This window comes from Lampetra planeri, chromosome 2 (genome assembly GCF_965212315.1).
Source record: "Lampetra planeri chromosome 2, kcLamPlan1.2.h2, whole genome shotgun sequence".
NCBI lineage: Eukaryota > Metazoa > Chordata > Hyperoartia > Petromyzontiformes > Petromyzontidae > Lampetra > Lampetra planeri.
In genome coordinates this window covers 18118689-18182856 of record NC_136108.1, presented here as the reverse complement: position 1 = coordinate 18182856, position 64168 = coordinate 18118689, and the positions used below count along the sequence as shown (strand labels likewise).

The following is a 64168-nucleotide window of genomic DNA, read 5'->3' as shown; positions in this document are numbered from 1 at the left end:
TGTAGGGCAAGTTTAACGTCATGCAACAAATACAAAATTAGTTTTTTTTAAACGGAATGCTAGAAAGCATCTAAAGGTCATCTACATCTTTACACAGGTTGACAGAATTTACGCTGTAATAAACATCACCAAGATGCAGGCCTTTGTGCCATGGTTTGTTTGCAATTTGTGATAAAACATCATTACAGGGTTGTCTGTTTAAATCTCCATCGATTTGTGACATCTCTGTTTAAAACTATTTACATATGACCAAACATGAATATTGCGCAAAGGAATTTAAATGTTTGCATTGAACATAAACTACCATTATGTTTATTTTCTCTTTAAAACACAAGTTCCATAATCAAATAAGAAAATATATAAACAGCATACCAGGCACACAAAATCTAATTTTTATAAATATCACACTGTAGTCATATTTATCGAACATCAGGATGCTATTAAGATAATAAGTTACCAGTAACCCACCACGTAGTCATTTCAAAGCAAGGATCGCTCAAAAACTGATAATCAAAATACCAAGGCTCAAATAAGTACTCGGATGACATTCACCACTGTTAATAATCCTAATCCAATGAGGGAAATTCAACATTCCTACAGCACAGTCCAGTTTCTTCACAGGAGAACCACTGCTGCCTTCCCACAAGGTAATACTTATTTTAGTAACCCTGGAAAGATGATCTTCAAGTCCCCACCTATGAGGATTTGAACTCACGGTCTTCCAAGAATAAGTTGAAATATTTATCACCCTGCCAAATATAACAAAATTGAAGTTAGTTCATTTGTCGTTGCCGAAACATCCATAGCTATGGCCTCAGCATAATGTACGTGCATATGGTGACAATTGAATTTATTGGACAAATGACAAGTACAGAACCAATTAAAAAAAAACATTACATCTGAATCGTGGGGGCCGGGGTGAAGGGCTAGACTCCTGACACTGAAGCATTGTAGTAAGGGCCCAACTACCTTTGCTCCTCGGACCTAGAGCCAAACAAAAAGGATAAACCCAGATATCGCTCTTACGTGTTACTTTGTTTCCTGTTTTGTTAGGTTACTATTATTCCCCTTCCTCCCCCTCTCCCCTCTTCCTCCCCTTCTCCGTTAATCTGCTGCGCCCCATCGTGGTAGGGCAGTGAGCCCGAGTGCCTCCAGACGGCCCCCCATTTGAGGGTGTAATTTTTCCGGATTCAACCACATGCACGTCATTTGCATCTCCCGTGATGTCCATGCTACATCTGTGAAAAATGGTGCGAAATTGTTCGCTTGGAGTGAACAAACTTATTTTTTTAGTTATACAGGTTACAGGGTTATGAAATAGCCCAGCAGTGTTTTTTTTTAGGAAGCTAACGGCTGGCATCCTGCAGGCCACCCTGGTTAATACGGGGTGTATTGCTAAAAGTGCATGAACCAAGCATTTTTATGGCATCTGCTTCACAGTGAACGTTTACAAATACCGGAAGGTAATTTAAAGAGTAATCCATCGTGTGCTGGCGTAGTGGTGCAGATTTTCTCAATTTCAAAATATACCCACGAATTACTTAATTGTGATTACACACAGCAACATAGCTCCCTCCTAAACTACTGTCGACCAAGTATGTGAAACACAGTATCTTTGTGGTAGCCTCGTGCTATAATGGCACAAATGCCAAATGTAATCAATTATATGGTGCCTTAATTGGTTACTGGCTATGACGTAAAAATGGTTGATTGAAAAAAAAAAGCTTATTCACGCAAATGCTGTATTCAAATACAGACATATCTTTTGGAGCACTGCCTCTCATAGCGATATTTGTTTTGGAGGAATATTCCTGCGCGAATCATCCCATATATTGAAGTCGGCATGGCGTAACCAATAGGTGTGTCTTTGCCTACATATGGTTTTGTGGAACCTTAATCGAGGTTATTGTATTCAGCCTGCTCATAGTCGATCTGAAAGCGACGTTAGTATCGAATCATCGAGGGCTAATCACTGCGTCGATTAATTGGCAATCCATGGATCGAGTAATCGACATTAGGAAGTACTGTTTCGCTTCCCGCGGAACGTGTTACGCAAGCTCCGATTGCACTGGTGAGTAAATCATATTGGATTTGTTTATATCATTGTAAATTAAGTGATTATGTTTATTTATAAAATGCTTTCATACATTTATCATGTGTACAGTATCATTATTAAGGCTATTACTGATACCCCAAGGAAGCCCTCATATCGCTCAAATGTAAAAAAAAATCACGGTCGGTAGCGTATCTCCATTGGAACCATGTTATAGTGACCTCCTACAGCGCTGTGTCGTATAGCGCTCCGTTTACCAAGAACACATCCTGAGCACTATTAAAAGTTGTGCCTGTATACACACACATTTGAAATGCATCATTTTATTAATCTTCTGTCAGGGTTTTTAATTTTTCAACTTAAAACCCACAAAAATTGTATCTGTTAACTTGAGCCATTTTCACAATTTTTTAAATATTATATTTTTCTTTGTTGCAGGTGTAGCAAGTCACATGAAAAAAAGTATCCGTACAATGGAAATGAAAGCCTGAAAATCATTTGCAAAACGCTTCACATATAATCCGGGTTGGGTTGGTTTCACAAACACACGAGTTGTGAATTGCGAATTGTTTTAAAAGTTTCGTGTACGAGGCACACCTCTGGCACAGAGAACCGTAAAAAAGCACAGCGGTGCTTCAGCACGTCTCTACTTTATCTGAAATATCCTCCTTGTTATCAGTTTATTTTTTCTTTTACAACCACCACTAAAGATAAACTCAGCAAGGATTATGACCCAACATCCAAAGCAGGACTTTTTCTACGACACCTTAAGACGCCTTAAAGATGATGTCATTTGGATGAAAACAAATGTCTCAAATGGGATACGGGTGGAACAGCAAAATGTTGATGGATGATACTTACTGCTAAGCACTTTAGAAATGGCAGTGTAACTTTTTTAAAAGTGGCACAAACTTAAAACCGTATCCAGTATTCCCCCCCCCCCACCCATCTTTATATGCAAAATCATCAACTTATTTGAGCAATTCTTATATTCATTATAAAATGTATATAATTCACATCCTGTATGTGCAAGTGCTATGAAATATAAAAAGTGCAACATTTCAATAGCAAACCCGATATTATGCATAAACTACACTGTACAAACAATATATAAATGCACAGTGCACATGAGTTACAAGATCCGTTTATAAACTGGGGCCAGTTCAAACACAATATACAACACTGCATGGCAAGGTAGGGGTTGTAGTGATATTATGCCATGAGCTATTCTGATACAAGTCACGATGGTCTGATTTTTCCCGTTGAGTTATCACAGGTATCAGTAGTTATGCAGTGCTATATATTGCATCACACCTACGACCAAATCACCCGGAATGTGCCCGATCCCACGATACCTCGGAAGTCAAGCAGGATTGAGCTTGGATAGTGCTTGGATGGGCCAACACGAACAGGTGTTACAGGCTGTGGGCGCTACATGGACAGCAAAGGCTATTACAGCAAAACATTGTTGTTTTTGTATGTTCCACACATTCACCAACCAGCACTCCCCAGAACGAAGTGTAGTCAAATAACCCGTCGTGACCCACGCGGGTGTCCGAAGGCCCTCATCCAGATGTGGATTGACAAGAGATTTACATGCACACAGGTACATGTGTAATACAATGTGCTTCAAAGAGACCAGTACACTTGGTGTGGAAATGTGTAATCACGTTAGCAATGTAACAGCAACAAATACATGTTGTGGATGCACTCTTAAATAATTCATTTACATTACCCAGCGACTATGTTGTATTAACAAACGTGGCGTTGCTGCAGTAAATTCTCTCTAGACGTTGCATATACCAGAACATAAACTCTGTAACAAACACATTTTAGGGCTGCAACAGATAAAGGACTATTTATTGACCAAGAAAAACCAGACTGCCATAAATAGAATAAGTATTTATTTATATATGTATAATTGTACACGTATGCTTGTATAATATACGCATCTAGAGAACACATTATACATGGACATATGTATAAACTAAATGCATAAGAAAAGCCTCCATACATGGCTCGAGAACAGGTGATTGGCAAACACTATTTTCAGATTTCTAGTTTCAAAATATGATTAGGTCCATATAGATTTACAGAAGAATCAGTCTGGTCACCTCCTGGCATGGGAGAATTAAATATTACAGATTACATTTCATTTTGCTGTTTCAGCTCATAGATAGGCTTATGTTTGTTGGATTTACTTTCACCTAAATAATTTTGGCTATCCAGCTAGGTGGTTGCTGTGGTTAGAGCGCTCACCTTACAATCGAAAGACTGCAAATTCAAATTCCAGCCGGAGGTTGACTCAGTTGATCATCCCTCTGGGGTCAATAAAATGAGTCCCCTTTGTGGGAAGTCAACAGAATTCTTGCAATGGGAGAATGGTCCCCCGACCATTGGAATGTGTCATTTCTACTCGTGGTTCAGAGCAATGTCCCATTGTTGGTAAAGCAGTGAAATGCTTGAAATGTTTTAGTTCCTGATGTCAAAAACAGACGTTGATTGGTTGCAGCACTAAAATATGTATACAACCTATGAACCCTGAATAAAATGAGTTGACAGGACTCTAATATGTAATACACAACACACATGAACACCAGACGAAAAATGTGTGCCTAGATGAAAGTTCACATTTAAATTATGCTTTGTTTTGGTTTTGTTTTTACTAAAATACACTTATCCCTCTTAACACGGTTTATTTGGCTGAAGAACAATTATGAATTCACTGGGGAAAAACACAATAACTTACAATCTTCCTTTCATACACATACATCCTGTACGATATCACAAAGCTTCAATGGCAACTGCAAGTTCCAAAGCAGACCTGCCACTCTGACACAAGCATGGTAGAATATAAACACTCAGTGATGGTCCCATTAAAGCATTTACTTCTTCTATAGCTACACACCAATTGGAGAGTCGGGTTGTGGAAGTGCTTGCTCTGAAATCACATGAGACCCATTTAAGTCTCCGTTGGCATCCTTAAAATCGTGTGGAGATGGAGAGTCTTCAGATTCTTCTTCTGCACGCTCTGCCGAGCACTGGACACTGTCCATTTCTGATGGAGCGGTAGCCGAAATTGAATTCTGACCTGAAAATGAAAGATACATGATAAGCGAATTTTTATTTCTTGTTATTACATTTGACTTTTTACAGAAAAACCTTGTTAAGATTGTAACAAAATAGATTTATTTTAAAAGCAGTTTTTTTTGTTACATTAGTGAAATAAAACATTATGCAAAACACTCACTTATAATGCAAACAAATTTTTTGTTCTACATTATATGTCTACATAAGCCAGAGGCATTTGAAAATATTGTACATTTGTATATGATTTAGAAGTTTGTGTAAAAAACAATAATGTTGCTGTTTGTATATGTTGATGTAAAGAAGCAAATCTTTCCGAATCAACACACCTTGGCGATTCTATTATAATTCATCCAGAATCTGACATCTCACATCGTTCTACATCTAAGCAAGAATGTGACATTCCTGTTTCTTAATTCAGTTTCAGCCACCATGTTTAACATCCACTACGGTTAATTATCAAGCTCTTCGGTATTTTATCCATGTCCCCACTTGTCACACTCATCTACTAAAAGCATGAGAACATGATGCATGGGCATCATATCCAACATACACTACATTTCAATATATAAATGCTATGTAACAATTTTAACCATCTCAGTTGATGCAGATGGTTAAAAAAGATAGCACATCACAATGTCTTCATGAATGTATTCTCATCCACTGGCAGAATATATTCTGCAATCTAATTTCTAAATAATTTCTAGATCTGTTCAATCCTCTATCCACAAAATCAAAGGGTGTAATTATCTATGACCATCAAAGTGAATCTATCCATCTTGTTGAACATGTCTTACAAATCATATTCTAAGGTACAAATTCTCTACCATGTGTACCTTACCCACTTGACAAACGGTTCACAATACTCCATATCCTTGGGTCTAGTTGAAACAAGGTTCAATAACACCATATTTGTATCCTCCAATTTACCTGAGTGGCCTGCACTGACCTGATTAATATCCAAACGTTTACAGCCTGACCAATTTGTTTGTTGCCCAAACAGCAGATGTACATAAATTTACCGCCCTCCAAATATTCTACATTCTGCAACTATCAAGTAAAGTCAGAGTTAGATAATTATGAGTATCTCTATTAATGCAAAGCTAAGAGCATTATATATGCAATAATATATGCAATGTAGTGGTCACATGACATGCATGCAAGGCATGACGGGAGTTGTGCTTTACTGCTGTTTGTGAGCACTCCTCTGTGTGTCGTTTAATGTTTCCCGTCTGCACACATTTTCCTGTTTTAATGGGTTTTTCATCATTTACGGAAAGTGTTGGATTTGAATAATTGTTGCTTTTAAGCAAGTGTTCACGGGAGTCACTAAAGTATAGGTGTAAATCCTCTCCATAAGTCGGGGCTACCAGAGGCAGTGAACAGTGATGCTGTACTCTTCTGATGAGTCCTAATTGATGTGGTGGTTACATGACATGGATGCAAAAGAATGATAGGAGCCATCCCTTCCCGTTATTTGTGAGCGTAACATTGTATTTTGTTAAAACTATTATCAGTCAGCCATTCGTATGGATTCCACATTCCTATGGCAAGTCCCAGTTTATTAACACCAAAATCGCTGTTAACGTATCCTGAATCTTGAAGGGACAAACTGCTCAATCAAACTCCCACCGGGATTACGGCAACGCTCACAACATTTCGAATGCAAGTCGCACACTCTAACCACATCATCATGTCAATCCAATAAATGCAACATGTTCGCGTCACCATTTACCCTCTGGCACAGTGGTGGCCGCGCGGAGGTGCTGCTCAGCATCTGTCTGTGACGGGGATCGCTGCCTCTGGAGCCGCCTCAGGGATCGAATCGATGCCATCTCTTCCAGGTCCCTCACAACTGTCGTGCCTCCATGCTGCTGATGTTGCTGCTTGCTGTCCATCCTCCATGTTTGAGTCGCGTGCCTTAAACAAGAACGCAAGCAAAGCAGTAAAAAATGCTAATTTAGGGAGATACTCCTGCCATATGAATACTGAGTTTCATCATTGAAACAAGGCCACCAGCTGACATGATCACCAATGCTGGAATTTACAGAGATGCTTATAATTTTCTTAAATGTTTTTGGAAAATACAGATTAAGTTTTCCTGTCCTGAGAGTGATGCATTATGACCAAAGTTCACTGTACAGTGCCTATGTTAAATAATGCATGACTTCATGCACCAGAGTTAAAAGGAAATATAAAAATCAATTACTGCTGCAGCAAATTATTTCTAATTGCATTTACATTTTTCGCAAATAGGCATTGATACTTTTATTAATGCCTAGGATTGCAGGATGGATAAATGTCAGAATGGAATCACATAGCTGTTTGTCATTGACAATCATTGAGATGAGTGGTCAAATGTTGAGATATTGAGCACTGTAGGAAAAGCTGCAAGCTATGCCTTAGACACACAGTGAGGAAGCACATTCAATGTCTCAACTCAAGCACAAGCCATCTCAAGTAAGACAGTTTATTAATAACTAGCTTTACTACCCGGCTTCGCCCGGGACTTGGATTCACAACGCCCGGCCGCCTTTGTCTCCCCAGTGGCAATGTTCACACCACACGAGTTACTCGTTTGAGGCTGAGTCGACCTAGGGGAGGCCCAAGACCGGTTCAAATAATCGTCACCGGTGGTGGCCGTGAGCAGGAATCGAACTTGGGTCGCCGGGTTCGTAGCGCAGCGCGCTAACCGCTACACTACCGCCACACAAACGCACGTGCGTCCATAGGTACACATACACGCAATTGCAGCAGACACACACAACTTTCAGAATGCGTACAGCAGTAAACGACTGAAATAATAAAGCAAAGCTGTGCGAAAAACACCTTAGACCTACAACACATTTGTATTTCACTTTACCCGCGATCAGCAGGCACACTCCGTTACGCTTTTAAACAGACACATGATCACAAATATCCCTTTATATAGATGTAAAGCCATTGCTTGTTATTATCAAAGCAAGCCCGAGTACACATCCAATATAACAAAACACTAACGCTATGTGTAGCTTTCTCAGATTCATAAATTAATAACAATCATTTATATAACAACCAAAATCAAACAACATCTACTAACCTTTCAAGGGACCCAAAGTTTGGCTGGCTTGTACGTTTGATCTGGGGAATACAATTTTAAACAAATTAATGCATAATTTAATAACGTTAGCATGATTATACTAACGACAATCCTTTAATCTCTGCAGAAATAGTTTTAGAATCTACTGTGCCACATAAAAAGTAAGCGATTCATTAATTTGAGATCAATTACAATAAAAGAAAAATGTATACATGTAAACATGAATAATGCACGCAATTTGTTATATCCTCTATATGTTACATTTGAAAATAAACATAAGTTAAATGGAAACGCAAGTGTATACGGTATTTCACAAGGTTTGAGAGGGCTGCATGAGTTAACAAAACACTGCATTCATTTAGAGAAAATTATTCTAACAGCCATTTTAGACACTAACATTATTGTGTGGTTACAGTCTACAAGGCCTGCTTTTAAGCAGACATGAAATACCATAACTGGTCCAATTAATTTCAAATACGGGTTTGCATGCACTGCCTTTAAGTTATTTCATAACATTCAAATGAATGATGTTTTCATTTGTGAAGATATACACCACACACACAGACGCATATTTTTTGGGAAATATGATCCAGTGGTCTCAAGACAAGTAACATTAGGCGGTCATTTTCCACACAATTTTGGGCCATTTCAACTTGTCAAGTATCACACACATCTGTGGAGCAACAGATGCCCAGCTTTGTTTAATTATTCAATGACAGGCTGTTGAGCAGAGTTGGAATTTAGCAACACGCACTATTAAGCAATGTGTGTTAAACTATATTTGTATTGCATCAATAGAATACTAAAAAATGCCACAATGGCTCCAGTCCAAGACAAGGAATATTTAAACATTACTGCCCATAGGGTTGAGGCCAACTGGAAAGTGGGCTTCCAAGGGTGACTTTGAGAGGCCTTCTGTAATCTGTCAATGTCATCATGGTTCATTTGTTTACTGATTATTAAGGCAGTCGGTAAGTTAAAGCTTACACAGCGATTAAGATGTTGCACTTAGGTAAAATGCTTTTTTTATAGTCTGTACCTGTGCACATTTTTTTTTATCACAAAAAGCAAGACCATCAGGACACAGTTATCCAAGGAACTTTTAAATAAATAATTAAACGAGAGCCCTTGCCCTCATTCCAAATTTCTGAAAAACATACAGGCCTTTGTCAATTCACTGCTGGCACAATACTTCCTCATGCTGTGTAGGACCTGAGCGTTGTTTGACCATACGTCATCACAGAGGTCATTGTGGGTTAGTGATGAGGCCAACTTATTAATAATCGAGTTGTGTTCCAACTTAAGAGTCCTTTTAATGTATGACACTATTTTACAGGTGAGTTGAAGGAAAAACAAATACCAATGGCCAACGAATGTACAAAACAACCGATCTGCTCCCAAAATATTTAATCAATCTGGCATAACATCAGTGAGATCGGGTAGTTATGACTGCTTTGAAACACTGTAATCATAAAACCGTAACCAATATCTTGACTTAAAGCTTTCGTGACTGCAGGAATACATATTCTATGGGTCTTTCAGTAAAGCCACGTAGATAGAAAAATAATAAAAATATCACGACGTTTCGATCGCAACACAAGCAATTGTCTTCAATTGCTGTTTGCTTTTAAATGTTTGTAACCTTAAAACTGGGAGCAATAAATGAGCAACATCAACAAATGGCTTCTGTTTCAGGTTTAAAACATGAAAATGCCAGTGTAATGACTGTTAGACAAGCGGTAGCAGGGTGAGCTGATTACTCTAACCGTAGTGTCACCCGGTCAGATATAATATGGAAATGCAGCACTACATTTGTTTCTTAAAAAATGCATTGATCTATTTATTTGTACATAAATCCAGGTGGTGTTTCATGCTGACCCTTAGAAATTAGGCTCCTTGTCCTGGCAGACGGACCTACCCGATTGATATGGAAGGGAGCGGAGGCAGGAGAGACAGGGGATACAGGCGAAGGTGGTGGAGAGAAGTGGAAGAGCTCTGGCTTGAAGCTGGAATTGGCGATGATCATGCACTCCTCCAGGGTCTTTAGAAACGTGCCGCATGTGGCATCCAGCAGTGATGATGCCTCATTCATTTTCTGAAAACACAAACAGGAAATGTATGAGTGCTGCAGAGTAGGACGAGGAAAACTCATGTTACTTTTGCAAAGTGAGCAATGCACAGCTTAGAATGTGTTTTTAGATAAACTTTATCATTGAAAAAAACCCAATGTTAAAAAACACAAACACCTCCATATAATTCAATATAGTTACATGGGGGTGGAAGGGAAGGATACAGAATTGTAGATGTAACGAGAACAGTAATATAGATCTCCAGAGAAGGAATAATGAGTGTTGCACATCGGAGAACGGGGTAAACGGCTGCCATTGAAGCAGAGGGACTTTGTCTATGTTTATAGAGATGCATGTGCATGAGAGTAATTACACTTGTTAATAAAAATTAGAACATATACAAGCCCAATTATATGAAACCGTAGGAAAGATGATCTGATGAACATTTACAGGTGTGCAGTCTTACTTCCATGTCAGGCCGTGTCCGACTCTCTCCTGGCTGGAGGGACTCCCGCACTGTGTTTATCTGCTGTTTTATCAAGTCGCTGTAGAGTCGCAACTCTGACATTTTGGTTTTGAGGAAGTCGCTGGTCTCGCTAATCTCTGCACAAACAAAAATGAAAATTAACCCTCAAAATGAAACATTACCAGCAAAGTCTTACAGAGTTCCCTCCACATGCTGAAAATACTAGTTCTATATGTAAAGTATTTTTATAATTTTAATTCAAAACCATCATCAGCCATTTGCTATCCACAAACCTGTCGAATTGTTGAAGGTTTCCCCACACTGTCACCATTTCTCACAGTCATGTGACGCTGCAATCCAGCTCATTCCTGCACACTAACTGATCGCAACGCCCCATATCTCTGCCATTCCATCACTAGTCTCATCCATTGGTGATCATTAATTTTTGCGATATATTCTGCCCATCAAATCAATATGATGTCAATATGAAGTGAATAATTTACATTTGTTCCCTGGTCCATGCTTTATTATTACTGCTTCTCAGTTTAATTTTAAGAATAAATCTATCCATACTTCTTTGCACACTTTCCAATTTTTGCTTAATTTTCTTTGTCACTGTGGATGTTTACGATCCCTATGTCACACCGGGAAATAAGCACTGACTGATAATTAATTCATCAGGTACATAGATACACTGCTTTTCATTAACAAATTTGGTTTTCCAAAACCTAATGATGTTCATTTTCATAATTTTAAGACAGATAAACTATTAATAATTTTGCAGCTTGTATATATTGTCGTGTTTTTCAAATGTTGTCCTTAACAATTGATTATGCTTGGCAAACTTGTATATTACTTTTTTACTTAATATTTATTTTGAGCAAAATTTTTCAGGCTTCTATGCAACATTCATTGATTGTATGACATCAGCAAATTTGCGATGGCTATACTCTCTCCATGAATGTTTATGCATGTATTTGTCAATTCTAGTTTTCTAAAAAATTCTTCCAATGTTTGCTCAAAGTAACCGTGGTGAGTATACCTCCTCGCTCGACTCCTCTTATGAATTGTAATTTTCTACTGCCCTTATGCAATCTCAGTATAGTTGTTCTATGTTCATGAAAAGTGCAAATACTTTCTACATATATTTTATTAAGGCCTTGTTTTTTTATTCGGACTGAATTTGGTTGCATTGACTGAAATACCATATCACAGTCTACAAAAGCTAAGAAGAATGGTATTTTAATGGTATTTTACATTAATTTGTCTTCTTTGGGTTTTCGGTCTGTTTTTTTCCTGATGACGATCGCTTTTGTTGTGATTGAAACGTCGTAGTTTTTTGTTAATTTCATTTTCATGAATTTGAACCTATCTTCGTGACTTTACCAAAAGACCCAAAGAATATGAATTCCTGCAGTCACGAAAGCTTTAAGTCAAGAATTAATTTGTCTTTAAGAGCACCTGATTGATCAATGGTAAACAATATCTCCAAAATTCAGATTGTTCAAACCATTGGTTGGCCTCCAAAATGTCAAGTATTTGGTTCTCAACAATCTACATCGAAAACATTACACACATGTGATCGGAGGCTAAAGGATCTGCAATCAATTATTGTGGCAACAAAATGTGAAAGGCTCTATGGCTATATATATGTCATGCATGAATTTAAACAATTTAAACAGCCCCATTGAAAGATTATAAATGTATATCATGTGCTCTACTTTTGATTGTTATTAATATAATAATTACATAAGCTTGAAATAATATTGCTACGCACCTCCGAATAGCATGGTTGGCTATGTATGGTACAGAAACAGAAAATTGCATGTAAAAATCGCAGTCAAGGGTTAGCTCTACCATCTCTTTGGGGTCAATGATGAACAGTAATCTCTAGGAATTCAAAATCCATTATCTTGTGGAGAAACCAATATATGACGAAAAGAATATCTAATTTCCATAACTGCCTGAAGAAAGGCAATGGAGATGACATCAGCCAAATGCTTATTTGAGAATGGGGACACAATTTGCTTCAAATAATTGGTTCGTTTTAGCCATGTTTTCATATCTCATAGGCTCGATCACATTCATTGTATTAGCTTAACGGTACCGTTTGCATATTACTTAAAATAATGTGTGTTTATGCAGTATTTGATGTATCATAAGTATAACAAGTGATTGTATTTAACGAGTCGATCAGTGTGTATATCCCAACCTTTCTCTTTCTTGGAGCGGCTGTCATGCAGGCAGGCCTTGGAGCTGCCCAGGGCCACAAGCCAGGATTGGCGTTCAGCGGCGTTCATGGCGCGCAGATAAAAGTGCTGCTCCCCAGGGATGACGAGATCCAAACGCGTGCCATCTGATGAATGCACTGCCCGCAGACACAAGACACGATGCCACCGGTTCTACAATGATCACTGCATTGTGCTCTATATCCCATTGATGCCAATTTATTAAACACTATTCAGCATCCCAGAGCGTTGTGGGATGCTGTTGGCATGAATGACGCTATATACAGTTATAGTATTATTATTGTTATATGATTTGGATCTGTAAAGTGTATAAATATGGCCATATCCCCAGATGCTTAACAAAGATGGTAACATGTGCTTCATGCAGACATGGGTGATGGGAGGCTGTGATGAGGGAAATTCAGAGGAAGAAAAGTGTGAGTTAGACATGCAGAGTACAGGAAACTCCTAAATGTGGACTTGAACATGGGGGAGATAGCAGAGACTGTTTAAAAACAGGTTTATTGCTCTATGTTGGCTTCTTAACAGTTCGGTTTCTCTCAAGGAATTATTTTTACTACTTGAATATGCAGACATTCATATTAACACATAATGCAAGTTACAAACAAAAGTAAGCCTGATTATGTTTACGAATTGATGAATAATATATTTTTTCAGAATCAGATTCTTTACCAATATAATCTTATTCCACTGTTTTCCCTTCAAAATTAATAAGACACGAAGTTAATTCTAAAATAATGAACTTCATAGGGTTTGTGCTTTTCAAAATTTTACATTACGCTTCACCCCATCCACAACGCATACCATATGATGTTGATAATAACAGAACATGCTTAAGTGTGCTGTCCTAATTATGTTCCCATTACTGTATTTCTTAGACTTTGGTGATGATCAAATGCATCACCTCGCCTTACAATTGTGAAAAGCATTTGTGTGCATAAGATATTAGCAGTGTGTGAATCGTAACGGAGCACTCACCTTGTATCTCGCACACTGCCATTTTAATGCTGCCCTTGCAGCCCTTACTGACATCATCCTGGGAGTCGTAATACGAGAGAATACCGCCATCCAGAACAAACCACCGTGGCTGCCAACCTGTCAATACAGCAATAACCATCAACAATACAACAAATCTCGCATCACTGCACCAACTTGAGTAATCCAAGTAAATCATTACTGTAACCAGCCCCTCAACACTCATTATCTACTATCTGTCATAAGTCATAGAACTCCTGATGGAAAATGCACCATTTACAGGGTATTAGAGGCTCGATAGGATTCTTCCTTACAGGCTAATCCTAAATCTAACCTGCACATACACCCGCACAATACTATTGCTGCAGAGATACATATTGATTTTGTAGTGATAAACATTTTTGCTGCCAAAAAAACACTATGGATAATAACCCTATGGAAGAAATTATCCCAACTAGTCTACAGCTTGTCATTATTTGTGATCACAGATTTCAGAACTAAATTAGACAATGAGAATAGGTTTTCCCCTATTATCTGGCAACAAAACAGGTGTTGAGATGTTAAAACACCAAACCGAAACCTTTTACAAGGAATCATGTATGCATTAACTACAATACTTGTGGTTAGAATGCAAACCAAAAACACACTCTGATAATATATGCATTCTTTGAAACTAAATTAGACAATGTAGTTTATGAAACAATACATATAAAATGATTGACATTATACTATAGTAAATTGAACTCACAGAAAATCATTATTACCAAAAAGACCCACACAGACAAATATTCTCATCACTGATTGACAACTCATCTATCTTCAGGAAATGTGTTATTTAGTTGGTCTCTTAAATTGCATGCGAACCTATAGGTCGCATTTTACCTAGTTATTTAAACCTGTCATAGAGTTACATTGTCGCAATGGGCCCAAAAATATGGTGAAATAATGTGAAATGAGCACTAGTCAACCGGGATGATAAAAAGGTAATTTCACATTGGCCTGATATGCCAGTCGAGGAAGCTGGTGATAAACATTTCATGAGCCATGGAGGGCAAGAAACGCGCCACTCGGGTTTAGGCTGATGGACCGGTTCGACGTTTTTAACAATCAGCACTTTGCCAAAGATAGTTTTCCCTGAGCAAAGTGATGCAACCTGTATTCTCTGTGAATCGAAATATACTGTACCAGCTTTGGTGGCAGATCACTCGGCCAGCCAATAGGTGGCATATCCGTATTGCCATCATCATCATCTGTCATGGTCAGTCCACTGCTGGATGAAGCAATTCAAAAGTTGTCGCTATCTCAGAATCCGTGTCATGAGAATGACGGTGCAGACACTGACACCTTGGTTGGACAATAGGTAAATGTGAATGCTGTGGATGCTGTGAAATGTCTATGACGCGATGCAACGTGTGAGAATAATCACATGTTACTTGTAAATACAGTATATTATAGTTACTTGCACGTAACGTAAACCAGACTACTGTTAGTTATTTCTATGACAAAAATGTATTGTACTGTATATGAAACTATACTAATAACTTTAAACTGCCCTTGGCATTGTTGAAAAATATGTTACAAACATGAACATCACAAGTTAAGAACCCTAACGTTCTTCGGAAACACTGCCCTTGTACTAACCTACCGATACAAAACATTGTATACAAAACGCCACTGCCATCATTTGCTTGGAGCAACATTCTTGTATATACAGCCTTTCCATTATATTGTCTGTAAACTACCTTAAGCCGGCGTTAAAATATTCAGAACTTGGGATTGCAGCGTTGATTTTATCACCTACAGCACACACGTCTGAGACGTCCCTGTCAAGCCAGACTGGACAGGGGGTTACCTTAAGCCTTGACAAACCAAGCAGCCCATGGGCGAAATATAAACAGTGTCATATAACTTTTCCTTAGTCTCACAATGCATGCTGCTGGCACCAACCATCACGTTCAATGCCAGGCTGTTTTCACGTGTCAAAGTTCAACCCTCATATGCCTGTCCTGGCACACCCATTGTGGACGTAAAAGCCACCACCAGGACTCTCTGCTCACTTTAAACAGAATGATTGCCAATGGCCTAACATGTCATTATAAAAGGTAAGGATTTCAAGACGTCAATGCTTGAGGGGGCTAATGCAACGCCTCGAGCAGTAACCAACAAGCCAAACCGTCTTACTTAATTTTAAAATAACCAATCTGACTTTGCGATTTATTCGCACAGAGCCGCGTTACGCTGCCTCGAAAGTGCTTTGACCATCTCTACCTTGAAGCTCTATGGAATGTGGCCGTGTTCGCTCGTGTTTTCATTCACGCATCTTCTCGTTCGTAATGGATCTGAAGAGGGCACGAATCGAACAGTGGCAGCCCCCCGTGGTGTGCACCCCGAAATGTCGCATGTCTCGATGGTGCCACAAGGACCTCACATCCTCGTTATCGATCGTCTGTCCGGACTTCACAACTACACAGCCGTCGAACCACTCTTGGGGTGAGGTAAGGTGAGCCGAGGACGTGGTGACAGGGCGAGGGAGTCGGGCTGAGGGGGTGATGTAGTGGGGGTGGATGGTTGAGGATGAGGAGAGATCGGGGTGAGATTTCAGAATGAAGAGGTGAGTAGCGAGTGGTGACGGGTGAGACGTGGGGAGTGAGGAAAGGGGTGAGGAGTGAGTTGGGTGAAGGGGTGAGCGCTGACGATCACGACCCGAGTCGAGTGTTGGTGGTGGTGATGCTGGAGGAGGAAGCAGGGCTGACAAGAGGATATGGAGGCTCAACAACAAAATCAGCGTCCACCACTTTCCCCGGGGGGCCACAACCACAAGACGGCGGAACCGTTACGACGAGCGGGGCCAGACGATCCGCTCAGTGTCGGGGGGCGCCGCTTGCAGTCCGAGAGCCGACAGCTCAATCACCCCACGGGCCTCCCTTCCCCTCCGCTCAGCTCCACTCGCGCCGCTCACCGCTCAGGTAGTTTGTCCATTTGTAGAGAGAACCCTCCATCGCCAGGCCGCGTCTCGCCGGCGTGACGTCACCGCCACCGACGCCCCGCCCCCCTGCGCGGTCACGTGTGCGCCACCGGAGCGCGGACGTCATCGCGCGCGTGAGCCCACGCCGTGTGTCTCGTGACGTCATCGCGCGCGTGAGCCCACGCCGTGTGTCTCGTGACGTCATCGCGCGCGAGAGAAAAGCCGTGTCTCGTGACGTCATCGCGCGCGCCAGAGAGAGAAATTACAGGTGGCGCGTGACGTAATCGCGGGCGTGAGGGGAAAAAACTTGTCTCTCGCGACGTCATCGCGCGCGAGAGAAAATCCGTGTCTCGTGACGTCATCGCACGCGTGACAAAAAAATTGTCTCTCGGGACGTCGGACGCGCGCGTAAAAAAAACCGGCTACGTGACGTCATCGGGCGCGCGTTAAATCCATTCGCGTGACGTCATCGGGCACGCGTGAGAAATTCGCGACGTGACGTCAAATCGCTTCTGAAAAATAGATGTACAGTGCAGCTCGGTGGGCTTTATCTGGTAAAATAAGTTTAGTCGATTTCTTTTTAGCGATTTTGCTTACCCTTCCTATATGTTGCACTCGTATCGTTGCTGTGTTTTGTCTGTTGTGTAACTTTCTCATCCGCCCCTACTGGACATTTGTTAAAAAATAGCTTCATAGCTCATCGGATTTCTCCAGGATAAATAACGATGCTCATAATTGTGGCGTGACTTCACATCCATACAAGACCCTTGCGGTTCGTGCGGGTTCATTTGACCAAACTTCTAAATGAGAATCTGTATTGACACTGGAGGAATCCGACGAGCTGTAAAGCTCTTTTTTTTTTAAACGTCCAGTAGGGGCAGGTCAGAACGTTCCAACAATACAAAAACACGATATGTGTGTAAATTATAGGAAAAGCTAAACAAAGCACTTTTAAAATACACATGTAATGAGCGTCTCCGACACGATAAGAACTTGAATCGTTTATTAATAAATCTTCGGTACAGCTTGGGTTGTCTCTCGTCTCTTCTCACTCGCACTACGGATACATGCCGCCACGTGGCACCCTCAACCACTCTAACGCGTCACGTGGCCGACGGAGATGGCCTTGCTCCGGCCCCCACTTATATACCCTCCCGGCGACTAAACCACGCCTCTGGCCACGCCCCTCATAGAACCTTCGGGAGCGTTCCAGAAGCTTCCAGGGTGGCTCCGCCCCATTGCCGTTGACCGAGATGGAATCATACTCTTAGGTTTTTTTTCGGTAAAGTCACGTAGGTAAAAATTTATAATAGAAATAATCGAAATAAAATAATATTGTTTCTATTATTTGTATTATTTATGTTAATTATAAAATAATATAAATAATATAAATAAAATAATAATATAAATAAAAGAATAATATTTTATTTCTATTATTTTTTTATGTTTATTATTTATTTTCCCCTACGTGACTTTACCGAAAAAACCTAAGAGTATGAATCCTTGCAGTCACGAAAGCTTCAAATCTAGAACGAGATGGAATCCTTCCCCTAGATCAAGGGTCCCCAACCCCCGGGCCGCGGACCGGTACCGGTCTGTGGCCTGTTAGGAACCGGGCCGCACAGCAGGAGGTGAGCAGTGAGTCCGCGGGTGGCCTGCAGATTTGTTTTATTGACCACTTCCGTCCGCGCCTCTTTCCCGCACTTGTCTCAGTCACAGTTTTAGTAAGCCCACAAGCTCTAAACCCTAGCCAAAATTAGTAAAAAAAAAACGTCGCTGGAGAGCTTCTTTGAAAAGGGGTAAAAGACCCAATGATGACCCCCCCCCCGGTCCGTGAAAAAATTGTCTTCTACGAAATGGTCCCTGGTGTCAAAAAGGTTGGGGATCGTTGCCCGAGATAACCCATAACTGCATATCACACAGAATGACGGTGCAGACATTGACACCCCACATAATACAGGAGATGGCGCTCTCATTACACATACAAATACAAAATATTTTTACCAGTAAATCCCACGCATTAACTAACAAACCAGCCTCTCCAGGCTGAACTGAACTCCAACTGCCACTTTTCACCCCTTTTATTTGCTCTTCAACCCCCTTAACTCCCTTAATGGTCTTAATTGCCTGAACTGACAACCTCGTGGATGTCCGCTGATCAACAGCCGCCGCCACTGCCCACCACGGCGCCTGTGCCAGGCTGGGTGCACTTTGGAGGCTATCACGTGAAATGGCGAAGGCTCACTGCTGGCAGGAGGCCACGGGACAGATCCAGCAGGTGCCATGGGTTTGACCGACTGAGATGACTGGCCGATGAACCATCTGCGCCCCCCTAATGTGCCTACCTTATTACAGACAAATGCAGACCATATTGGTCACCCGTGCCCTTATTAATCTCAACGTTCATCCTACAAAGTCCCATCACAAGGGAGAAACACAAACACATGGACAATTTTTTTTGCCCGTATTGAAACGGCTGTATGCGGTATGGACCTGGAAACTCAATTTTCCTGTACAAGAATACGGTAAACCCTATGGGTTGACAGGTATGGTATGTGTACACGAATCCATTGGGTCTATGTTTGTTTTATTGTTAAAATGCGAACTTGTCATCTGTGAAAATTGCGGATAATAAGATGACTTTCGCAGAGGGCAACGTGGCAGCGCGAGTAGGGTGGATGGCTGGACGTCATCCTATGGGTGTTGTGTGCAGTGCATACACAATGACGTTAGAGGGCATATCGTGCCGGTATTGCACAAGCTGCGCTGATCATATTTGGGATTACATTCCCTAGATCAGTGGTTCTCAACCATTTTTGGCTACCACTCTGCACCCCTGGTTGAATTTTGTTTCAACCGAGTACCCCCTTTCCTTGATCCGCCAGCATGGTTCTGAGAAATAAATGTGACTAGTGAATATCAATATTTTAACCAAGTGCCCATTTTTTGAGGTATCTGAATAACTTGTTAGTAACTGCAAGCGAATAAAAAACATCTACGGGCGCTCTGCATGCACGACGTAATTTGTTCGCCCTCACTGGTTACTTTTGGAAACCACATTGTTTACGATCAATGAATTTAGAAAGGCTTTTATATCGTTACTAGGTTGTTGGCACAAATCACGTCCCAGTGAAGTCAGCTGTAACTGTACATTGTGGGACTTTAAGAAGCATTGTCTGTAAGTTCGTTTATGTTCTTACTAGGTTGTTGGGGGGGGGGGGGCACCTATGGCGCCCCCCCCCCAACAACATAGTATGTGCACAGCCTGCAGCGTCCCCGCACAACCACAGCCTGTGGCACCCCCCAACAACCACAGCCTGCAGCACCCCCCAACAACCACAGCGTGCGGCGGCCTCCAACAGACTGGTCAAGTAAATCCTTATGATCCACTCGCACAGCGTGCGGTGGGCCTTCATCCAGCAGTGGATTTAAGCACCCCAAAATATACAGTACTAATGTAATTAGAACCGTGTGCATTGTGTCAGATTTTATTTTTAAAAAACTCACCTTCAACTACTTTTTAATCTAATGGCTTGAGAGACGATCGGATGTACGGCTGATAGTGAATTAAGATTAAAAAAACTAAAAAACAACGCGAACAGCTTCGCTGTACTTGAGGACTTTTAATAAGTCGAATAAGAGCGGCTTTACGCGGCTTTCACTTAAAACTTTCACTCTACATATCTTTTTGGACGATCCCGCGATGTCACTTAAATGTGAATGAATGTAAATGTATCTAAACTTTAGTTGTCATCCTGACATTAACTTCTAAGAGCTATCACTTATTAATCAGTGAAAGAACTGTTAGGAATATTTGGGAGCTCTTAAGGGGTCTTAGGTTTCAAGTTTCATTTATTAGGTAATGCCCTGTGAGACATGCGGCTCTTAAGTCAGGTGCAACCGCAACAAACAAGATATGAACACAGAACATCTTAAAGCGACAGAGCACACCCCGGGAGCGCGAGCCTCAGGCGGCCATCAGTGGAGAGCACGGGGCTCCCTCAGGGCAGCAGTGGACAGAGCACGCCTCTGCCTCAGGGCAGCAGCGGAGAGAGCGTGGCTCTCCCCCAGGCCAGCGGTGGAGAGAGCGCGGGACTCCCTCAAGGGCAGCAGCGGACGGAGCATGGCTCTCCCTCAGGGCAGCAGCGGAGAGAGCGCAGCTCTGCCCCAGGGCAGCAATGGACAGAGCACGGCTCTGACTCAGGGCAGCAGTGGAAGAGCGCGTCTGGTTCCCTCACGGCAGCAGTGGAGATAGCGCGGCTCTCCCTCAGGGCAGCAGTGGACAGAGCATGGCTCTACCTCGGGGCAGCAGTGGACAGAGCACGGCTCTGCCTCACTCTCACTCACTCGTCTCCTCACTTTCACTCACTCGTCTCTTGCTCGCGGTCACATGACGCACTTCAACCAATCCGGGGGCATACATGTTGGGGAGGGGCGCACCCCTGGTTGGCTGCTTGCCCGCGGTCACGTGACGCGCTTCAACCAATCCGTGCCGCGTTAATCACAGAATGACAGAGCTGGGTGTTTATATATTAGTATATTTAATAACTTATAACAGCACTGTCAGGATGCTTTCCCAGGTAAATTGTTGCGTCGCAGTATCATGAGAGATTATTACAGCCTTCATCCATCAGTTTGTGCATTGAGACACATTACATACGAAAGATAACGTAGAACATTTTACGTTGATGACAATAAACTTGCAGGTGTAATAATTTATTTTTAGTCACACTAAATGCATGTAAAGTACTGCAAGGTATGGTAATTAGTGGTGTGACTAAGATTAAAAGCATAATAACCATGCATGTCATGAAAATAATTACCCAGCATAATTATACTGTATGTCCTTTACTTTATATATTTTAGTCAAGCAAAAACAGGATGTATTGCAGTTTGAAGAAATATTACCAAAATAAACAAGGTTTTATTTCTTCAAGCAATGAGTATTAAAAAAAAAATTACACTATATATCAACCACGCAACACGTTCAAAGGTCACAGCTTAATATATGTATGAATATCTTTCATCCAAGGGTACATCCAAACCTGACAGGTGAAAGTCTAATCGCCAATAAGGTTATATTATAGGACCTCCTTTGCCAGTACCAAAATATGATAATAGGTTTTCCCCTTTTTTCTAGCAACAAACAGGTGATAAGATGTTAAAGCACCAAACTGAAACCTTTTAAAAGGAATCACGTCTGCATTAACCACAATACTTGTGGTCAGAATGCAAACAAAAAACACACTGATAATATATGCATTGTATTTAAACTGATTAGTCCACACCAGAGACAGCTTTCTTTTGAGCCGTCGCTCCAGGTGTGCCCATGGCCTGCCCGCTCCTGGCAGGGGAGAGGTCCCCCTTTCTGAGGCCAAAGGCACGCCGCCCCTTCCTCGGGTCCGGGGGAAAGGCAGTTGTTGCGAGGATTTGGCATTACAGCTATACTTTGCTAATTATTACTTTGAACATTCACTTAATGTCTCTTCTCAGCTAAAGCAGTCAAGACGAGACAAAGAACATGGAAAAAACACCCTCACAAATCCCATAATTCGAGGGTATCTAATGCATGTGACGAGGTCACGTATTTAATCTTTACTCATGGGTATATTCATAGCACTTGTCTTGCATAAATCTAGCAGGAACATGCCCATATAAAGTAGAAGATTTAGACTATCATCCTCTTGGTTCAATCTTTAATCATAAACCACACCCTTATACAGTGAGGAAAAAAGTATTTGATCCCCTGCTGATTTTGTACGTTTGCACACTGACAAAGAAATGATCAGTCTATAATTCTAATGGTAGGTTTATTTGAACAGTGAGAGACAGAATAACAACAAAATCCAGAAAAACGCATGTCAAAAATGTTATAAATTGATTTGCATTTTAATGAGGGAAATAAGTATTTGACCCCCTCTCAATCAGAAAGATTTCTGGCTCCCAGGTGTCTTTTATACAGGTAACGAGCTGATATTAGGAGCACACTCTTAAAGGGAGTGCTCCTAATCTCAGCTTGTTACCTGTATAAAAGACACCTGTTAACAGAAGCAATCATACAATCAGATTCCAAACTCTCCACCATGGCCAAGACCAAAAAGCTCTCCAAGGATGTCAGGGACAAGATTGTAAACCTACACAAGGCTGGAATGGGCTACAAGACCATCGCCAAGCAGTTTGGTGAAAAGGTGACAACAGTTGTTGCGATTATTCGCAAATGGAAGAAACACAAAAGAACTGTCAATCTCCCTCGGCCTGGGGCTCCATGCAAGATCTCACCTCATGGAGTTGCAATGATCATGAGAACGGTGAGGAATCAGCCCAGAACTACACAGGAGGGTCTTGTCAATGATCTCAAGGCAGCTGGGACCATAGTCACCAAGAAAACAGTTGGTAACACACTACGCCGTGAAGGACTGAAATCCTGCAGCGCCCGCAAGGTCCCCCTGCTCAAGAAAGCACATATACATGCCCGTCTAAAGTTTGCCAATGAACATCTGATGATTCAGAGGACAACTGGGTGAAAGTGTTGTGGTCAGATGAGACCAAAATGGAGCTCTTTGGCATCAACTCAACTTGCCGTGTTTGGAGGAGGAGGAATGCTGCCTATGACCCCAAGAACACCATCCCCACCGTCAAACATGGAGGTGGAAACATTATGCTTTGGGGGTGTTTTTCTGCTAAGGGGACAAGACAACTTCACCGCATCAAAGGGACGATGGACGGGGCCATGTACCGTCAAATCTTGGGTGAGAACCTCCTTCCCTCAGCCAGAGCATTGAAAATGGGTCGTGGATGGGTATTCCAGCATGCCAATGACCCAAAACACACGAACAAGGCAACAAAGGAGTGGCTCAAGAAGAAGCACATTAAGGTCCTGGAGTGGCCTAGCCAGTCTCCAGACCTTAATCCCATAGAAAATCTGTGGAGGGAGCTGAAGGTTCGAGTTGCCAAACGTCAGCCTCGAAACCTTAATGACTTGGAGAAGATCTGCAAAGAGGAGTTGGACAAAATCCCTCCTGAGATGTGCGCAAAGCTGGTGGCCATATACAAGAAACGTCTGACCTCTGTGATTGCCAACAAGGGTTTTACCATCAAGTACTAAGTCATGTTTTGCAGAGGGGTCAAATACTTTTTTCCCTCATTCAAATGCAAATCAATTTATAACATTTTTGACATGCGTTTTTCTGGATTTTGTTGTTGTTATTCTGTCTCTCACTATTCAAATAAACCTACCATTAAAATTATAGACTGATCATTTATTTGTCAGTGGGCAAACGTACAAAATCAGCAGGGGATCAAATACTTTTTTCCTCACTGTATAGCAAAACATAATCAGTCGCATTTGTCAGCCTTGAACACAAAATGGGTACGAGGGTTGGGTCTGCCCATGTCGGCTGGGCTGGGGCGAGTGTTTTGGGTGGAGACGATAAATAGCCAGGCATGAACACGCAGCTGGCAGTGGAACACCACGCAGCCAGTATAGTTTCCACGTGAGTTTACAACAATGGCAGACGTCTCGACAGCAGCAGTGACCCTTTCCGATGGTCACAACATGCCTCTGCTTGGCCTGGGCACATGGAAGGTACATCACACTGCACCCCACACTCGATTATTTGCACCCATCGTCAGAACCTGCATTAAATAAAAATGTATATAAGATGAAAAGTGCATCCAATGGACAGGAAAAGATGCACTTCACAAATGTACGTGCTGTACAATCAATGGCGGAGCCAGGATTTTCAGGTAGGGGGGGGGGCAACCTATCCAGCAATGAAAACTGATAGAGGAGTTGTTAGTAAGTAAGGACTTGTCCCTTGCTTTTTATTCGACGCGTGTGCGGCGATGGCGCAGCCATCAATCGAAGGTCGAATTCGAACCGCGTTATGTGATCGGCATCGCGCTCGCTGAAGGTGTTGATGCCTTCAGTCGTGTACTGTATACGCAACTGCGCACAATTCTGTGAGTCACTTATAACTGCTTTGCCGTTAATTATTACCCATTATGGACTCAAGACTATTGTCCTATCATCTCATAGAGTCCCTGGCACGTAATAATATGCTGCACAGTGGCAGTGGGGGTCGCAAAATGCCGATGTATTTCTAATAAACCACAATGATCCGATCGAAATTAGGGATTTCGATCGGATCATTGTGGGGGCACGTGCCACCCCACCCCCACTGGCTCCGTCAGTGCGTACAATGGTTGTCAGATATCGTGAAAATTCTTGTGTTTCCATTAATTTTGAATGCGTGGCTCTGCTGTAACTATATATTACATTTAACAACACGTTTTTTTTCTACAACTCATAAAATGAGAAGCATAGTGTACGGATGTTATATATAGTAGGATTTGAAAGACTTCTATACTGAAAAGTTATTGTAATAACAATGTACATTTATCTTTGAACAGGTTTCACAAGTGTGGGTTAAGTCTGTACTTGACATGCAATTGCATTCCAATCACTGTGGAAAAGTTGTCCATTTGATCATGATCCTCCTATATCTCTTATATCTAGGCATTGGACTGGGTGATATGTATTTTGAACTTCTTTCGCACCGTATGTAGCCAACTGTGCTAATCGGAAGTGTGGGGGGAGGAACGACAAACTAAACGCAAAAAAGTAGTTCTAAAAAATTCGGTTTCCAATCTAGATTTAAAAGTGCATAGCTCCAGTGGCTTCCTAATATCGGAAGGAAGAGCGTTCCAGACGGTCGTAGATGCACAACCGCAGGGCACAGTGACCGTCTTTGTTGTGTCAGCCCAACAACTCTCCAGGCTCGATCATGTAATTACAGTTTTATGTGAGAGGTCAATGGGGAAATTCTACAAAGAACTAAAATACATGTTTTTAATCAGGTAAGGCCCACTGAGCTAGAAATATATTTTTCAGAAGCGACCTGGCCACAAATGATTGCTTAAGGATGTGGCTTATCACGTGGAAATGTATATGAGCCAAATACTCTACACGCGTGTTCATTCTAAATGTGGAGGGGAAAACCGGAGGACCCGGATAAAAATCCGCGCCACTCCAAATATACAGGCGTTAGGGACGGGATCGAACCTATGACCGACAACCTGTATACCAGGCGAGGTAGGTAACATCTCGCCACGGCAGCTGGAGATGTGGACCACAAACAGAATGTCGGTTGATAGCCAAACTATGCTGTGTCCAGATAATAATCTTGCGAGGCAGATTTAACGCAGTTTTGAGCTGTTGTACAAACTATAAAAAGACTTGTACAGTGATACCTCGGTTCACGAACTTAATTCGTGAACTCACTCTGGTCGTGAACCGAATTGGTCGTGAACCGAGGCACATTTTCCCATAGGGTTCAATGTAAATCCGGTTAATCCGTTGTGACCTTTTCTTTTGGTTTTTGAAGCACAAAAATATGAAACAAATTACAATACACATTAGTACTGTACAGTATAGTAATGTATAAAGAGAGAACACTAACCTTGCTTGAGATGACTTCAGTAAGCACTCAAACGGGTGAACTGTACAATACAGTAAGTACAGTACTGTATTGTACAGTACAGTACAGTAGTACAGTACAGTACTGTATGTGCTAAAAAGCACACCAAAAAGCTAAAAGTCACTGAAAGTGTCTTCACAGTACTCACAGTACTTATTTCTGTGTCTCTTCTTCTCTCCACGATCTTCCTACAGGAAGTCACGACCATGTGACAGCCTGGAAATAGCATTAAAATGGCCGCGGCTCCTGTTCGTGAACCAAAGTGGAGTTCGTGAACCGGAGCATATTTTTATGAACTTTTCTGTTCGTGAACCGAGTTGTTCGTGAACAGAAGCGTTCGTGAACCGAGGTATCACTGTAGCTGGACTTAATAACGAGAACTTGCATATGATCGAGTCGGTAGTTTAATATGGTGTGGTCTTCCTATTCGACAAAAAAAAATTCGAATGAAAATCTTCTCCTGGCCTGTATGTGTGAAAATAAACGACTCGTTACAATTTTAATGTCGAAAATTCCTTTCTCAATAATTGAGTATGAAAACATGTCACAGTACAGTACTGCAATAAGAGACCACTGTACGGGACAACCACACGTAGCTAGACAAAACAATCAATGGTGTAACTTAGTTTTCTTTTGTATCGTATATTTTTGAGCCTGGGTTAGTGTTTGGATGGGCGACTACGTTGTCAGAAGAGGACATTGCAGCGAAACCCATTGCCGATGTGTACTTTGGCCCAATGTCGAAGCGCCCCACCTTAAACACACTTCACCAACCAACGACGTCAGACTGCGTATGGTGAAATAACCCGCACGACTGAGAGTGACTGTTCAAACACAAGTCCACTGTCTCGGCCTCGCTGTGCGCTGCGTTGCACCGCTTTCTGAGTAGATAACCTCGCATACAATAAACTCTCAGAGCCAGGGTGAACATCCGACTCCAAACGAATTTAATTGATTGAACGAGGTAAAACTGATGGAAAAACAGCACAAATACAGCATATGTGAATACTTGGTAATATCAATAAAATGAATGAACACTACAACATCATAACATTGTCTTAGATAACATGAACTCAACAATAGATCCTGGATCGACCAGGCACCTACATTAGTACTGAATAGCTATACAAGAGAATAAGCTACTGTGTTAAGGGCACATCGTGTAATCAACATGCTGCAGCCTAAATGTACACTACTACACATAACACTGAATTGTGGATGAGATATTTCGTCATCCTTGCTCTCAAGATCGCAATAAGGTTACATAGGTACAAGTCTGACTCAACTTATTCAATTACAGGTAACATTTACAATAAGGCAAGTTTCAGGCTTCGTTGTTAACTAGGCCTCGTATTTATCATAACAATTTAACAGCATTATATAGGCATTTACAGCATTATAACGGCATTCCCAGTATTATAAGAACATAAACGAACTTACAGACAATGCTTCTTAAAGTCCCACAATGTACAGTTACAGCTGACTTCACTGGGACGTGATTTGTGCCACCATCTTGAACTCTGTGCAATGGCGGACGCCAGCCTCGTGGCTGAAAGACTGTCAAATCGTAACTTCCTGGTCACGTGACCAAACTCAACCTCAAAACAGGAAATTCCTGTATACACACACCCCCACTTCTGGCGTGGAGCAAAACACCTGCCGTGAGGCAGAACATCCACCATCAGCCACAAACAGCTATCGTTGCACGAGTTTGACATTCTTATGGGCATAGGTATGGTGGGCGCAATGCTAGGGCCCGCACCAATTGGTGGGTTAGGGGCCGTCCATAAATGACGTCACGCGATTTTTGACGATTTTTGACCCCCCCCCCCCCCCCATCGGCACACGGCGTCGCAAAAATCCAGACCCCCCCTCAAATATGACGTCACAAAGCTCTCCCCCCCCCCCCCAAATAAAACATGCTTCAAATCGCTTTAAACTATTGTCATTGTAGTGCATATTTAATGTGGCGCTGCACTCTGATGTTGTAGTAGAAAACATGTATTAAAAAGTCAATTTAATTAAGTAGAACGTGTTGTCTATATTTATTTAAAGTTACACATTTTGATGTGACGTTACATTTCTCACCCCCCCTCCCCTTGTCACACATCGTCACAAATGTCGGACCCCCCCCCCCCAGGTGCGTGGCATCATTTATGGACGACCCCTTATATCATAAATAGCGGCACATTTTTTTTCAAAATCAACAATTGAATGCGCTGTGCGGAATTGGTTATTCACTTGCTGTATATAACGTTGAAAAACGCTGTACAGTATCCTGATAAAGAATAAACATTTTAACCTGTTCCCACTCCAGTTGCACAATTTAAGGCTGTCCATTACGCCTTAAACAAATAAGCATTGTTCCCACACCTACACGCTGCCTACAATAATGCCAACTCACGCAACGACCGCTTTTCAATTCTACGTAATTAATCAATCTGTGGTTTGGTTGGCGATCGCTTGTGACATTGCGCAATCAATAATTTCCCCTGTACAATCACAATCGTCCCACAGTAAACATGCAACGGTGGGCCAACGTGCAACGTCAACATTTGCCCAAGGTTGCATGGCTTTGGTGTTGGGGGTATAGATTGTAGTGGTGAAGTTGGCATTATAAGCTGTGGTGGTGGTGGTCAGTGTTGTGCAATTGCCTGTGTATGACAGCAGGAGCCAGAACTGCCTCAACAATGAGTGTGGCTCTTAGCAGATGGGGAGAGACCGAGATGCGAAGACACGAGAGATACAGAGACGCAGACACCGGCTACGATCAAGCATCGGCGACCTTTGAAAGAAGAAGAGACATTCTTTTGTTTTTTGTCTTTGACCAAAATAGTTCGAGAGCCGCATCACACGCAGAGCTACTTTGACACAAACACAGCAGGTTTACGACAGATGACAACACACATTCTGACTTAAATAAACTAAATGCGTGATGGTATAAACTGCGTTTATTTTGTTCCCCCCCCCCCCCCCCCCCGTTAGTTATTTTTTAACAGCACAATTTGACTGTTGTACATTTTGTTGTCACCAGGACATTACATAGTGACCCATTCCTTGCAACATTTACTCAATCATCTTTACGCAGCCAAAGAGCCGACCCCTAGGCTAGACAGAGATAAAGAGAGAATGAGACATAATTTATACACACGTACAGCTTATGCAAGTTGATTGAATACAGATGTTCATAAGTTCAAGTGTAAAATAATAAAACTGATTTGTTTGAATGTAAGGTGTGCCTCAATGCCATTCAAAGTGAGGACTGGGTTTAGCTGTAGTGAAGAAGATGGTGCTTATCAGATGAGTTAACCATTTAGTCAACATGTACTATACTGTAACTTATTTACATGCGTTATTCCTAAAGGTATGACTTGCAGAATGTTATCTTCAGGTAGGTATTACTTTTTTAACCTTGAGATAAAATTGTTAAGGAAAACAGTTGACTAAATCAATAAGAGTTCAGTCGAAATGTGTGCTGGGTAAAAATGCTGCCCGGCCAAGTGCTAACCCATCTCCGACCCTAATCTCATAATTGCTCGTTCAAGACCGGCCAAGCATGATTCACAATTGCTCATGTCTCGAATACTGTAGCACATTTAATGTACAATCATGAATATCTGTACAGTATCTTCCAGCTCGGTCAGAAAGTGAATGTTGATTTTTTTTGTTCTTCCTGGTTCAGCAGTTCCATTGCTGGATTATTTTTTCCGCCTGAGGACGACTACTTGTGTTGCGATCGAAACGTCGTGATATATTATTTTTTATTTTGTTTTATTTTTCTACCTATATACGTGACTTTACCAAAAGAACCAAAGAGTATGGATTCCTGCAGTCACGAAAGCTTAAAATCAAGATTGATTGATTTTTATTGAATAACTGATGTATAGTCCTGTAATTATATCATTATTAGTTCCATTATTTAATCAAAGAGAAAACCCCGATAATCTAATAAATGTTTACAAAGGTGGTGCTGATATCATGAACCATAAAGTATGGTGTCCAAGAATCATCTGAATGTTTTAATTATGTGACCATGTTTTTTCTGTTTGGTCTTCGTCTCAAAGGAACCTTGTCTGTGTTTTGGCTTTAACATATATTATACTATAATTGTACGTTGTACACACACACCCCTTTCATCAATGTACTAAATGAGGGCGTCCTTACGTAACGGGAGTTATTTGACCTTACAGTTGTTCACGCTGGTCGGTGGGAACACAGGAGCACAGTTCGTACAACTTGGTATTTTGATGAACTACCCTATGCTGCCCACACCTTTTCACAGCCGCGCGTCCGCTTATGGCAATCTGGCATGCATGGTGGTCACCCACCCCATTGCATATATTAATCGCTGGTGGCTTAGTTTCCCACAAATGAAGAGAGCGGGTTCGCTATGCTTTCGGAATAAGATTGTGAATAGGAATGGGGCCACAGACAATAGGAGTTTTTTTCACAGACCCTAAAGTTGCCGTGAATACCACGGATAATAGGGCCATGGGAAATTTCTTGATATGGAGATAAACAGTGAAAAAACTGTTACAGATATGGAGACACACACACACACTGATAGGCACAGAGTAGGGGGTCTTTATATTTTACATACTTAAAGCCAAAAAAAATCAACAAACACTGCAGTGTTTCATATCTGCTTTGTGCTGTGTTTCCATCACCAGTCCAAGCCACAGCAGGTCTGCAAGGCCGTAGAGGCGGCTATCGAGGCGGGGTATCGACACGTGGATGGAGCCTACGTCTACCAAAATGAGGATGAGGTTGGGGCGGGTGTGCGTGCCTGCATTGCCAAGGGCATCGCCTCCCGAGACCAGCTATTCATTGTCAGCAAGGTGTGCATCCTGTACTCTATTACATATATCATAAAGTTCAAGTCCATTGTGTATATTTATGCTGAATGACAGATTTGACCATCAATAGGAAAAACAAGTTCCGATATGAATTGGGCATGTCGCCTTCTAACTCCAAATTATGTAGAAATCCACTGCCAAACTTTTCATTCACACCTTTAAATTAAACCACGTATTTGCTATTTTATTAGGTTCCTTGACTGGTCCCAAATACAATCACGAATCAACTACAAAATCACCCTGCCTCAAAAATCCCCAAGAGACTTACCCCTGCCTACCCTTTATCTTTCATCTTGATCGAGTGCCCCCTTCATGCATTCATATAAGGATTTATAGTAAAGTGCCAGTTGACCTTCACTCAATGGGAGGTCAGCCCTTCTCTGGAGCTGTTCCTGTTTTTTGGATCTCCACTTTGATTTCAATTATATTCCAAATATACTATTGGCATTCTGTCACAGGTTACATTAATTTATATTTGGATATCCGTGTGTCAGAAAATCGCCTTGAAATATTATATTAAAAACGACTTCTAATGTGCTTCACAAAGCTCTTACACACACTAGGGACACATGTTACATGCCTTGTAAAGAGATGTTTAATGGATGGCAATCACCCCAACATTATATTTCTCAGAACTAATAATATTTTGCATTGAGTGAAGAACCACATTTAATATGATGTTATTTTCTGGTCACTAGGCTGAGACCATAAATTCCCTACATTTTAGAACTTGGTTTGATCACAGGTGGCCCCCCATAATGAAAACCAGTAACTCAATGGTACCAGCTCAGGGCTCTTTCATGTATAATCCCCAAACCCTATCCAGCCACCTCTACTAATTCTGTTGTGTGAAATTATAATGAATCGTGAAATCAGCCTATAACTGTTACTGTGCTTGTGTGTTGACTGTGAGCAGCTCTGGGGCAAGTTTCATGCCCCTGCCGACGTGAAGAATAGTTTTATGAAGACACTGACCGACCTGGGGCTTGATTACCTGGACCTCTATCTCATGCATTCCCCCATGGGCTATCAGGTGTTGCATCAATAAAATATTACATTCATATTTCACTGTTATACACTTACAAAATAAATTCATACGGACAATGGCAGCATGTTGTAAGCTCAGAGTAGAAAATGTACCCTGTATATTCAACCGTGAAGATGAAGTTGCGATGAGAGGAAACAGGTATTAGAGTGATCAGTAACCAAGGAAAGACCAAAAGGCAAATGGTGGGAAACTAAGAGTAGACCTTGGAGGATTGATTGCAAGAGCCAACATATTTACGTTGATGCAACTGAATTGTTGACAAATAATACTGTTCCTACACAGCCACAATTTATAATTAAGTAATATATTGTAAAAAAAAATATTTGTTGACTTTTTTCATTGCTGTATTGTATTTATAATTTTGTTAATTCATGGACATTGGCATATTTTTTTTTAATAACCACTGTAAACCCATTCATAACCTGTCCTTTATAAACATGGGTTGTGTTTGCTGTCATATAAAATAGTTTAACTGGGAAAATGTGTCCGCTTCTCAGTATCTCTTAAAATATGAATGCATTTTATTTTAATTATCTTTCAAAAATAAAGTCAAAGAGCTTGACACGAAGCAACAATTAAGCGTTTACGATTTCAAATATTAATAATAACAAAACTGTGAAGACTGGACACTGAACAGGTATGTTTGATGTTACTTGGATAAATGAGCTGTGCATTCGTTTACCTCGAGGCATATGTTATGGTGCTGTATCATTTTAACCGTGACTTTTCCCGTTTCAGAACGTGGGAGAGGAATTATTTCCCGCAAAGGACGGCAGGTTTCTCTTCTCGGACGTTGATTACCTGGACACCTGGAAGGTGCCAAGTGATGCTCTCAACAAATATAAATACAACAGCATGTTTATCCCGCAAACACACTTCACATTCTATACCCTGCATGTCTATATGGGCTCTCATCTTCCTTAAAATAAATGTAACATCACTTTTGACGCGTAAGGCAGCTCAAAGGGACCCTTCAAGTACGTGCACATGCGTGTGCACGCACATACATGGCCATTTTGTCAATGCACTGCTCGGTCATGGGTGTTATTTGACCATGGTTTTCTACTTCCGTTTGTGGATGTTGAAGGTGTGGAGCATATAGGTTTAGTATAACAATGAATGTTGCTGCACTGCCACCTGCAGTACACATCGTGGCACTGGGAGCCATAGCTCAACGAATTTGAGGACAGCGGGCACCCAATTAAGTACACTGCGGGATTAGCACAGCTGAGCTTCTGATATCTCAAAGGATCGGCGCATTGCGGGAGATTTGGCCATGTAAACTTTACGCATTTTACTTCAATTTGCCATGAAGTAGCTTTATGCAACACCATATACAAGGCACTTTACGATATAAATATTGTTTCATCGCGCTTTCGTCTTGAGTTGGTGTCTTCAACACCTTCAGTAAGAGTCAGGGTAACAACAATCAGGGTGAAAATGTATGTAATAAATTGCATCCGACTTGACGCAGAGGACATGAATCTACAATGGCTAGCCATCGAACAAAGACCGCCACTGCATCGTGCACTTTCAAAAGCGCTTATGTGGCCAAATCGAATTAGGGAGCCACTGGAGCAATGTACTTTTCTTCGTAGAATTGCCCCATTGACCTCTCACAAAACTGTAATTACATCATCGAGCTTGGAGAGTTGTTGGGCTGACACAACAAAGACGGTTACTGCGCCCTTCGGTTGTGCATCTACGGCCGTCTGGAACGCTCTTCCTTCCGATATTAGGAAGCCACTGGAGCTATGCACTTTTGAATCTAGATTTTTTTTTTTATTATTTACAACTTTTTTGTGTGTTTAGCTTGTTGTCCTTCCACCGCACCTTCAATTAGCACGGTTGGCTACGTTTGGTGCGAAAGAAGTTCAACATACATAAGCACCTGTGAGCGTTTTGTAATAAATGATGAAAGTTAATTGTAAATGCCGTGAAGTTTTACAATGAAGCAGTGGTAATTCCGATTGTCTCAGGCAATGGAGGACCTGGTGAAAGAAGGTCTGGTCAAGTCCCTTGGCGTCTCCAACTTCAACATCCCCCAGCTCAAACGACTGCTGTCCTCTGCTTCGATCAAGCCTGTCGTCAATCAGGTGCGCAGTTGTGTGGGTGAACACAAGTTTTGATTTAAAGCTTTCGTGACTGCAGGGATTCATATTCTTGGTTCTTTCGGTAAAACTTTAATTACGTGACTTTACCAAAAGAATCAAGAATACAAACACAAGTTGTTACGTATGTACGCTCAACTTATTTTGCACTGTACGTAGCCAACCGTGCTAATCGGAGGCACGAAATCGTGAATGTAAGTGACTGGACGCTGCATATACACCTCGCCAGCAACATGTGGTTGGTGTCGTCTGTGTTGTGAGGATGTCGGACGAGGGAAAATGAGGTAGAGGGGTCTCAAGCTGCTGATCACTGGTTCAGGGCATCTCAAATCATGTTGGGACGACATGTCATTTGTATTGATCAGGTCACTGAGTAATATCCTCATGCTATGAGAGAATATCACAATATGTGTGCGTTGTATGAACGCAAGAAGTGTACATACATGGGGAGAACTCGAGTGGTCGTGTGTTCATTGTGTTTTTACGTGTACGTATTTCTCTGTTTCTCTCTTTCACTTTGTCTTTCTCCATTTCTCTGTGTCTTCATACATTTTCCGTGCCTCTCTATGCATCTGTATCTCCGTGTCGCTGTCTGTGTTCTTGTTTGCGTGTCTCTGTTTTCCCGTGCATTTATCTCCATATTTCAGTGTCTTTCTCCATTTTCTGTATATCTCCACGTCTTTCTTTACATCACTCTCCATATTTGTGTGTCCCTGTGTCTCTTCACATCTCTACTTGTCTTGATGCTGTTTTTAATGTATCTCAGTCTCTCCACCTCTGTGTCTTTCTCCGTGTGACTTCATCTCTCTGCGTCAATGTACACACTTCTCTCTGTTTTTCCCCCATAGCACAGAGCTCCAATCTATGGTTTGGCAGCTCTGAGCCTTGGGGATTCGTAGAATTGGTTAGGGGGGATGGGGCTACAACTGCTCTCCCATCGTGCTTTTGCGCACGTGTGTACATGTGTGTTTATGTAGAAGGTGGTGGGGAGCGGTAGTGGAGTGAATTGTGCGCTGCACTACAAACCCGGCGAACCTAGTTTGATTCCTGCTCACGGCAAACACCAGTGACGATTATTTAAACCGGTCACGCACCTACCCCTAGGTCGACTCAGCCGCAAATGAGTACCTGGGCGTGGTCTTGGCCACCCACCCCCTCGTGTGCCGCTAACAGCACTTGCCCTAACAGTCTGCTAAGGCTATATGGGGAATCTTTGTCTTTGTTGGTAGGGAGTGGTAAAGTAGCGGTTAGCACGCTGCTCGATGAACTCATCGACCCGAGTTTGATTCTTGCTCATGCCAAACACCGGTGACGATTATTTGAACCGGTCACGCGCCTACCCCTAGGTCGACTCAGCTTTAAATGAGTACCTGGTACAATGAGTAAACGTCGCCACTGGGGAGACAAAGGCAGCTGGGCGTCGTCTTGGCCACCCACCCCCTCATGCTGCGTCGGCCTTCATAGGTGCTCGCTAATCGCACTTGCCCCAACAGTCTGTCACACGCTTCATGGGGGTACTTTGTCTTTGTTTTTGTTATATGTTGCAGGTGGAGCTGCATCCATACAATGCACAACCAAAGCTGGTCCAGTTTTGCAAGTCACAGGGCATAGTGCTCACGGCTTACAGCCCCTTTGGCTCACCCGACCGTCCCAGGTGAGACTCGGTTGATCCTATTCCCGAGAATTCTCAATTTCACGCCGAATATATGTTCCATCTCTGCTATTGCTCTCTCCTTGAGTGCTTCGTTTGAACCTGTTCATTTGACCATGCAGTTTGGCTGCGGCGAAGAGCTCAAACGACAACGTGAAACTGGACAAAGATCCTGGAAATCTTCTGCAAGATCCAGTGGTTTCCGACATCGCTAAGAAGCATGGCAAGAGCAGTGGGCAGGTGACGTGGGATGATTTATTTTCATGTTCTGTCATCATCAGTCGCCATAACAACAAAAACCTCACCATTATAATCATCCGTCGTTGTCATCAACACTTACTTTTACCGTATAATGCATATCTCTAAGCAAGGTCTCATTTAGCGTCGTAAAATGTATGTATTGGGAATGATTAAAAGGTCAATGCCAATGCCTGAAATTGGGCGGAAAAAATACGTGACATCACAGCTAGAAGCAGCAAAACCATAACAAAGTCGAAATATCTCCACACTTGAGAGTGGAGATACATAACCGCGGTGTTGCTCTGCTTCTTTTGTAGTCATATTCAGTCTTTTAAATTCCAAAATTCACGTGACGGGTCAGTCTTTGATAAAAAAAAAATACTTCTCAAAAACGATTGTTATGTGTTACCAAAATGGGATTAAAGGCTGATTTGGCCCTTCACTAGCATGTGCTAGTCAGGCATCCTTAGTACAGAACCACTTGCAAAACCAAAAACAAATACAAATCATTGTAATTTTTTTAGGTTTACAAAATTATCAATACAGTATTACAGAAAAGATGAGAGTTGCAATTTCAAATATTCTGGAGCAGACAAAGTAGCAGTTTGGAACATTATACTCAACGTTGCTTCCGGTTTGTTAGCGCCGTGTACCAAAAGCCAACACGTCTCCCTGCTCTAACGAGCATGGGGAAATTTTCATCGCCATTGGTGGCACCGCCCAGTCACGCGGTGAAATCCCAAAGTGATCTCATTTTCGTCCACATTTCGGAGATAATGGGGGTGTCTATCTGTGTGATGCTGAGTGTTTTTTACACTCGCTCGACTTGTCTTGTGCCAACAGATACTGCTCCGTTACCATATTGAGAACAATATCGTCGTGATTCCAAAGAGCGTCACACCAGCCAACATTATCCAAAACAGCAAGGTATTGTGAAGTGAAGTACATATGCGTACATGTGCACGCGCTGCAGGCAATGCTCTGAAAGTTCCGTTGGCGAATTACCGCAATAATCCCCAAAGGCACGCCCTTGTAATCCCATATTATATTTCAGTGCAAAGTCAGATGTTACTCCTAAAAACTGTTTTCATCTTGAGTCAAACGTTTTTCAAGTGCCACCTATAAACTTCCAGTGACAATATCTACACGTGGATCGCTGGAGTTTTGGAAATCTTCCGTATCCCTGAATATTGTATTGTGTTCGTGAACTTCCCATGTCTCCAACTCAGGCCCCTGGAATAAACAAACTCTGGAATAACTATATTGGGCTTTCCGTTCTATACAGCCTCGAGAAATGAACAATTTAATTCTAGAATCACTCGTTTAAAGCGTTCCATAATCTTCACCCCTGTGCCAGGTCTTTGACTTCTCTCTGGACGAAGAGGACTTGATCAAGCTGGCGCAGCTAGACCGAGGCTGGTCTTTGGCCAATTCGCTCTTCAGCAAGTAAGCAGCTGCATTGTTGATATATGATACACTTAAACAGATGTAGCTGAATCGTATGTTTAAAAAGTTTGAAACTAGTACTGTCCTGTAAATGCGCCGTATAACGATCACTACAGGTACATCATGTGAGCTCTGCTTATGGATAGAACAAAGTTAAATATTCAGTGAAATCCGATAAGCTATGAAGCTCTTTTGCACAGATGTCCAGTAGGGGTGGGTCAGAAAGTTCCGGCAACAAACAATACAAAACACTTGACTTAAAGCTTTTGTGACTGCAGGAATTCATGTGATTTGAGTCTCTCGGTAAAGTTACGTAGAATGGAAATAACATTTTTATAAAATAAACGAAAAAACTACGACCTTTCGATCGCAACACAAGCGATCGTCATCAGGAGGCAGCAAAATTACAGCAAAACATTCCCAGACAACACCAAGAAGACAACACACAGTCCCTCACTAAAATGACACATAAAATATTAACTATCGATGCATGGGTAAGAATGAAAGTTACAAATAACATTGGCAGCACTAATCTTCTGCTTCGGAATTTTTTTTGACGGAAGATTGACGATGTTAAGGTTCAAACTTGATTTGAAGCTTTCGTGACTGCAGGAATTACCCTTTGGTTCTTTCGGTCACGTAGAAAGAAAGTCACGTAGAAAGAAAATAAAACACATTCCTGCGGAGGGAGCTGGTAGGAACGTTGGGTTGCTCGGTCAATGGCCAGGGTCAACGGCGGCGTGGTGTATTCCGCAAATATGCCCGACTGTGAGGGCGGGCACAAGCCGGCGTGAGTAGGTTAAACGTTGAGTTTTATAAGGGCACCACGGGGTGATCAGCCCCTCCCCACCCAGCCCCACCCCTCCCATTTTTGGATGCACGACGGACGGATGGACACAATAATCCCCTGTGGGCTGGTGGAACCAGGTGGTTCCTACCAGTATTGAATAGTAGAATACAACGTTTCGATTGCAACACAAGCAATCGTCATCAGCTAGAAAACAAACCTAGTGAACTTAGAAATAGAATGCAATACAACACAGAGAGTCGGCTAACACAACAGTCAACACCCCACCTGGTTGATTACGTTCTTCCAAAGATTGCTAAATTTGAGAGAGAGACAGAACACAGACACGGAGACACACAGACAGTCACACAAGCAGAGAGAGACGACACTGAGACACACAGAGGGTGTCTATGTGTGTGTCTCTCTCTCTCTCTGTTTACCATAACTCGAGTGCTTTGGAGACGCGGTATGTGGATCAGATTCCATTATGTGCGTGATCAAACCACACCTGTAGAGCTACACGATGATCAGTAGATGGCATTACAATAGTGTGCTATGAAGAAGGGCCGTGGCCCAAAACGTCACCAAGTACAGCATATTGTACGAGGCAGGACCCGACTTAACAACATTATAAAATGTGTTACGGTCCAATGAAAAATGGAACCATTGTTAAACCCATAAATAAGAAGAATTGTGTAAATTTACATTGAACACTGTAATAAATACTACATAGTAAAATACAATTTAACCTAAAATAAAGTAACATAAATAGAAAAAAGTCTGTTTTATTTTCACCTTGAGTCCTGATGCTGGCTCGCTTGTCGGAAGGGGAACAATGAGTTATTAAATTGCACATCCACAAACATGGGGCACTCATACAGACAAAGATCCCCCTGGTAGCCTTAACATAATGTTGGGGTAACGGTACACGAGGGGGTGGGTGGCCAGCACCACGCCCGACCGCCTTTGTCTCCCCAGTGGCGATGTTTACACATCACACCAAGTACTCATTTGAGGCTGAGTCGACCTAGGGGAGGCCCAGGACCGGTTCAGATAATCGTCACTGCTGGCTGTGAGCGGGAATCGAACCCGCTAGACTACCGCCCACAGACACACACACAGACACACACAGATCCCCCGTATAGCCTTAACAGACTGTAGGGGCAAGTGCTGTGAGCGAGCACCTATGAAGACCGGAACGGCACACGAGGGGGTGGGTGGCCAGCACCACGCCCGACCGCCTTTGTCTCCCCAGTGGCGATGTTTACACACAGACACACACACAGACACACACACACAGACACCCCCCCATGCCAAAGATTCCCCCGTATAGCCTTAACAGGCTGTTGGGGCAAGTGCTGTTAGCAAGCAGCACTTATGAAGGCCGGCACAGCTGACAGTGTCGATGTTTACACACCGTAGCAGGTACTCATTTGAGGCTTAGGAGACCTAGGGGAGGCCCAAGACCCATTTTAGATAATCATCACTGGTGTTGGTCGTGAGTGGGAATCGAACTCAGGTTGGTAGCGCAGCGTAGCGCTACACCGCTACGCGACTTTCACACACACACACGCACAGACACTCCCCGTGCAAGGCTGACTCGTTACATCTCACGGAGGATCTCTCCAATGAACAAAATAGTTCCACGGTTCAGGTTGCAAGCGTGAGTTGGCGTTCGTAAGTGAGGGTGTTCGTAAGTCGGGTGTTCATAAGTCTAGGACTATATATTCTTGGTTCTTTCGGTAAAGTCACGTAGAAGGGAAATAATAAAATAAGCAACTCATTAATTATTTAATTAATTGATAGAATATATATATAAAACAAAAAACATTCTTACGACGTTTCGACTGCAACACAAGCAATCATCATCAGGTGTGAAATCCACAGCAAGAAAATTTGAAAAAAGTGTCGGTTTTTTCTAACGTTAGCACCACTTTTTTCAAATTTTCCTGCTGTGGATTTCACACCTGATGATGATTGCATGTGTTGCAGTCGAAACGTCGTGAGAATTTGTATTGTTTTGTATCTTTTTTTTCCCTTCTACGTGACTTTACCGAAAGAACCAAGAATATGAATCCCTGCAGTCACCAAAGCTTTAAATCGAAATTTAAGTCTAAGACTATGTTTCTGTTTCTTTTAAGGCAGTTTTATTGATGGATGTGTTAAGCTTTATTGTTAACCAGCCTTTTGCCCGTCCTAGGACGGAAACTGTAATATTAAAGATGTACATTTACGTTTTCTTGTGTAGTTGTAAATTATTTTACGAATTGTTGCACGTAAATATTTTTATCTTAACTTGTAAAATGAAATTATGGACTTTGGAAGATTTCTCGGTATACGACATTTTGTGTGAATCTCTTATCACCGTTCAAAATGTTTCGCTGCGGTTGACTATCCTTGATGAGCACTTTGATCCGCTGAGGATGTTTAGATCTAGACAGAGCCACGTGTAACTATACTGGGGAAGACTTACATTTTGTTGCAAGTGCTGAAGAAATAAATAGAGAGACCAAATACACTTTGATGCTGCGTAGACTTATTAATTTGATTAACTTTCAATAAAGAAACGTCGCATTTAAAGCGAATTTCCATAAAAAAAATGTATTTCCGCTCGACCTTCTGCGTGAGTGTAAAAATCCACCCGCTCATGATTATTTTATTATTAATGACGCGGGGGTGCGGCATGTGGAGTGACGTCATGCGCGGGACACATTTCTGGGCTATTATAGTAGTAGTTGTGCTTGTGCACCACTGGCAACGTAGCATCACAAAATAAACACATTCCTCCTGCGGAGGGAGCTGTAGGAACGTTGGGTTGCTCGGTCAATGGCCAGGGTCAACGGCGGCGTGGTGTATTCTGCAAATATGCCCGACTGTGAGGGCGGGCACAAGCCGGCGTGAGTAGGTTAAACGTTGAGTTTTATAAGGGCACCACGGGGTGACCAGCCCCTCCCCAGCCAGCCCCACCCCTCCCACCCCCACCCAGCCCCACCCTCCCCACCCAGCCCCTCCTCACCCTCCCCACCCAGCCCCTCCCTCCCCACCCAGCCCCTCACTGCACGACGGACGGACACAATAATCCCCTGTGGGCTGGTGTAACTTGGAGGTTCCTACCAGTATTGGAATAATAGTGGAGAACTGACCTATCGTACTCGCGTGTCCTCCGACATGCAAAGTAAAGAGTCGCGTTTGCAATAATCGTGAGTGTCCGTGACCATTTGCACCTCCCTGTTGTTCACAGAGTGAAGGATCACAAATACTTCCCAGTGAACGATGACTACCCATCGTGCTAATGGACATACATCTCAACTTCAGAGGCGGTCTCAGCTGATGCCAATTGAGTTGTTTTAATAGGGCCAGTGTTTTGCACCAACTAAATGTGCACAGCGTGAGCTTTGAACGCTTTGCAAAAGTGTGGCGGTAATTTTTTTAACGAAATAACGCAGTGATACATCTCCTTTATACACAGCGTTGGTGTTATGCTGAAGTGTAATCGCAAAATAAATCAATGGACGTTAATGTGATACAATAAAACAACATTGAATATCAATTGTGTCTCTGTTTCTTCAATAAGGCAGTGCTTTGAAAACAATGTAATGTCAGCACAGCTGACCAGTTCTGCTCTTGTTTTGACTGATATCTAACAATCACAAATACCATAATTTTGATGATATTTTTTTTCTGCCTATGGTTTTGGTCAAATATGTACATGTGTTTGCAATATAATAGCCGTCCTTGGAATTAACTCGGTTTGTAGCAGGAATGTTTTATTCACCAACAGATACAGCAGAGGGCTCTGAATTTAGAAGGAAAAAAACTGCACTTCCATCTCTCCAATACACGACAAAGCACCACGCTCCAAGCCACAATGCAGAACAGTGCCTTCAAGAGTGATAATAAAATCTTGATCTGAAAATGTCCCAACATAACATGCAAATCATGTCGTTGATGTTCTGCATTTAAAGTTTTTCTCATTTTTAGTCGAGGTCAAACGTGCCCATCCTCCCATAAAGTTAAATTGTGAAAAGTCAGCAAGAGTCTTCTAAAGCCACAGACCCCTTATCTTAGGCAAGTAGATCTTCCACCACTGGTTCAAAGCCACCGACAAAGATGACCAATTCTTCTGTGCTCACCAGCCAGGAATCATCATTTTGCCGTCACCATAGGCTAGCCAGGACCACCGGGGCCACAAGACCACCGGTTGTGATTTCGTGTGTGGCTGGAAACGACTTTTGTGTTGTCGCACCCAGCCCCGAAGATGTGTGGACATTTTTCCTCCTTCATGTGCATAATCAGGATGAGTTTTCCACTGTTTCAGATTGATTAATTTTATCCGTACGTAAACACAAATATTTTCACGGATTATAGGAATATCAAAAAGTGTATCGGGTGGCTAAAAATTATATCACTGAATTGTAAAATCAGGTGTTCTTTGCTGAAAAATCTAACAAAAAGTATACTCCACATTTTTATTATGGTAATTGGAATGGCTCTCAAAAGTGTTTAGCTTCACAATTCGGCCATGCGTGTGAGATGGGTGGGAAACCTCACTGCAAGTCCAGGATATAGCCAGTTCCAGTGGCTTGTGTACATTTACATTTGGCACTGAATGTAATGGTACGCATACTGGCTCCGGGACAAAATCCATTGTTCCTCCACACCCTTGTGTGAACTGAAGTTTGTTTAAAGTTGCAGTTTATAGTCAGCACATTGGTGCTGTTTAAAAAACGAAAATGCACGTGGTTGAATTTTCTTATATTGTCCTAACTCAAAGCAATGTCTTTTTTTACAAAAAATAACTTTTCATTTTACCAGGAAAGGCCCACTGAGCTATATAGCTATTTTTCAGAAGCAACCTGGCGGCAAATGATAGCACAACGAAGTGGCTTATCAATTGGAAATGTATAGCAGCCAAATACTTTAAATAATCCACGTGACCACGGGGAGGACATGCAAACTCCAAATATACAAACGTCCAGGTCACGACCTCCTGTACACCAGGTGAAGTAGTTAACTCCACGAATGTAAAATAATAATAAAAACTACATGAATAAATGAAACATCGCGATGCGCAACGCTCGATATATAATATATAGTATCGTAGATTAGTAAACACTGTTTATGTATTCATGTATTCATTTCTTATCTTCCATGTTTAGCTTTCTGTGTAAAATAATTGTAAAAAATCCAAAGTTCGTTCAACGGAAACTTTATCAATTATCGATGTATTACTGTACTTCCAAAGATAATAAAATGAATGCATTTACATTCTTAAAACAAATACTGTATCAATAGATATAATGTAAAAATTAAAATTCATGAATATGAGATGAATCTTTAAAATGGTTAAAATGTGATCATGTGGGTGTGCATGCTCAACTCCCACCAGGCCATTCATTAACGTCTCACAGTCACCCTTTTTGCATGAGAGAAAATTGGCGGTCACAATTTAATTTACTTAAATAAGTGGCCTTTTTTCTTTATTGGACTGAAAAAATGAAGTCTTTCAAAAATTGTCTTTTAAATCTTAATCAGTCACAGACAGACTATTTTGCAAAGTAGTTTTGGCAAATTAATGGGTTTCTTTTCTTCAACGTATACACGATGGAACCCAGTTCATAATGATGTTCTTTGCCACTGTACCTGGCACCCCGAAACATCTTAAGATACCTAAGTAATTCACATTTTGTGCCTCATATCCTCTCGTGGTCTTTGATTTGCAATGACGATTCATGAGAATGAAGTGTGTAATTCATGATTCACCCCTCCTATCACCAAACGCTTATGACTAAGTCATTTAGAATGTGCCCGATCCCATCAGACCGCAGAAACGAAGCATGGTTGAGCATGAATAGACCGCAGTGCACACACAGGTTGTCATAGGACTGCAGGGTAACAGTGAGTAAGGTAGCAGAGAGCAGTGCAGCTACATCTAATGTTGGACTGCACTTCTGTTCTCGCATCTATGTTCCCTGCATTCAATCCAGATGGACAAATTTAGTGAACTATCATTAAAAAAAGAACCCGCATGGGGAGGGGAGGCCCTCATCCAGCAGTGGAATGACCAAAGCGCTGTGCGTGTACTGACACAATTGTCGTGATTCAAGGCCACGACTCAAATCAAACCAATTTTTTTTTTTATTTTTTTTTTGTCCATCTCCTTTGTATTTTTTTAAATCTCATTTGCTCTTAGTTGTAACAGCTTAAATTTTTTTCAGATGTGATCAACTCCTACCAGACATGGGGTTCAGGGAAAACTTTCTCCGGTTCTGCCAAATAGCATAAAACTTGGAGACTTCAGCAACATGTTTGCCTGTCATTCAACGACTGGAGGTTCCACCCGGATGCATGCTGCTGACTCTACTTCGTCTTTGTTGGTTCCTCTATTCTCTGTGTTTCGCTGAGAAATATGATGTTTACACGTTAAAGCACTATTTGCTGACCTTTTAGTTAAATTTAGACCTCAAACTACAATGTGCACAGTGTTTTGCTTTGCATTTCACGTGCAATACATGCAGTTTCATCGTCTAAAATATAACAATTTACAATGAAATATTGCACATTGCATTCATCTTCTATAGTTCGATGTACATTTAAGCACGATATAAGTCAGTGCTATAATACTAATGGTTAGGTCGTTTTAAAATTTATCTTTACAGCCATCGGAAAAAATTGAAATGTTGGAGAGATTTCAGTCTATAAAAGCCAGGACAACATTTCCAAAGTATGCGAAAATAAAATAAATAAAACATATGGTCTGACATCATAGGGAATTCATGTTACAGAACTCCTTTTCACTTATCAATTACCCTCTGATCTTTGACTCCTGTTATCCACAGGAGCTCCAGCGTCTAATAAACTCCTATTGGAGACCATATTCTTCCTATTATCCACGATTATCCTGGTTTTTTTCATCCTGCATTGTGGAACGGCTTCCTATTATGCGCAAGAGGAGCCATGTGAACAAATTAATTAAATTATCTGATTTCCCCCCCCTTCACAGATTAGTAGAGTACATTTTCAGATAAGATTACGGATAATAGGATCTGTGATAGCCATCCTCCACATCACCGTGGTTAACAGGAGCTCTCTTGCACACATATTTAAATGTGGGCTTGTCAGCAAATGTTCATGAACATATATATTATGTACACCTATTCTTTGGTTATTTCGGTAAAGTCACATAGATAGAAAAATTATAATAATAATAAAAACCACGACGTTTCGATCGCAACACAAGCGGTCGTCATCAGGAAAACGGGGTTAGCCTCTAAAGGCAAACTGTTTATAAAGGTTTAAGATGGAAGTAGTTCAAGTGTCAGCAGGTAATGTTAATGTAAGTGACGGTAGTAGTCGTGGGCAACGACAGTGCTGGTGCTGGGTTCCACCATTGAAAGGGCTGCCAGGTTGAGGTTTAACGTGGGCGTAGCTCAGGTGCAGCAGCATGGCGAGGCAGCTAATGTTTATATAAGTGATGGTAGTAGTCGTGGGCAACGACAGTGCTGGTGCTGGGTTCCAACATTGAAAGGGCTGCCAGGTAGAGGTTTAACATGGGCGTAGCTCAGGTGCAGCAGCATGGCGGGGCAGCTAATGTTAATGTAAGTGATGGGCAGCGACGGCGCTGGTGGTGGGTTTCCACCAATGAAAGGGCTGCCAGTTAATCATTGCACCTCGCTTTACACACTCACACTGTTGACGGTGGAGGTTGCTGCTAGACGTGATGGTCGTAGTTGGCTGCCAGGTCTAAAATGGAAACATAACGGCCAGATAACGTCCTTCCAGTGATTGCTGAGTTTATACCCATCTTCTCGGTTGAAATTGTGTCTGTGTCTGTATATATGGATGGCTTCATGAACTAATCTTTGCTGATAGCCAGTGGGTTTGCAAAGTACCTTCGTCTTAGAGAAATCAATTTCACGTGAGCCAGCCGTATTAAAATAATGATCAGCTACGGCAGAAGTATTGGTCCTCCCGTGTTTCAAATCTGCCTTATGGTCACGAACACGGTCTGATACATGTCGCTTAGTTTCCCCAATGTAACTGCTACCGCAGATACAGCTTAGTTTGTAGACGCCGGGATATTGCATGTCAGGAATCTTGTCCTTCACAGATTGGATCAGGTCATGAATTTTATGCACTGTGTTAAATCGGACCTGGATCTTATGTTTATTCAAGATTTTGGAAATATGTTTGGTTACCCCTGCTATGTATGACAAGATGATGGTTTTGATTGGATCTTCAGATGGCTCCTTCTTCACGGTTGGGGTGATGGCTTTGCGGATTGTGTAGTCAGAATATCCATTCGCCTTGAAAGCTTGGTGTACGTGTTTGAGTTCACTGGTTAGGTGTTCATGGTCGGAGATACATTAAGCTCTATGGTGTAGAGTTTTGATGAGGGAATTTTTCTGGGATGGATGGTGGTGGGATTCAGGTTTTAGGTAGGCATCAGTATGGGTTGCTTTCCTGTAGACAGAATGGCTCATTGAGCCATCTGGTCTCTTTTTTACGTATACCACACAATAATTTGAAAACAAAATGAATGCAAAAGGCATTTTTTTAAAGGTGAGACATTATTGTTCATGTTTATCTTGAGGATAAACTGCCTCTTGCTAAGGACATTTAGCATTTATGCCACTGGCTCATCGGCCTAAATGTGAGATAAGCGCAATTCCACTGCTCACTTGTGTTTATAGAGACTTTATAATTTTTACTTTTGAACTATGTATTATTTCTGTAATTGTGTTTGAATGAAAATAATTGAAAAAGATCAGTAGAGTAAACTTTTTGTCTAAATGTACTTTGTCAGGCTCACAACAGCTGACATTTTAATTTCTCTACAGTTGTCTAAATTCAGATTGATATACACGAGTGAACATTGACATGATATAGGGAGGCCTTCATCCAGCAGTGGATTGACAAAGGGTTATATATTACACGCCACTAAAAACAAAATATGCCTAAACACTAAGCTACAAAGTCACGAGGGTTTTCCGACTAAAAAGGAGAAAGTGGTCTGAACAAAACAGCATGCAATGTGATGTCATTGATGCAGTCATTCACATCATGGTAATATATAAAGCCCAGTGCTTTGTACAGCCTCATCACAATTAACGACACGGAAATCATTCCTACGGCGTAATCATTTTTGGACAAATCTGCGTGGAATTCTTAAAGTAATTTCAAGAGAATCTCAAGAAACCCTGCAGAATTTGTGATTGGTATTTTAAAACTTAGATCATGGTTTTAATCGAAGTGTTTTAAATTATATATTTTCAGCTATTCATTATAAACAGTGGCGTTATTTTATTTGATGAAGAGTGTATGTATTTAAAACAAAATTATATTCTGTAATTTTCTGCATTGAATCTTAAAGTGGAATTTGTCTTTAACGTATAATTGTTTTTTTTTCTCAGATGAGCGTGCATTTTTGTTCGTAGCCATTATGCACACGTGGATATCGTGGACGCTGATGCTGCTGATGGTGTCGGCAGGGACCTTTGCCGAAGAGGGAGAACCAAGATGCGAGGGGCAGAAGGGGTATCTAGGAATCCATGGCAAACACGGGAAGCGTGGGTCCGACGGCCAGGATGGTGAGTGAAATCTTCCTCTGACCTCGCCAGCAACGCGTTGTGAATTACACCGCCACTATATTCAAAGTTAGACACGAGCAGGTGAATTTGAGCAGTGCTTTATATCGCTGTGCTATTCGTGATACGTGTGAGGCATGTTTAGGTCACGTACAATTCAGTCAAAGAATGAGAGAATTAGTCGATAATTAAACTTTCAGGGCAGAATCACTTCTCACAAGTTGTATCTGACACAGTATTTGTTGCTATTTTTGGTTGTATTATACGGATATTTTATTGATGTACAAAAACATATTTTTTGTTTAACTGCATATGTGAAGATGAAACATTTATTACATGACTACATAGTGGTCGGCACAGGGCAGTGAAGCAAAATCCATAGTTTTTACTGTGTGTCTATGCTCCTGTCATATGTGATCCCCGCCTTCACAAACTCTCACCTTGTGAGTGTGCTGCAAAATGGTCAATTAATCCCCATGACCAGCAACATGTGTGTAGGCCCTCATCCAGCAGTCGATTGGCAAAAGGGCTGTATGTGTACGTTAAAATTGTAACTTTTAACTGTAGCATAATGCTGGAAGAAAAAAATAAGAAATCTATATATACAAATATTAAGATCTAAACCACACAAATTTTGAAAATTAAATAAGTTAAAAAAAACACATGCGTGGGATAAACAAATAGAATATACCAGAAAACCAACCGCGGGCATTTAAATGTGTTTGGTTTTCAGCAACAAATGTGCAGCAAATCTATCGTCTGATAACAATACTGCCTAGTTGGAGTATTTAATCGAGTAAAGCTTGGTGTGAAAATGTGCATTGCTTCTGTATGTTCAGGAGCAGACGGAGCAAAGGGTGAACCTGGAGATCCTGGCGAAGCTGTGAAAGGGAATACAGGTGTGTGAAACCATTCATTAGGTTTGTGCAAAAATTGTACAGCTGTCAGTTTGTGGTCTCAAGTGAACACTGGAACTTAGAAATCTTGAAATGTGAAGCTACAAGTTGCATAAACTTGTAATAGCATATGTGTTTTTTGTTCAGGCCTCCCTGGCATGCAAGGACCCAAAGGACAGAATGGACTCAACGCACCGATGAGTGAGAATGGGCCTCAAGGAAACAAAGGTGTTCAGGGAGCCAGAGGTACAATTCACACTTCCATACCATCCCCTCTGTTCCCTCTCTTTCGACATGCATGCCCACTCCTACTACTACTTATCTAAACCTTCCCTGGGTAGTAATCCACAGGCAATTCATCCCCAGAGACGAGCATAATATTGAACACTTTCTTATTATTATCCTTGGGTCTTTCGATAAAGCCACGTAGATAGATCAAATAAATAAAAAACTATATCACGATGTTTCGATCGCAACACAAGCAATCGTCATCAGGTGAGACATATCGCGGGAGAGCTGCTGAGAATATAAACACTTTGTTTTAGGCGAAGTTTTGGGTTCGAGCAAGTAAAATTACAATGATGAGACTTTGATACACTGTGAATAGGCTTGGCAACCTTCTGAAGTTGTTTGTAAACAGATTCATTTGAGTGGGTTTTTGTAACATGGGGTAACTTTTAACCCATTACTTTTGAAACCTAGACTCACTGTAAGTACAAAACCATTATTACAATGGTAGCCTTGATATATAAAATTTTCAACATGGTGGAATTTATGTATTTAGCACACCAGCACCAACTACTATTGTTTTATCAATCAAGAAAAGTGTCAGCCTGCTTCAAAATGCTACATTTCTATGGCAATGATTAATCTCTCCATATACTGACGATTTTAATTCCCACGAAGTAATATTCATTCTATCTGCCTCAGAGGGATTTAAACTTGTTTCATTGAGATTGCGAGTTGAACACTCTGCTACAGTATTCTCTCCTACATATGAATACAATACATAATGTTAGAGCTTATATTGGGGCTGTGTATACGATATTACACAGTGTAATTTAGATTGAAAGGTATAATAAGTCATTATATAGTGTAGTGTATACCCAGTTACTTAATATTAATAGCTCAGCTTAAGTATATTGAGTACATTGATTATATTGATGTAATTTAAATTACGTTTTTTTCACATCGGTTTATAGTATGGTAGTAGGGTATTTGCAGTTCTTTAGAATTATTAAAAAAAAATTCCTTCCTTTGTTACTGCTAATCCTACATAATACACGAGCATAATATGACTTTGAGACACCCCACCGCCTACACATTCCACAAGGAGCGACTAATCCCATATCTGCATTTGTCATCAACATGCTAAATTCCTCTGTTGATATGTAAACTCCTTAGTCAAGGTGCTCTGCTCCTCCCACCCAGCTTAAAATACAGTACGCTGCCAAGCAGTGTTCATTAGGACGCTGTCTTTCCGACAGCTCTGTTCTTCACCTGAGGACGGCTGCTTGCGTTGTGGCCGAAACGTTGTGAAAATTGTATTATGTTTTATTTTTATTATTTTATTATTTCCCTTCTACGTGACTTTACCGAAAGAAGCAAGAAGATGAACCAAGAATATATTCCCTCCTTATTCGCGAGGGATATGTTACTGATATGCTCGTGAATAGCACATTTCACGGATAATCAATGACTATAAATAAATGCATAGGCTAATAAAATGCATGAACATTATCATAATACATAATTTCTTTGCCTCATCACTTTCTCTCTCATCACTTTATCTCATCACTTCATCTCATCACTTTCCCGAATCACATTCTCTCTCATCACTTTATCTATTCACTTTATCTCTCATCAGTTTATCTCTCATCACTTTCTTTATCTCTCTCTCTCGATGCAGTCGTGCGGAGTTCCGGATGCCATTTGCAGAGAGCCAAAAACGCGGATAGCAAATTCGTGAATAACGAGGGAATTCTGGATGAATATCTAAATCTGTGTCTGTCATACAGGAGACCCGGGGCACGTGGGCACAATGGGTGCAAACGGAGACCGAGGACCCAGGGGATACAATGGAAATGATGGGGCAAAGGGCTCCCCATACATGTTGCCGAGATCCGCTTTCTCAGTCAAAACCTCCTACAGAAGAAAGAGCACGGTTGGAATACTTAAACACGACTTGGAAATTGCTAACTTACAAAAGCATTACAATACTCAGACAGGAAAATTCAAATGTGAGCATCCGGGGTATTACTACTTCACGTTCTACCTCTCAGTTTCTGGGAAAAACTTAACAGCCTTTCTGAAACGGAATTCCAGAACCATCCTGACTGTTACTGACGAACTAACAAAAGATTCTGGGGCTGAAAACATGGGTGGGAGCATCGTGCAACATCTGGATAAGGGAGACACGGTTTGGCTCGATATTGATGCCACCAATAATGGCATCTTTGTTGACTATGCCCGAGACAATGTGTTCTCTGGTTTTATATTGAACTTTTACAGCTGAACTACTTAAACTTTCATCTAATTTTGAGAACACACGATGTTCAATTAAATGTCACAAACAATGCTATTAACTACCACACTTTCTGTCAGCTAGATTGCACGTGTAATAAAGAGACGACATGAGACTTTGCAGGCCTTCTCTTACAGTATCCAATAATTAGCCTTTGTCTTCTTCGCAGTCATTGCCACTCTAAATTGCCACTCCGATGCCCGCATCAATAACGTATCTCCCTCGATCCTCCATATGCCATACCATTTTTATTACATCGCAAATGTCTCCTGTGAAATCAAATTTCTATGTAAATAGATATTTTTATATTCGTTTCTTACCCAATGCTGAGATTAAATTACCAACAACGTCTGAATCAACTTTTACTCAATCGCCAGACGTTTATATTCTTGTTACATTTGTATTAAATATTATTAATTTCCCCGACAGAAGTGGTGAGTATGTTACTGATCTGATATTATATCAACGGCAATGTATTGTTGCATGTCTCTTACCCAATCTGCTGTCTGTTTCATTGGTGTATTCCTATTATCTTTACAATTAAAATCCTTGCGAAGTAATACGTGGTATGGAATTATTTGATTTCTGAATCATTAAGTCATCAATGGTTTCAAAATAAAATTATCTGTTCGCAATAAACCGTAACTCTTCTACTTGGTTATCTTATCTATAAATGATGTTGTCTCGTGTGTTTGCTATATTTTTCACATGATCTGCGTCAAACTCACAGTACATTTGTAGGGCTGTAGTGAATGCATTCACATTTGCTGGGAATGGTTTTTGTTTTGTTTCCCCCCCCCCACCCACCACCACCAGATATGTTTAAGAGGAGAGAGATTGTCTTGGCAACTGACATTTTTAACAACAACAATATGTTTCATGCACCCAGAGGAATGGATGAGTGAACACGAATTCCTGGGACTGTGTGAAACCCAATAAAAGCCACCAGCGTGATCTCCGGATCAGCCATTTTGCATTCTGGCGGACATGTCGCTCCCCAAGAACATTTTCCAAAATGGCTGGACAATCACACCACACTTGAGAACAAATGAGTCTATATTCATGTTTACTTATTATACATCAGCACTGTTTATTTGATTAAGAACACACAATCAGAAGTACAAATGTGTATATATATATTTCATTGATTTAATTTATTAGGAATAACCCTGTGAGCCATGCGGCTCTTGACTCGGGTGCAACCGCAACAAAACAAAAACATGAACAAGACACATCTTAAAGTGGCTACGCGCAACAGAAAAATCCTGGCAAAAACAGCAACAATATACATAAACACTGCGTTGGTGTTTAAATCAAAATCTTTGCATTACATGCAATTTAAATAAAGAATATGTACATTTTACATAAACTTCTTGCACATTACACCAATACAATAAATTATGCGAAGACCCAATGATCAACATAATACGCAAAGTGGTTTACAAGCTACCTTAAATAATTAAATTACGTTAATCCATATACAGTAAAAAATAATGATCCATGTGATGGTGATGTTCATGAAGGATTTCCAGGTCGCCAGGATCACAAAGTCCACCTCTGATGCCTTTGAAGGCGACTGGAAAAAGATAAACAGTCAATTGCACATCCATTAATCGTTTGAAAAATGTAAAATGGTGTTTAAGAGACCATATTTGTCTGGGCAATCGAGTGAACTGTTGAACTATTGAGAGGAATTTACACCATTGGAACCTCATTTGCCAGTAAAAAATAGATGACGCCAAAAGGCGCACCTTTTGGCGTCATCTGGTCCAACCCATGTGAGACTAGGCTCGAAGGAAAGCTGTCTCGGGTGTGGACCAATCAACTTCAAGGACAGTGCATACATTATCAGAGTTATGTTTTTTGTTTGCATTATGACTGCAGGTATTGTGTTCTATGCAAACATGACTCCTTGTAAAAAAGGTGTCAGTTTTGTTGCCAGATAGAAGGGTAAAAAAACAATTATCATATTGAGAGGAAGTTAAACCCGCCACCACCCTAGACAGCCATTGAGTAAGGTTTATCACGTAAACAAAACGTGCCATTTTGTTACTACTTCAGCACACTGGTGTGTTGGAGAGAAAACCCACAATATTTACAATTCGGGTACGACGTTTCGCTGGTGATTACAACCAGCTTCTGTGGCGATTAGCCAGAATTGTGAAGAAGTCTACGGTTTTAGATAGAGGTGAGTAAAGGAGATGTCATCACTGTTAGCCTATCAGGGCCAGAGGGCGGTCAATGTAGTCATATAAATTGCAATGCATCCTGTTAATTTGAGAATATGCAGGACCTATTATTGGTTGGGCTATTCACAGTTAATTAATATACAGTGGAATGCTTTTATATTATTGGTTCTTTCGGTAAAGTCACGTAGAAGGGAAAAAATAAAGTATTACAAATAAAACAAAAACATTCTCACGACGTTTCGATTGCAACACAATCAATCATCATCAGGTGTGAAAACCACAGCAAGAAAATGTGAAAAAAGTTTTATTTTTATTATTTTATTATTTCCCTTCTACGTGACTTTACCGAAAGAACCAAGAACATGAATCCGTGCAGTCACGAAAGCTTTAAATGGAAAGAATGCTTTTATGTTTAGCTTGTCCCACCCCGCACGATCTATATTGATACGCGATCTAACCCAAAACCTTTAGTACGGACTACATTGGTCGCGAACGCATACGTGTTAAACTCTCGGTGTAAACTCACCAGCAATAGATGAGCAGACCGATGGAAATGAGGAGCACCAAACCCAGGACTGTGATCAGGATGGCAGCGAGCACCTTCCAACCTACACCGTTGACACACGGCACATGGCACACAGCTCAAGCATCGAGAACTGCCTAAGACAACCGGAGGCATCCAAAGTCAGCAGGACACTTTGTGCTTCGAAAGGGGAATGTCTCACCTGGTTCAGGCACGTTAGTAGGCGGCGGGGTGCTGCTCAGCTGTGCCGTGGAGCTGCTGGGCTGTGACGTGGAGCTGCTGGGTTGTGACGTAGAGCTGCTGGGTTGTGACGTGGAGCTGATGGGTTGTGAGGTGGAGCTGCTGGGTTGTGACGTGGAGCTGCTGGGTTGTGACGTGGAGCTGCTGGGCTGTGACGTGGAGCTGCTGGGCTGCGACGTGGAGCTGATGGGTTGTGAGGTGGAGCTGATGGTCTGTGAGGTAGAGCTGGAGCTGCTGAGCTGTGAGGTGGAGCTGATGGGCTGTGTGGTGGAGGTGGAGCTGATGGGCTGTGAGGTGGAGCTGGATCTGATCGGCTGTGAGGTGGAGCTGATGCCCTGTGTGGTGGAGGTGAAGCTGATGGGCTGTGAGGTGGAGGTGGAGCTGATGGGCTGTGAGGTGGAGCTTATGCCCTGTGTGATGGAGGTGGAGCTGATGGGCTGTGAGGTGGAGCTCATGGCCTGTGTGGTGGAGGTGGAGCTGATGGGCTGTGAGGTGGAGGTGGAGCTTATGGGCTGTGTGGTGGAGGTGGAGCTGATGGGCTGTGAGGTGGAGCTGAATCTGATCGGCTGTATGGTGGAGGTGGAGCTGATGGGCTGTGAGGTGGAGCTCATGGCCTGTGTGGTGGAGGTGGAGCTGATGCCCTGTATGGTGGAGGTGGACCTGACGGGCTGTGAGGTGGAGCTGATGGCCTGTGAGGTGGAGGTGGAGCTGATGGGCTGTGAGGTGGAGCTAATGGCCTGTGTGATGGAGGTGGAGCTGATGCCGTGTGTGGTGGAGGTGGAGCTGATGGGCTGTGAGGTGGAGCTAATGGCCTGTGTGATGGAGGTGGAGCTGATGGGCTGTGATGTGGAGGTGGAGCTGATGGGCTGTGAAGTGGATCTGATGGCCTGTGTGATAGAGGTGGAGCTGATGGGCTGTGAGGTGGAGCTGATGCCCTGTGTGGTGGAGGTGGAGCTAATGGGCTGTGAGGTGGAGCTGATGGCCTGTGTGATGGAGGTGGAGCTGATGGGCTGTGAGATGGAGCTAATGGCCTGTGTGGTGGAGGTGGAGCTGATGGGCTGTGAGGTGGAGCTCATGGCCTGTGAGGTGGAGGTGGAGCTGATGGGCTGTGAGGTGGAGCTCATGGACTGTGTGGTGGAGGTGGAGCTGATGGGCTGTGAGGTGGAGCTGATGCCCTGTGTGGTAGAGGTGGAGCTGATTGTCTGTGTGGTGGAGGTGGAGCTGATGGACTGTGAGGTGGAGGTGGATCTAATGGGTTGTGAGGTGGAGCTGATTGCCTGTGTGGTGGAACTGATGGGCTGTGTGGTGGAGGTGGAGCTTATTGCCTGTGTGGTGGAGGTGGAGCTGATGGGCTGTGTGGTGGAGCTGATTGCCTGTGAGGTGGAAGTGGAGCTGATGGGCTGTGTGGTGGAGCTGATTGCCTGTGAGGTGGAAGTGGAGCTGATGGGCTGTGTGGTGGAGGTGGAGCTGATTGCCTGTGTGGTGGAGGTGGAGCTGATGGGCTGTGTGGTGGAGCTGATTGCCTGTGAGGTAGAAGTGGAGCTGATGGGCTGTGTGGTGGAGGTGGAGCTGATTGCCTGTGTGGTGGAGGTGGAGCTGATGGGCTGTGTGGTGGAGCTGATTGCCTGTGAGGTGGAAGTAGAGCTGATGGGCTGTGTGGTGGAGCTGATTGCGTGTGAGGTGGAGCTGATGGCCTGTGTGGTGGAGCTGGTAATGGTGGTGTCGCGGGCTGGAAGATTGACAGAGACAAAAAAAGCAATGTGTGTCAGTTAAGTGTATATATATAAAACTCGATTTACCCACATTCCTGATTTATCACAGGCAATTGCTTACTATACCTACCCACTGCCCTGTACGCAAAAGAACGACAAAACACAAAGAGTCCGTGATCGGTGGTGTGATCAGCACCACAATCCCATAGCTTTGGCTAGCCAGCGGCGATGTTTCGACACTGCACCAGACTGTCACATAAAGACAACTCAAATCAAAAGAGCCATATGATAGGTTTCGTTTGCCACGTTCACATCATGTCAAATGACCAAATCGTTTGGAACGCACTCGATCTTGTCAGATCATGGGAACTAAACCGGGCAGAGCCTGAACGATGCTTGCTTGAGTGACCACCATGGCTGTAATAAGCTGCAGGTCTATGTGGTGGGCAGCACGATACAATCCGCTGCTGTACTGTAAGAAATCCATCCTCCATCGTGTATGCTACTCTCCACCTTCTGAAACCTAAATTGACCGGCGTGGTTAAATCTTGACTTAAAGCTTTCGTGACTGCAGGAATTCAAATGCAGGGGTCACGTAGCTAGATACATATCTATGTGACTTTACCAAAAGACCCAAAGAATTTGACCAGCGTGGTGAAGTATGGTCAAATGACCCCCACAAGCCACAAGGTGCGGGGAGGCCATCATGCAGCAGATAATTGACCAAAGGGCTGTATATGCAAACTGCCTTTTCCGTTTGGTTTGTTGTCCTTCCCCCACACCTCCGATGAGCACGGTTGGCTACGTAACGTACGAAAGAAGTTCAACATACAATGTCGCAAATATGGGTGGCTCTAAATCGGTTATTGGAATTGCAGGGCTACTGCTCTTCACGTGAATAAAACTCGCACATTCGTCAATAATACTGACTTAACAGGTAAACGTATAACATTTTACGACACTTCGGGAGATGACCCTTCTTTATAGCACACAGAGAAGTCACACATACACACCTCTGTTATAGCAGTACCCATCAAACTGCCGAGGCTGCAAGGTGGTGACTTGAAACAGTCCCACATAGCCTCGCGCACAGGTCATGACGCTTGTCACGCGTGGGAGCACGTAGGTGTTGAGCTTGGAAATCCATCCATACCTGCACGAATCCACACAGAGCAGAAGAGAGAACAGCAGAGTTTAATAGCACTCTCACTCGTTTCCAAACCAAACACACGCGTGGATGTGTTAGTGCTCCGGTGTCGACATCGGTGGTTTTTAAAAGTAAATATGAAATGGGCAGCAAAACGTAATTCTGCATCGGCATTCACAAATTCAGGTGGCATCTAAACAGATACAAAATTATAACTAGCACAAAATAAATACGAAACTAGGGAAGGCACTGAACAAAATATTGAATTGAAAGAGATCAGTAACAAAACATATATTAAAACATCTGATACAACAACAACAAATTCGTCTTGACTTAATTCTTTCGTGACTGCAAGCATTTATATTATTTATGTCTTTCGGTAAAGTCACGTAGATAAGTTCAAAGGTTATTTACTTTGAACCTCTCTATCTACGTGACTTTACCGAAATACCCAAATAATATTTTTGTTTCATTTGTGCCAGCTTGGTCGTATTATTGCGAATGCCCTCTTGGGTTGTAAATGTCGGTTTTGGGGCTCTAAGCATGGACTACTATGAAGCCACCGGACAAAATTGTGGTGTTTGCTTTATCATTAATCGGTTTTCATTCCAGCTGACGTTTCACATTCTCGGACAAGACTGTTGAGTCAGAGTCCTCCGCGTTCCACGAAGCTTCGGCATATGTTCATCTCTGTGGGAGTCCTTCAAAGTGGGAGTCCCTCAATGGCACTCCCACCTTCATACCGCCAGTATTGCATAAAACCACGACCCCTGCACGTAAACGTGTGACTCACAATCTAAAGGATTGTGCGTTCACATCCCGCTGAAAGAAGTCGACTTTGCCCTTCATCTCTCTAGATTATTTTTATTTAAGCGCCACTATCTGGGGAACTCAACTGCGATTTCATTATGAATATGGTTTTAATTTTGGCATGACGGGACTTTGACTTGACTTTGAACCTTGTTAAATTATTGATCGTCATTACATTGCATACACGGTGTACTGCCTACGACAAAGTAATGTGACAAATATCACCTCTCAAGCTTAGCAGGGTTAATCCTGGATCGACACCCACCCGTGATTATCAAATGTTATCGGCCTGCCACGGCGCTACATCGTGGGCAGCAGAGGTGTGTGTGTGGAAAAATCCATTGTTGTACCATACTTCTATGCCCCCCCGTACACAATGTGTTACCTGCATTGCTCGTAATTAAGGGCAAGGGCGTCCTGTAGATTTTCCAAGGTGGCGATGGTGAATCCAAGTTGGATGCAGGTGGCACGCGCCTGGTCCTGCGTCAGCTGGTACCGTCCCAGGTCTGACGCAACCAGGACGACCCCGTTCAAGCTGTATGGAGGTATGATCGTTGGGGCTGCTCGCTTTGTTCGGACCGCTCCGATCGCTATATCAGCACAAAAGAAGTGAACACAGGCAGTGCGGTTAAGACAGTGGGACAAAAGGTGTACATTATTCGGGTAATATGTGGAATGCACACTGTGTGCATTGTATTTGATAGGACATCACCGTCAATCTGCATCGTCGATGTCATTAACTAACGTATCATCGTTGGTCCCTGCGATGTCATATATCAGGTTGAATAAACTGTGCGCAGACAATCACTAGACTGAGTAGGTGGCTGATGTACATTTTTCATGATACGCTAGCAGGGCTAGAAAACTCATTTTGGCACAAATAATACTACGTCTATTGTCATATCTATAACATTCCAAAACCAAATTCACATAAAGTTATAAATTATACAATTGTTACTATACCATTACAATCACTTGCCAGCACGTACAATACTTGTTTCATACTTTATGTTAAGCAGCAGACAACTTAATGGATTACAGGCACGTGTACACAAAAATAATTATTGAATTATATTATTTTGTTGAACTGATCATGTGTATCTGAGGTGGGAAAATTATAATTTTGCACTGAATAAAATTCGTTTAGAGAATTGAGTAGAGGTCAAAAATGTCCCAGTTGAAGTAAGCCAATTGGCTATTACTTCCTTTATATTCAGCTGCTAATATCTCTATGTCAATGGCACTTTGAGAGAAAATCCACTTTTACAGTCTATTAAAAAGACTGCCCTCACCATGAGAATGTGGACGAACCACCACTGGCTCAGTGCTGGCAACAGAGATAATAAATCCATTGCTCGTTGGGGCAGGGAAACACTCTCACCCATCGTTACCTAAATTAATTTGTGATGTATAGTTAAGAACATCCTAAAATGTAAAAACAAAACAACACATATACAACTATGGTATGTACGAAATACTGTGAATGAAAAAAAAAATACCCAGCGAGTCCCAAGTGATTCAGTGTCGCGCTAGGTAGTCAAGTTTATATATAATATAGTAGCAATGTGCAATATTCCTGCAAAAGCAAACTACCGTAGATACCTAAACAAATTTAAAACCAATGTAATACAATTACAAAATAGCTAAAAGCACAAAACGAAAGCAAAGTACACGCGATTTGCCCATCAAATCTAAAGCAACATGATGTGACATGCAACTCAGCTAAGACTAAGAGTGTTACGTTTTGCGTCCACTTACAAAAGGTGCTGGCAGGAGCCATGCAGAAGAGAAGCATCGCGAATGCCGCCAGAAGACCAGCTCTGCTCGTCGTCTCCATCGCACTGCTCCGTATTGTCACCTGTAGAATCTCTTCGGAGGGAAATGCGCGAGCGAATTAACCTCCACCAGAGTTGGTGCCCCTTTTTGTACTCTCGCGGTGGGATATTTTTATCACCCGAGGTAACGTTCACCTGACGTGCGCATCCTGGTCGTGAGTCACGCCCTGCGGCTCAACCGTCGGAAGGGGGCTTTGCCCAAAACCCACAACCTGATACGAAGCACGATCGTCCTCGAGTGTTTCACGAGTCTCGCGCCACACCCTCGACGCATCCTCCCGTCCTTGTTGCGTTTGAGCAGATCTATAACGTGCCTTTGGCTCTCTGTCACTTATTTACCTACGTCAATGGCGCATGCGAGCGCGAAATATTACGCACTATTTTTTGGGTCTTTCGGTAATAGTCACGTAGATAGGTTCAAAGAAGTAACAAAAAAACTACGACGTTTCGATTGCAACACAAGCGGTCGTTTTCAGGAAAAGGGAATTATATTATTTTCGATTTAAAGCTTTCGTGACTGCAGGGATTCATCTTGTTGGTTATTTCGGTAAAGTCACGTATAAGGGAAATAATAAAATAATAAAAATAAAACATAATAAAATACAATTTAAGTCTAAATATACGCTGCCAAGCATGGTGGTGTTCATTCAGACGCTGTCTTTCCGACAGCCCTGTTCTTCACCTGAGGACGGCTGCTTGCGTTGTGGCCGAAACGACGTGAGAATTGTATTTTATTATGTTTTATTTGTATTATTTTATTATTTCCCTTCTACATGACTTTACCGAAAGAACCAAGAAGATATATTATTTTCCTGAAGACGACCGCTTGTGTTGCGATCGAAACGTCGTAGTTTTTTTGTTATTTTCTTTGAACCTATCTACGTGACTTTACCGAAAAACGCAAAGAATATGAATTCCTGCAGTCACTAAAGCTTTAAGTCAAGATTTATTACGCACTGTATTGCCTTTATTGGGAAATATCTCTGGGTTTAAATCGGGTTTGTTTGAGTCTTATTTCGACCAGAGGTTCCGGTGCATTAACGGCAGCTAAGTTAAGGAATATTAACACAACAGCAATAGTACAATCATTTCAGTCGCTTGTCTGATAGATGTGCAAACACACAGGCTGATAGTAATTAGATCGCCCTTGGTATGAATACACATAGCTTTAACCGAGAAAAGCAGAAAATAATTTGTCATGGATGATGGTGGTTAAGTCTTGTTTGACCATCATAAGAAAAGTAAGTTTTGGTCAGGTAGAGATAGCAGTGAATCAATTACATACAGTTCGGTAATACAACACCATCACTCCTTCCAATGAAACGATATATTTTATAAGTCTCAATGTTTTAAAATTAAATATGCATGAGCAACGCACTAGCCATAGCAAAATAATATATATGTGATATGAAACTAAATTAAAACAATACCCACTGAGGTAATCCATATCGTAAGCGGAATATAATTTGTATAAAATTATTTGGAATATGTAACGCCAACGCATGTTGTGGTTTCTCTTACGCAATTACTAATTATTGTTGGATTTAAATGTCATCCCATAAAAATCTTCATACATGTGTAGTGACATCGCGGGATGTCACTGTGTAGTGCCGGCCCGAGAGAGGCACGGCGTGCGGTGTAACGACATCGCGGATACCACAATGGTGTGTGGGTGTAGTACCGGCCCTATAAGGGCCCGGTGAGCGCTGAATGATGCGGTAGACGGCATCTCGCTTGGCGTGCAGTGCCAGCCCTACAGGACAGGGTGTGGGAGTGCTGGCCGTAGAAATGAGGTTACTCGAGGCCATGGCACTCTGGTTGACCCCAGAGGACACGTGACCAGTTAAGTCTACAAAGGGGCCCTAAATGTGGGCTAGGGGTGGTCACGTGGTTGGGACCCAGATCCTTCCCGAGGATTCTGGAAGGTGGTCGTGGCCAAGGGCGGAGCCGGCCACGCCGCACAAAATATAAGCCGGGTCCCGGGAGGGACCGTGGTTGTTGTTCATCCTGGAAGAAACATTCGTCTACGTTCTACGTTCAACGAGTCTCCAACACGTGGACCCGGACCCAAGCTGTTGGTCCCAGTCCGTAGTAGCAGTTACGTTGTAACTAGTGTAGTTAGCCTGGTGACTAGTAACTAGTGTAGTAACTAGTGTAGCTAGCCTGGTGGTCACCACCTGGCTAGCTACACCAGTCACGTTGTAACTAGTGTAGTTAGCCTGGTGGTCACCACCATATAGATTGTTATTCTGTTAAGGGGAAGTTACCCTGTGTGTTGGAGTTGAATAAATGTGTTGCCTCCAAGTCTACGTAGGTGACTCAATTGAACCAATTGCACATGCAACAACAGAAGCAATGCACTAAAACATTGCATTAAAATTAAACACATTTGAAAACTGTTTTGTAATAAAATTTCCTATATATAGAGAGATGTGTAAAAATACGTGTAAAGTATATTGCAACATATATTTGAATATTCAGTAAATGTAAACAATACATTCGCGTTTCCAATGAGTCAAATATAAGTAAGGAGTGGTCCCACAGCGGATTATGGAGAGACGTAGCCAAGGCTGACATGACGTTCACGAAACGGCCAGCGATTTCAGTGTGAAATAGCAATGCTCAATACAGAAATCTGACTATTGTTGGAAGCCGTGAAATTATAAAAATGTGGGACCTCCTTTGCCAGTACCAAAATATACTAATAGGGGTTTTTACCCTTTTTTCTGGCAACAAAGGTATCAGTTTTGTTGCCAGAAAAAAGGGGAAAACCCCTATTAGTATAATAAAAATGCCTTATAATTTTGCCTTTAAACTTCATACATTGGCCACTTTTCGATTTAAAGCTTTCGTGACTGCAGGGATTCATCTTCTTGGTTCTTTCGGTAAAGTCACGTAGAATGAAAATAATAAAATAAAAATATTTTGTATTTTTTTTTAGAATAAAAATATTTTGTATTTTTATTTTATTATTTCCATTCTACGTGACTTTACCGAAAGAATCAAGAAGATTGGCCACTTTGTTGAAATTAATAAGAAATAGTTACATTTATAATAAAATAGTCAGTTGATAAAAGTTGAATTCAAAGCAGCCTCACGACACAATCATTATATATTTGTGATGTGTAAATGTGTATGCACACAGATGCCCTGGGCCTCCCCTAGGTCGACTCAGCCTCAAATGAGTACCTGGTGCGGTGTGTAAACATCGTCACTCGGGAGACAAAAACGGCCGGGCGTGGTGCTGGCCACCCACCCCCTCGTGCGCCGTACCGGCCTTCATAGGTGCTCGCTAACAGCACTTTCCCCAACAGTCTGTTTAGGCTACACGGGGAATTAACGAAGAACGAACACACAGATGTGCATACACACAGAGTCGCCATTGACAAAGAGCTGTTTGGCTCAATGGGCTTTACTCGGGAAATAGACTTCTGATCAACTTCTAGTTCTGAAGCCACTTCAGTTTAATATCCTCTACTTACCAATACATTACTTGAAACAAATGACAGTACTATATTTGCCACTCACCGGAGTCCATCATTATGATTAGCACGGTTGGCTAAGTACGGTGCGAAAGAAGTTTAACATACGTACATACAAGAGATGAATCCCTGCAGTCACGAAAGCTTTAAATCGAAAAGAGCCATTTTATTTGTTTACGTCTTTGACCAACATAGTACGAGAGCCACGTCACGCGCAGAGCTACTTGAACACAAACACAGCAGATGACAACCCACATTCCGACTTAAACTAAATCGGTGATTAGTCCCCCCCCAACCCCCCCCCCCCCCCCTTTAGTTATTCTTGAACAATACAGTTTGACTGTTGTACAATTTGTAGTCACATTCCATAGTTACCCAATTCCCTGCCGCATTTAATCTATTAAGTTTACGTTCAATTATGTTTAACGTTTAAGTATTTTTTTTACATTTATTGTAGATGTTCTTGTCACCACGCAGACAATCCATAGTGACCCCATTCCCTGCCGCATTTATTCTATTAAGTTTACGTTGAATTATATTTAACGTTAAAGGTTTTTTTAAACGGCTGACCACAAGGGGGGGGGGAGCGAAAGAGCCACCGGGGTGGGGGAGGGTGCGACTCCGCAGTCGCAGGTTGCTGATCCCCTGGTCGCAGTGGCCTC

At 42.0% G+C, this 64168-nt stretch overlaps 4 protein-coding genes across 8 annotated transcripts; 2 read left to right on the top strand and 2 right to left on the bottom strand.

The window, feature by feature from the left end:
* Positions 1-3935: 3935 nt before the first annotated feature.
* On the bottom strand, positions 3936-17068 carry LOC144729292 (pleckstrin homology domain-containing family A member 3-like). 2 transcript variants are annotated; one of them, XM_078609440.1, is made up of 8 exons: positions 16938-17068; positions 13982-14098; positions 12967-13122; positions 10755-10891; positions 10138-10314; positions 8220-8260; positions 6876-7060; positions 3936-5144 (listed from the first exon to the last, which is right to left on the bottom strand). In XM_078609440.1, the coding sequence occupies exons 1-8, from the start codon at positions 16975-16977 to the stop codon at positions 4954-4956; spliced, it is 1044 nt and encodes a 347-aa protein (XP_078465566.1). In that variant the 5' UTR covers positions 16978-17068; the 3' UTR covers positions 3936-4953. The 2 variants fall into 2 exon arrangements, with proteins under 2 accessions (XP_078465566.1, XP_078465576.1); XM_078609450.1 differs by having other exon boundaries at positions 4807-5144; positions 12967-13110.
* Positions 17069-24368: 7300 nt separating this feature from the next.
* Positions 24369-42111, top strand: LOC144729283 (aldo-keto reductase family 1 member B7-like). Its single transcript, XM_078609432.1, has 10 exons — positions 24369-24528; positions 31093-31260; positions 32195-32311; positions 33065-33142; positions 34306-34422; positions 35985-36091; positions 36211-36328; positions 37172-37255; positions 37686-37774; positions 41803-42111. The coding sequence occupies exons 1-10, from the start codon at positions 24451-24453 to the stop codon at positions 41852-41854; spliced, it is 1008 nt and encodes a 335-aa protein (XP_078465558.1). The 5' UTR covers positions 24369-24450; the 3' UTR covers positions 41855-42111.
* Positions 42112-47636: 5525 nt separating this feature from the next.
* On the top strand, positions 47637-52221 carry LOC144729265 (uncharacterized). Of its 4 annotated transcripts, none has more exons than XM_078609402.1 (5): positions 47637-47734; positions 47975-48151; positions 48988-49047; positions 49192-49290; positions 51063-52221. In XM_078609402.1, the coding sequence occupies exons 2-5, from the start codon at positions 48004-48006 to the stop codon at positions 51557-51559; spliced, it is 804 nt and encodes a 267-aa protein (XP_078465528.1). In that variant the 5' UTR covers positions 47637-47734; positions 47975-48003; the 3' UTR covers positions 51560-52221. The 4 variants fall into 4 exon arrangements, with proteins under 4 accessions (XP_078465528.1, XP_078465520.1, XP_078465539.1 ...); XM_078609394.1 differs by having other exon boundaries at positions 47655-47779; XM_078609413.1 differs by having other exon boundaries at positions 47659-47779; positions 47999-48151.
* Positions 52222-54279: 2058 nt separating this feature from the next.
* Positions 54280-58228, bottom strand: LOC144724174 (uncharacterized). The gene is made up of 4 exons (XM_078603098.1): positions 58173-58228; positions 57246-57385; positions 54483-56249; positions 54280-54365 (listed from the first exon to the last, which is right to left on the bottom strand). The coding sequence occupies exons 1-4, from the start codon at positions 58226-58228 to the stop codon at positions 54280-54282; spliced, it is 2049 nt and encodes a 682-aa protein (XP_078459224.1).
* Between the last annotated feature and the right edge of the window lie 5940 nt (positions 58229-64168).

Coding starts and splice junctions, on each gene's coding strand:
- LOC144729292 (XM_078609440.1), bottom strand. CDS start 16,977: ATGGAGGGTTCTCTCTACAAATGGACAAACTACCTGAGCG. Junction 10,892..12,966: donor CCGCTCCAAGAAAGAGAAAG/GTTGGGATATAC, acceptor TTGTTTGTGCAG/AGATTAGCGAGACCAGCGAC. Junction 10,315..10,754: donor GGACACGGCCTGACATGGAA/GTAAGACTGCAC, acceptor TTGTGTTTTCAG/AAAATGAATGAGGCATCATC.
- LOC144729283 (XM_078609432.1), top strand. CDS start 24,451: ATGGCAGACGTCTCGACAGCAGCAGTGACCCTTTCCGATGGTCACAAC. Junction 37,256..37,685: donor ACATTATCCAAAACAGCAAG/GTATTGTGAAGT, acceptor CCCCTGTGCCAG/GTCTTTGACTTCTCTCTGGA. Junction 37,775..41,802: donor GCCAATTCGCTCTTCAGCAA/GTAAGCAGCTGC, acceptor TGTTGTTCACAG/AGTGAAGGATCACAAATACT.
- LOC144729265 (XM_078609402.1), top strand. CDS start 48,004: ATGCACACGTGGATATCGTGGACGCTGATGCTGCTGATGGTGTCGGCA. Junction 49,048..49,191: donor AGCTGTGAAAGGGAATACAG/GTGTGTGAAACC, acceptor TTTTTTGTTCAG/GCCTCCCTGGCATGCAAGGA. Junction 49,291..51,062: donor AGGTGTTCAGGGAGCCAGAG/GTACAATTCACA, acceptor TCTGTCATACAG/GAGACCCGGGGCACGTGGGC.
- LOC144724174 (XM_078603098.1), bottom strand. CDS start 58,228: ATGAAGGGCAAAGTCGACTTCTTTCAGCGGGATGTGAACGCACAATCC. Junction 56,250..57,245: donor TGGGTACTGCTATAACAGAG/GTGTGTATGTGT, acceptor TCAATCTTCCAG/CCCGCGACACCACCATTACC. Junction 54,366..54,482: donor TACTAACGTGCCTGAACCAG/GTGAGACATTCC, acceptor TCAACGGTGTAG/GTTGGAAGGTGCTCGCTGCC.